The following is a 72,089-nucleotide window of genomic DNA, read 5'->3' as shown; positions in this document are numbered from 1 at the left end:
ACCATGCCAGCTGGCCACAGTAGAATTCAGGGTGGTGGCTGAACAAATCAGCACTAGGGACCTGGTGCAAGAATACCTGGCCAACAGGACATCTCCAACATCAAGTGATTGGGGCATGCCGAAGCTAAAGGGAACAAAGAAGAAACATGAACTTGTTCGATTACCTTATCATTTTAAGTTTGAGAAACAGTTTAAGACGTCTTGCCAAGAATGGCTAGAAATGATTGAAACTATGTGTAATGAAATTTTGAGAAATTATACCAAAAAAGAAGATCAATTGATGACAGCAGCCTTCGGCACCCGGCCAAAACGAAGGTTAAACCAAGTAATAGAAGATCTAAAAATTGAATACCCTGATTATGAGCAGCTCAACAAGGGTGCTGAAGGGGCAAAAAGGAAAAGGATTGTTAGCGTTCAGAGCAGACAAGCTGCCAGAATGGTAAAGGAAGATGAGAAAATTTTAAAGAAGAAAAAATCCAGTCCTAAGCCGAAGGTGGCGGCTTTGAAGAAAAGAAAAGCTGCAACTCCAGAGCCGAAGGTGTCTGAGGTGGAAAAGGAAACTCCTTCGACACCTCCTGCTGCCGAAGTGGCAGAAATTTTAAAGATAATGACTGAATCTCTACCTATCCAGCTGCTAAGTCCTCTAGGACCAGAACTGACGAAGCTTTTATAGAAGAAGGACGAGCCTTCAACTACAAAAAGGGTGGATGGGCAGAAAAGGCGAAGGATCGGCACCGTAATGGAAGCCATTGAACAGACACCGCCATCAGCCCCAGCCACTACCGAAGCAAACATTTCTGCCGAAGCTGCAGCTGCCACCGAAGCTACCAACTTGGAGGTCACCCTATCTGGAATTGATAAATTGATATTGGGTATGCCTATAGAAGAAACAGCTGCGGCTGCAGAACAGGTCATGGCCCCAGTGCCTGACAAAGGAAAGAAAATTGCTGAAGCTGCTTCGGAAGAAAAAAATTTCGACCTTCGGATCTTGGTCGGGCAAGAACTAACTGAGGCCGAAAAGAAGGAGCTAAAGGAATATGGCATTTCCTGTGGTTACCAGCCAGGAGCCATGCTCTTTGGTGGGATCGATGAAGAGGCCTTAGGATACATTCGCGACCGTACCGGGGCAAAGGTAATCGGCACTCTATCGAAGAGTGTCGGTTTTCCGAAGATCGAAGCTGATATTAGCAGCTACCGATGACAACATATCGTTGGTAGTTTGTTTTATTCCAACTTCAAGGTAAAATTCTTGTGATAAATCAAAATTTTACTTTTTATTTTTGCGATGGAGCAAGTTTGCTGATGAAGGTTTATTTGTACAGAGTATGCTGCTAAGCAAAGCACTGCAAATGCAGCAAGACCTCAAGGATAAAAAGAACGAAATCATAATCGAGGGTTTAGAAAACAAAACTAAATAGTACGAAGCTTCTCTTGAGAAGAAAGATTTCCTACTTCAGGCAATGGAGGGTTCCCTTGCAGAAGCGCAAGCCGAAAATACTAGATTAAACAGGGAACTTCTCCAAAAATCAGAGAGCTTCGAACAAGAGAGAAAAGACTTGCAGACAAAAATACGAAGGCGAAGCTGTCGAAAATACGAAACTGCAGCAATACGAAGCCGAAGCCGAAGCTTCAGAACATGTGTCTGGGTTTTGGCAGCCGCTGCGTTCAGCGATTGAAAAAGGTTTTTAACTCAGTTGGAGCCAGCGCTGAAAAGTTTACCCCTTTGGCCGAAAACATATCAAGCACCTTTGAAAACAGTGAAGGCGAAGTCGAGGCGCTTGACGAAGTAATAGCGGGGCACAGTGACTTCTGTGCCCTGCTAGCTTCTCGCGGCACAGCTGCAGCATTTCTGAAAGCTGGCTGTACGCACGCAAAAATTGTAAATAGGCCAACCTTAAGCCTATCTTCAACACATTTGGTTGATAATCCCAGCGAGGCCCGAAGCATAGGGAGCAGATTTATAACACAAATTTGGGCGAAGGGTGGTCGGGATTTGGCTGGTGACGAGGCCCGAAGCTTGCTTAAGCCGGTATGAAACTTATACCTATTGCTTATATTTTCTTGTGATTACTTTTTTACCTTATACGACTTTGTTATGTGTAGGATGATGATGCCGAAGATTAATAATCCAAAGCAGATTCCGAAGGCCGCTGAAGCTGTTTTTTAGGCCTGCCTGCATAGATCTTAGAAGCATTTGTATTATCTCTGTAAAAGACATTGTAATCGAGAATTTGAACATTACTCTGTATATTTGTCCATACCTTGTAATATATTTTTACCTTTTCATTCATGTATAAATTGCTTTGCTGTGGACGAAACATGTGTATTTTGAGCCGAAGGCAAAAAACACCTTCCCTTCTTTTCGTACACAACGAAGCATAAACTTGCTTCGTGCTTTTCAAAGCATTGTTATCAAAGCTGAAGTATCTGTTTGTGCTTCATGTTATGACGATGATGATCCTATGAATGATTACATGAATTTATATGAATGCAATGAATGATGTAATGTAATGTGCAAATGAATGTCCTGGACACACACACGAAACCACACCCAGACTCTGCATCCCCTTAGGAACGACTTTTGAGTCTTTTAAGCTCGGCATCCCCTTAGGAACAACTTTTGAGCTTCTTCACCTTCTATTTCGATGGCATTTAAGTTCTGCATCCCCTTAGGAACAACTTTTGAACTTCTTCACCTTATATTTTGGTGGCATTTGGCTCTATATTCCATTTGGAACGACTTTTGAGCAGAAAACATACTCTGCGCTCCCTTAGGAACGACTTTTGGATCTTCGTCAAACTTTTGGCTCTGGATTCTCTTAGGAACAACTTTTGAGCAAAAAACTTAAGCTGCACTCCCTTAGGAACGAATTTTTTGTAGCTTCGTCATGCTCTGCATCCCCTTGGGGACGTCTTTTGAGCTTCTCCCTGTTTTTCTTTTTTGCACACGATGGTGCAAGCTCAGATTTTACATATTACATTTTTGGGGGATTTGGCCCTTGTAGGGCTAAATAAGAATGAAAAATTAAATACTATGGCCCCATCAAAAACATTTTTCCCCTCTTGAAAGGAAAAGGGTGCCATAGAAAAAATGAAAAAAGATTACATTAGATTATACATAGTATCGCCGAAGCTCATCCGCATTCCAAGATCTGGGTATGTCGTTGCCATCCATATCCTTCAATCTATAAGAACCGGGTCTTGACGAAAATACTACCAGAAAAGGACCTTCCCACTTCAATTGCAACTTGCGCACTGTGTCTGGGTTGGCCACTCTCTGAAGCACCAGATGCCCTGGCTTGATGTTTTTCAATCGAACTTTTCTGTCACACCACTTTATTGTTTCGGCCTGATATTTATTGATGTTCTCTATAGCCTGAAGTCTGGTACCTTCTATAGTATCTTTTGTTACTTGATAATCAGTTTCGTCTTCTTCCGAAGCTATTGTTCTTATTGACCCTGTCTTTGCTTCCTCTGGAGTTATTGCTTCGTCACCAAATAAGAGCTTGAAGGGTGTAAATCCTGTTGACCTTGACGCAGTTGTGTTGTGGCTCCACACCTCTTTAATCAGCTTGTTTGGCCACTTTCCTCTAGGCTGGTTGAAGATTAGCTTCATTATTCCTGTCATTATAATACCATTTGCTCTCTCTACCAGCCCATTTGATTCTGGATGCCTAACTGATGCGAAATGAATCTTCGTACCAATTCGGTCACAAAAATCTTTGAATGCTTCGGCATCAAATTGTGTACCATTGTCCACAGTTATTGCCTTCGGCACACCAAAGCGACAAACAATATTTTGCCAAAAGAATTTTTGGACCGTAGCCGAAGTTATTGTAGCTAAGGGCTTCGCCTCAATCCACTTGGAAAAATATTCTACTGCCACTACAACAAACTTCAAGTTGCCTTGTGCTGGTGGGAGTGAACCTAACAAATCCAAGCCCCATCTTTGCAATGGCCAGGTTGGCTGTATTAATTGGGTTAGTGACGAAGGATGTTTCTAGTCTCTTGCACATTTTTGACAATTTTCACACTTTTGAACCAGATCTGCTGCATCTGAAGCTGCCTTCGGCCAATAAAATCCTAGCCTAAAAACCTTTCTCAGCAAAGGCCTGGACCCAATGTGAGATCCACACAAACCTGCATGTATTTCCTTCATTAGTTCTATACCTTCTGATGAGGACATCACTATGAGTACGACTACACCAGCAGCACCTCCACATCAAGCGCCACTTCCTTCATTAGCTGGGCCAATCACTTGGGCCCGTGCCAGAGATCTTAACTTCGTCATGCTACTAAAAAATGAGGGCCCAGAAGAATAGACGACCAGCCCAACTGCGGCCCATAGTGGACGACCTAGGGTTGGCCGCCCCTAGGGGCTGCGCCCCCTCTCTATTTATCCAAGAGACGCGCCTCCTTTGTTTTTTGAGTTTTGTTTTACGTTAGCTTTAGCTACTCTCGAACACACGCAAATCAGCGCTGTCTTCGTGTATTTAGAACTCCACCCTCGAGTAATAGATTAGATTGCTCGCATCTTTTTCTTGTTCGTTCTTCGACTGCGCACAGGAAACGATCTTCATGATCAGGCTGATCTCGCATCAACAAGGTTGGTAACCATAGGGAGTTGGTTCAGCGATTGCATTGGCGCCTCGGGCTTGCTCGTCGTAGTCGGATCGCAAGGGTCATCTTCCGCCAAATCGAAATTATCTCTACTCGCCGAAAGATCGGGCACCTCAGCTATATCAAGTGGTCGCATTGTGTTTTCCACCATTCAAACCCTAGCGCGCCGCCACCATCTCCCGTTTGTTCACGACACAAACCGAGTCAACGTCGTTTCCTTGTTTTTCTCCTTCGATTACGTAAAAAAACAGAAACAAAAAAAAGGAAAGAAAAAAAGAAAACGAAAGAGAAAGGATAGAACCAGAGAACAAACAAAAAAATAGGGAAAGGAAACAAAGCAGATGTCTCATCTCGGTCGTTTTTAACCATAACTTGAGGTACCTTCCTTAAACCAGGCATAACTTTTCGCTCGGTTGTTCAAAAAATCTGAAATTTTTACAGGAGCTTGTTGACACCATTCTAAAATTTTTAAGCCAGTTTGGTTTCGATAAAAAAAATTCAGGAAAATAAAGAAAAAAATTCGTCAAAGTTCTTGCACGCTTTTCAGAGAACTTGCTCTTTTTCTGTAGACCACATCTGATCTCTGTTTTAGGTGAAACTTGGTTTAGCTCCTATTTTGTTGCTTCTTGTGCTGAGAAAAATATTAAAAAAATCATACAAAAAAGAAAAACAAAATCACCTGTGATTCCTACTAGTGCCTTTTCGGCCTCGCTAGTACAATATTTACGGTACTGCCATTCTGCTAGTTCCATCCGTCCTTTGCACTTGTGGCCAGCAATATAGTTTCGTGTTTTGCACTATAATTCAACTTTGCATTATTGTTTGATCGTGCTAATCCTTGACTTGAGTGCAGCCTACCTAGAACTCCACATATTTCTACGACGAGCAGGTTTCTGTTTCTCCATGCAATCGCACATCCAATCTTTCACCGGTTCCACCTATTAGTTGCAGTTCACCACTGTGGCTTGGTAAGAACGGATAAGAACTTGATAACAACATTCCATTGAGCGAGTTGTCCCCACCATTCCCTTTTGTCGTCGGTTTTTCTCCTTTTGGTGTTTTGGTGTTTGCGCTAACTATGGCAGGAGCACACGACACGGTGGATGCCCAGTTGCAGGAAGTAAGGGGACAAGTTGATGGACTTGCTGCTGACATTAGGACGATGCATGAACGGCTTGATTCAACGGTCACTTCGACGACCGCACGTTTCAACCAACTTGACCTTGCTCAAACGGCGACTCGCACCACACTTGACACCATCCTGGCACGCCTTGATGCGTTGACCACAAGGATGGAGCAGGACTACGGCGGTGACACTGAGCAGAAAGATGGAGATCGGCGTGGTCGTGCACGCCGTGTGGTTCGTCATCCCCCATGACTTATTTGCTAAGATTAAATTTAAAATTCCATCTTTTAATGGTAAATATGATCTTGCTGCATATCTTGATTGGGAATTTGAGGTACAACAGAAATTTTCATGCCATGATATTCCTGCTAATAGCCAATTGAAGGCTGCCATTAGTGAATTTACTGATTTTGCTTTAATTTGGTGGCGTGAGTATAAATAAAAACTTCCCATTAACAGTGTCACTACTTGGACCCAATTAAAAACTGCCATGCGCCACAGATTTGTTCCTTCCTATTATGCCCGTGATTTGCTTAATAAAATGCAGAGTTTTCAACAAGGTTCACAATATGTTGAGGATTATTACCAGGAGTTACAAAAGGGTATGCTTCGTTGTGGTTTGGTTGAGTCGGATGACGCTGCTATGGCGCATTTTCGTGGTGGTTTGAACAGTGAAATTCAGGATATACTTGATTATAAGGATTATTTTTGTAACACCCCTGGTGTTACTATAACTAAAACATGAGCATGGCATCATAAGCATTGGCATTGCATATGTTTGACACACCTAGAGTGCATTCACTAGGCAAAAATTTCAAACAAGTTGTATTGTTTTAATGTTTTGCAAATAGAACCCTGGTTAAAGGACTTAACCCTAAATAGTGGTTAAAGGGGTAAAACATAACCCAAGTTGAGAAAACCTAAAAGCTTTAGGGTAAAAGTCATAAAATGACCCCAAGAATAAACTTGAATCACTTTTATACCCCTGGAATACCAGAAACCCTAATTGGAACCCTGGAAAACCCTAAAACCAAACCCTGGGGGCTTATGTGCAAAATTAGCCCACTTTTGGGTTAAAGTGCAAAAACCAAGCCAAATAAGTATTTTAAGTCAATTGGTTCACAAATATGTGGACTTGAAAGCCAAACCCTAAGTTTTGGACTTAAATGCAAAATGGACCTCATTTGAGTTCTACACTAAGTCTGAAATTCAGTGTTGAAGGCTCAACTTTGGAGCATTGTATCTTTCAAATTATAGGGTTTTTGCCCTAGGTCACCACATCAAAATTGTAGCCCAATTATAGGAGCATAACTTTGCTTAAGAGTGTCAGCAGAGTTGTTAAGAAAATATTGGAGATAATTAAGCCTAAAGATTGGCTGTCAGGCTGATTCAGTCTGAAATTCAGATATTCAGTGTAGCAGAGCCAACTTTGAGTATGAATTCCACCTTGATTTAGTGCTCAAATGTGTTCAAGTCCTATAGTCGAGTTGTAGCTGGTATGTAGCACTACAACTTTTATGCAGGGCCTTGGATGAGTTGCTAAGGAAAATTTAGAGAAAATGTGACCTGAACATGCTTTGTCAGTCAAGCTCTTTATTGAATTCAGAGCACTGTTCATCGTCATCAGAAATATCGCGCTGTGGATCAGGATCACCCCCGCCGGCGATAAGAACGCCACCGCGGCGTGACCGGTCGTCGGTGGTCGCGGTAAAGTTCCTTGGCACCGTGGCAAAGAGTTACCGAGGTGGCGACCTCTGGTTAAGCGGCAACCCCGTGCCCTCACCGGAAACCGCCGCGCGGAAAGCTTGCCAGCGCCTTCTTCTCCCTTTCCGGCCGCCGCGCGTCCTCAAAATTCACCGGCCACCGCCCTTGAAGCCTATAAATTGAGGGCGGGGGTAGTTGCGCCATATAATCGCCAAGCTATAGCACCCACTCTCATCTCCTCTCGCTCACCGTAGCTCCGCAATTCGGGTTTGCCCCCAAATTGGTTTCCGCCACCGTAAAACACCACTTCCCCGTGGACTGTCCGTTCTGGTAAGGCACCATCCAAATTGCGCGTTGTTCTTATGTCCCTATATGCTAGTGATGCTCTCCAAACCCTCTAATTAAACTAGAAGTCCACCAATCATTGGGAACACGAATGAACTTCCATAGCCTTCGCTGTCCTCGTGGACAGAGGGTTGTAGAGCTCCAATTCCGAAATTAAGTTGGGGGAAATGGTCGGGGTGGTGCTAATTTCGTGTCTGCTGCTCGGAGAACCCTGCTGTTGCCCTAATCGGCCGGCGTAGATGCTCGCCGGAGCACGACCGCGCTTGAACGGCGTCGTGGACTTCCAATCGTGAATTAGTAGAAGTGCAGGGGCCTTTTTGTGATCGGTCAGCGACACACAGGAACAGTGAAGAAACACGTTTTCATTTAGTCAAAAACTCGGGGTCTCTTCTGTAAAGCCGCCAGGGCACGGGTGCGCGCGGGCGCCTTTCCTCTCTGGACTGGGCCGCTGGGCTGAAACCGCCCCATCACTTTCTCAACCTTTTCCTTTTCTTTTTCCAGCAGAGCTTTAGAAATATGTAGAAAAATGTAGAAAAATGCTAAAATTGTGAAACTAATTTTCCTAGGCTTGTTATTTTCCCTAGAATTTAGTAAAAATAAGTTTGTGATTTTTAGTGGAAGTAAGAAATTTTAGGGTATTTAAAGTGGTTAAAAGTATTGGTTATAGATTTTTAGAAAATAATTGGTAAATCCAAAAATGCCCAAAATTTTTATATGAGTGTTAAACACTATTTGGAAGCCTTGGGTAGAGTTTGAATTGATTTGGACCTTGTTTGATCACCAAACCCAAAACCACCCCCCCCCCCTGCCCTATGAACTCCTTTACCGACTCCGGAAACCCTAAGTTCCCGAAACTCCGTGAAGGAAAGTTGTATTCAAGACATAAATAATTAGTTTATGCTATCTTTGCATCCTCATGAGCATCCCATGGCATCCATTCTTATACTTATGTATGGTTATGATTAGAACGTGAAGAAGAGATAGAAGTCACCGAAGACAGGACACCACCACCTTCGGAATCCCAGGCCGGGAATAGTTTCTACTTCGATATCTGTGGATCCGAACCCGAATCACCTATAAACGAAGGCAAGCCCCGGTGCATTTGCCACCTCCCTTGATACTTTTAAAATCTTTCTCACTTGCTTGATGCATTAGGTGATAGGAGTTGATTGCTAAAACAATTCCTGCATTACCTTCCTTGAATCTGATTACCTTCCTTGATCACCTGTTTTACAAAAGCTTTTTGATGCTTAGCTTTGCTTTAGAAAAACAAAAGGTTTTGTTTTTACAAAAGATGTTGTGGCAAAAGTGGGTGGGATGTTTTCAAAAATAAAACTTGATGGTGGATCCATCATGGCCGTGATGGATTCAACATCGGAAAAGATGTACCTCTGCCAGGTACCAAGTTTTGGGTTAAATGATTAAGCTGAGACCGGGCGGGTGACTTGCACGAGAAGAGAGTCTCGGTGTAGTGTCTCCGTCTGAGTCGATTAAGGACCTTGTCGATGTAGGCCTGCTGACCGAGGACCCTTTAACTGGTCACATGCCTCGTCATGGGTAAGCCTTGCCTCGGGTAGACTAAGGCCGGAATAAGATAACAGGAAATGGGCGTGGAGCTGTGGCGAGAGTAGCGTGTACCCTCCGTGGCAAGAGGCTGGACGGTGGTGTAGCTGTGCTCTCGGTTTGCGTGAACCTGATCCGGTCTTAAGAACCCTGGTGGCGGGTTGACATATGCAAGGGTTAAGTGCTACATATGTCGTGTGATTGGAGATCCTCAGCTGAGTATAATCGATTCGGATCGCCGTACCTCCGCGGTTATGGAGACTTGGCCACTGACTTACACGTAGCATTCCACTAAAGATAAAGGGTTTTTGTTGAGAAATTGGCTAGTACAGGACCAGTGATTGAACTAGGGTAGAAAGAACTCTAGTGCAGGTAATTTTACCTAACTTGACAAATAAAATTGGATTTTTAAGGATCCACTTTAGTAAGCATTTCTGCAAAACAGAGTCTTTGAATATTGAAAAGCCTTACCTTGACTCCCATATAACCAGCATACCCTTGAGAGTCTTTTCCTTAGTCGGGTAAGACTTGCTGAGTAATTCCATACTCAGGGTTTATCCCTTCGTAGTTTTTAGGTGAGGAAGTAGCAGACTTTTGCTGCTTCTGTGCCAAGGTGGTTCCAAAAGAAGAAAAACAAGACTGAAGTGCGGGAGGACTCGGTCCTCCACTTAGAATCTTTTGCTTATAGCTTATCGGGAGGAGTTTGTGCCTCCCTTGGTTTGTATTATATTACTACTCTGTACTCACTTTTAGTCTGGTCTGTAATAAAATAACTCAAGCTTGCTTTTGAAATAAATGTAAGTTTATGTAACTCGCTTCCGCATTTCTTTATCTCCGATGTTCTGTAATGTCTGCAAGACGGGTGAGACGTTCCTGGTAAGGTAAGGAAAGATACCGAGCTTGTCAAGTAGTTCAGGGGCACCTACAGGGTTGTCTGAGGTCCGTTGGACAAGGACAACTGTAGGTGGGCCTAATTACTTGGGAGGTTCCGTCACAGCTGGTATCGGAGCGTAGCCCTTCTTTGCTGATATTATGAGGCATCTTCAAAAGGATTTTCAAAAGTCTTACCTAAAAATTCTTTTCTCTTCTTACCTAAGTATTCTGAAGAGTCTATCTTAAAGACCAGATAGGAAGAGTGCAACGTATAGAAGGTTGAATCGACTAAGGTTGATTCTGTAATTATACATGCATCATGCTAAGAATCATACTAATAACATTTTCCCCCTTAGAAAAGATGCCGCCACGCACCAGGCTAACGGCACGCAAGTCTACGGGACCAATTGGGGTGCCTCGGCATCAATTGGCTCCCCGACATGAAAGCAGCAGCAGTGGAAGTAATGACCCCATCGGAGACCTTGAAGCCCGTGTGAGTCGACTTCAAACAGCCCTGCAACATAGGACCGATGCTTGGGTCGCCGACGGAGATAGAATCAATGAACTGAGAAGGGACATCCGACATCTGCAGGATCAGCTCGCTGATCGAGACTTAGCACTTGACTGGGCCGTACAGTCTCGTTTGCTAATGTGTGCTAAGGAAGCAAGGGCTCAGGCCCGAATTAAAGAACTTAGCTCAACGGTTGATAACCTGCAGGTTTACTGCAATACGTTGCACGAGGAAGTCCATATACTATACTCACAATTACACCCAAGTGAGCCTGCACAACCTGCTGAGGCGGAAGCCGGACCATCTCACGTTGCGGGACGTGCGCTGGGTGGGGAGTTAGACCTTTTTGAGCCCCCTCCTTCTTTGAGGTTGGTTGATGTCTGGACTCCCACACCTGACGATGAGGCCGCCAAGAGTAATGGCAAGCAGGAATAATGGTGTAATAAAAGTAGAGTAGTGTATTGTAGGGTATTGTAGGGTGTACTGTTGTATAATAGGTTGAACTTTTGTATAATGGGTATTGTATCCTGTTATGTAATATCGAGTCTGTATCATTACTTTTTATAGTAATGTAAAATGGAAGGTTTTCTTTGGCACATTATGTTTACTTCAAATATTCTTTGCCACAGATGCCGACCAGGACTCGAGGACAGGATGCAGCAGGAACTTCTGGGGGCAGGGATGTTACCCCAAACCCACCTCCGGTTCCTCCCACGTAGGGATGGCAACAGGTACAAAACCCGCGGGCATTGGTTTTATAAACCCATACCCGCCAGCAAATAGCAAACCCGTACCCGTGCCCGCAACCCGCGTCGGGTACCGTATAACATCCGTACCCGTCACCCGCGGGTTTTATAAACCCGCGGGTGCGCCCGCGGGCGCAATAGACCCACGTCACACCCCGCGGGTGCACCAGACCCGCGAACAAACCCGCGTGGCCATACAACAAATGTCAAACAAATTATAGGATAATAAAGCTTTGATGTACAGCAAGTAATAATTTCAAACACAAACAATTCATAGCAATAATATAGTTTACAACTTCAGTTCCAGTTCCAGCTCCATACAACAAACATACAACTTCCAAGACATATATAGTTCCATACAAATATAGTTTACAACTTCCAAGACATCAGTTCATAGCAATAATAAATGTCAAACAAGTTATAGGATAACAACCACAAATTTAAGTTTAAACTAATCATCCGAGGCGATACAAGGATCCTCCTTCATTTCCTCTTCAATGTCTTCAAGACATGACCAAAAGCTATTAACATCCACATTATCTTCACCTATATTGTAAAACAAAATACATATTAGTATATAGAAAATTGATTCACTTAGAATATTAACAAGGCACATTTGTTTACCTTTAAGAGCATGACGAAACCAACTTTGAGTGCACATCAAAGCTTCTAACATTTGTGGTGTGAGACGGCTCCGATGCTCACTTAGAACCCTACCACTAGTGCTAAAAGCTGATTCAGAAGCTACTGTGGTTATTGGAATAGCCAAAACATCACGAGCAATTAACCTCAATGTAGGATAACGAGTACCAGCAACCTTCCACCAACCAAGGATATCAAAGTACTCATTCTCATCATGAGGAAGAGTTTCTTCTTCCAAATAGCGATCTAGCTCATTCTTGCTTTTCACAATGGTTGTTGTCTTTTTACTTGCAGCAAGTGATTTGAATATTGACAAAACAGCAGTTGCATTAATTGTAGTTGTAAAAGAAGCGCCACTAGATGATGTACCCACACACTCTTGATCAGATTGCAATAGGTACTGATTTATCAAATTAGTTAGCACTTCATAACTCTTTGAAACATATATCTCAGCTTCTTCCTCTCCCAACAAAGCAATATAACAAGCATGCAACATTGTCATCTTAAGGCGTGGATCAAGGATGACAGCAATAGCCATAAGTCCTTGAACATCAGTCCAATACTTATCATATTTGGCTATCATGGCCTTAGACATTTCTCTAATTGTCACATTTTCATCTTCCCTCCATTCTTTCATTTTTAGTTTGATCTCACATACTTTTGGAAAGAAAATATTTGCTGAGACATACTTTGTTCCAGAAAAAAGTTCAGTGAGTTCATAAAATAATTTCAGTTTCTCACAAACAACAGAAGCAAATTTCCAGTCATCTTCTGGTGGAACTTGATAGTTGGGTTCAAGATTATGCAATCGTTCAAAAACCTTCTTATAAGGTATAGCAATACTAAGCATAGTATAAGTGGAGTTCCATCTTGTTTTGCAATCTAAGCACAACTTCCTGTTCAACTGAACTTTTTGTAGTTGGGCTGTTTTCATAAATTTTTCATACCTTTTAGGTGTAGCAATCCAATAAGCAACACTGTCCCTGATTTTCACAACAGAAGGACCAATTATTTCCAATCCATCTTTGACAATAAGATTCAGGATATGTGCACAACATCGCATATGCAACACGTCGCCATCTAATAACAAATTGCCTGGCCCAATCTTGCTTTCCATAAGACCAATCATGGTGTCATTACTGCTGCAATTATCAAGGGTCACGGTTGATACCCTGCAATCAATATTCCAACTTTGGAGACACTTGTAGAGAGCATCACAAATAGCCTCACCAGTATGGGGACATGGCACATACACAAACCTACAAAAAATGCACCATTTTAGTTCATATAGAATACAATATTGTAGCAAGCAGATTTAGTTATTCACCTCAAAATGCAGCTTCTAAGTGTCCACGTGTCATCAATAAAATGTCCAGTGACTGCCATATATCCTCTCTTTTGGTTATCGGCTGTCCACAGATCAGTTGTAATAGCAACACGACATCTAATCTTTTGCAAGAAATTCCTAGCTTTTCTTCTCTCCAACCAGTAAAAGCTCATTATATCTTTCCTAATAGTGTTCCTAGTTCCCAATTTGAACAAAGGTTGCAACGAACTAACAAATTTACGGAAGCCATGATGATCCACAATGGATAGAGGGTATTCATGCAAAACAATCATAGAATATAATGCCTTTCTAGCCACTTCTTGATCAAAAACATAGTTCTCTACAGCTACTTTTCCCTTGTCAACAGCTCCAAATCTCAAATTAGTTTGCAGTTTATCACCTGGTTTCTTTCGATAAATGCAAATTTTCAAATGAGTACGAAGGTGATTTGTACCATTTCTTGTATTAGCTGAAAGAAGCTTCTTGCAAAAGTTACACCTAGCCTTCCAAACTCCATCATCATCACATACTCTTGTGAAGTCTTCCCAAACAGTCGAAGTGAGCTTCCTTTGTGATCCATGAGATCGAGTAGCAGCAACACCTAATCCATCTTCACCTTGACCATCTGGCACATCAACAACCTCAATGGAGACAGCTGCTGCAATCGGGGGAACAGACGTTTGCGACACTTGTTCATGTTGGCTGCTATTGGCAGGGGTTGCCATCACAACTGGTCAGCTGATATTGGGCTGCAGAAATGAGGAATACATGAATCATGACTGGAATGGCTAAATAACTTCAGAGCTAGTAGTACAGATTATAGAACAATACAGAAAACAATGATGGCAGAATGTTGTGTTCTCTGTAACAGATAAATAATACAGAAAACTGACTCTAGTTGCTGAGCACAAACAGATAAATAATACCTTGGTCCTTAGAGCTTGGACGGCGCTGTGCCGCTGGACGGCTGGACGGACCGGCAGAGTGGACGCTGGAGTCTGGATTGGCTGGCCGCAGTCACTGCCGCAGCCCGCAGGCGCGCTGGGTCCTGGCGAGTGGCGACCTGGCCTCCTGGGTGTGGTCGCGTGGGACAGGGCAGCACTGTGCTGTCGTGCTGACTGCTGGAGCGGCCGAGCGCCAGAGCTGGAGTGCTGGACCGCCTGGCCTGGGGCCTGGTCCGCTGGTCGCCTGGAGCTGGACGCCTGGACCGCCTGGGGCTTGGAGCGGCCGAGCGCCCGAGCGGTGGCCGGTCCGCCGGTGGAGCAGCTGGAGCAATGGAGTGCTGGAGCGGTGGGTGGTGGAGCAGCTGGACGCCTGGACCGAATGGGGAATTGGGGATAGGGATAGGGGCGGCCGCCACGACGAGGAACGGGTGTAGGGTTTGCTGAGACAAGTTAGGGTTTCCAGCACATATATATATATCGGGTTCGCGGGTATACGGGCACGGGTTCAAATATTTTATACCCGCGAAGATAAACCCATTGGGTACAAATTTAAACCCATACCCTTACCCGCGGGTATAAACCCAAACCCAAACCCGCACCCTATAGGGTTTGTGCCCGCGGGCACGCGGGTAATCTGTGCCCATTGCCATCCCTACTCCCACGTTAGCCGAGGCGATTGCCGCCTTGGTGAATGCCACCGCAGACAATACCCGCTTCCTTAGGGAAATGGCGGGTCAGCAGCAATTCCAGCAGCAGGCGGGAAGAGGTTACCCGCAAGGCCCCCGTGAGACTACCTATCTGGATTTCTCGGAAACCCGTCCACCCCTATTCGTCAAAGCTGAAGATCCCTTAGAAGCTAATGAGTGGATTCGGGTTATTGAACAAAAGTTTGGTCTTCTCCGTTGCTCAGAGACGCAGAAGCCGTTGTTCGCAGCACAACAACTCCGTGGTCCTGCCAGTACCTGGTGGGGAAATTTTGTGGCTATTCAACCTGTCAACCATCAAGTCACCTGGGAAGAGTTTAAAGCAGCCTTCCGTGAACACTACATACCCGAAGGAGTGCTGCATATGAAACAAGAGGAATTTATGAAGTTGCAACAAGGTGGAGATACCGTCACTCAATATCTCAACAAGTTCAATCACCTGTCGCAGTATGCCATCGATCAGGTGAATACTGATTTAAAGAAGAAGAACTGTTTTATGCGGGGACTGAATGATCGGCTACAAAGGAAAATGGCCACATGCATAGATCTCACGTATGGAAAGGCTGTCAGCACAGCCTTATCTGTGGAAGCCAAATACACAAATTCTGGGAAGAATAAGGGATTTGGTGGTGAGAGGCCTAATCAGGGCCAGGCGAAGAAGCAACGGTTTGTGATCCGACCTTCAAGCCAAAATCGCATTTTTTCTCGTCCACCCTCATTTCCCTTCAAACAGCCAATCATTATCCGCCCCAACAATACCCCCACTACCCCAAATCAGTCGGGTGCCCCAGGCACTCGATTTCCTGCCTTGCCTAGTTCTTCAACTGGGTGCTTTAATTGCGGCAAGTCGGGACATTTTATCAAAGACTGCCCATATCCTAGGCAAAATCAATCAAATACTTCGCAAGGATCTGGGAAATCAACTCAGCCCAAAGGAAATGCTATGGGGAAAAATACGAAGAAGACGGGGCGTGTGTATTACACTCAAGTGGCTACTACACCGGAAGGAGAGCCGGTGATGATGGGTACGTTTCCCGTGGCCATTCACCCAGCAATTATTCTTTTTGATTCTGGTGCTTCACATACATTCATTAGCAAGAAATTTGTGGAGAAACATCATATTGCATACCATGAATCAAAGGAGAGATTTAAAATTCATTCACCTGGGGGACACATTTATACTAGAGAAGTGGCCTATGGAGTGCCAGTAACAATGGCCGGACGGAACTTTCCTGCTAACATGATTGTTCTGAAAGGCCAGGATATAGATGTAATCTTGGGTATGAATTGGTTAACCCAACACAAGGCAATTCTCAACACTGAACTCAGAACCGTCCGGTTGAGCTATAACCAAGAAGAGATTCTTTTGACTCTCCCCGTAACCAATCCAGCCAAAGCTTCTGGTAGAGTATATGAAGCCATGGTACCGGAGATCAAGAACATTCCGGTAGTATGTGAGTTTCCAGATGTATTTCTGGAAGATTTGCCTGGACTGCCCCATGAAAGAGATGTAGAATTCGTAATTGAGCTAAAGCCCGGTACGGCTCCCATCTCCCGAAGATCGTACCGTATGCCCCCTAATGAGTTGGCGGAACTGAAGATTCAATTACAAGATCTACTGAATAAGGGATTCATCCGGCCAAGCTCGTCCCCATGGGGTTGTCCCGCCATTTTTGTTAAGAAGAAGGATCAAACCCTGCGAATGTGCGTGGATTATCGACCCCTAAATGAGGTCACTATCAAGAATAAGTACCCTCTTCCAAGGATCGACATCTTATTTGATCAACTGACTGGGGCGAGGGTATTTTCCAAAATTGATCTCAGGTCGGGCTATCATCAAATCCGTATTCGGCCCGAGGATATACCGAAGACCGCGTTTACTACGCGGTATGGATTGTTTGAATACCTGGTAATGTCTTTCGGGCTCACAAATGCTCCTGCCCATTTCACCTATTTGATGAACTCGGTGTTCATGCCCGAGTTGGACAAGTTCGTGGATGATGCGGACATCAACACCAACACGAGCACATCTACACCAGCAGCACCTTCTCCAGCCCAGGCGCCACCCCTTCCACCTGGGCCAGTGACTCGGGCCCGTGCAAGAGACTTGAACTACATCACGTTGTTAAAGAACGAAGGCCCGGAAGAATAGACGACCAGCCCAATTGCGGCCCATAATGGACGACCTAGGGTTGGCCGCCCCTAGGGGCTGCGCCCCCTCTCTATTTATTCAGGAGCTGCGCCTCCTTTATTTTCCGAGTTTTGTTTTACGTTAGCCTTAGCTACTCTCGAACACGCGCAAATCTGCGCTGTCTTCGTGTATTCAGAACTCCACCCTCGAGTAATAGATTAGATTACTCGCCTCTTTTTCTTGTTCGTTCTTCGATTGCGCACAGGAAACGATCTTCGTGATCAGGCCGATCTCGCATCAGCAAGGTCGGTAACCACAGGGAGTTGGTTCAGCGATTGCATTGGCGCCTCGGGCTTGCTCGTCGTAGTCGGATCGCAAGGGTCATCTTCCGCCAAATCGGAATTATCTCTACTCGCCGAAAGATCGGGCACCTCAGCTTCATCAATTGGTATCAGATTTCCAGGTTGATCGGTGAGTTTATCGAGCGTTTTTTTTCCTACAGTCCACAAAACCACATAAAAATTCAGGTTAGATCTTATCCCAGCACCCTTTTGAGCCTCGCACTTTCTTTCAATAATCTGCATTGTTGAATTTGTGTGCTTTCGCGCATTTGTTGCTGGTTGCATTGTGTTCTTCCACCATTCAAACCCTAGCGCCGCCACCATCTCCCGTTTGATCACGCCACAAACCGAGTCAACATCGTTTCCTTATTTTTCTCCTTCGGTTACGTCAAAAAAAAACAGAAAAAACAAACCGAGTCAACGGCCGTTTCCTTGATTTTCTCCTTCGGTTACGAAAAAAACAGAAAAAAAAACAAACCGAGTCAACGGCCGCTTCCTTGTTTTTCTCCTTCGGTTACGTCAAAAAAAACAGAAAAAAAGATAACGAAGGAGAAAGGATACAGTTGTTTCATCCCGGTCGTTTTTAGAACATAACTTGAGGTACCTTCCGTAAAACGGGCATAACTTTTCGCTCGGGTGTCCAAAAAATCTGAAATTTTTACAGGAGCTTGTTGACACCATTCTGAGCCCGGCCAAACTCACCTTCGGTCTGTTTGGGTTCGACAAAATTGTCAAAAAAATTCAGGAAAATAAAGAAAAAAATCCGTCAAAGTTCTCGCACGCTTTTCAGAGAACTTCCTGATTTTCTATAGACCATATCTGATTTCTGTTTTAGGTGAAACTTCGTGTAGCTCCTATCTTGTTGCTTCTTGTGCTGAGAAAAATATCAAAAAAATCATACAAAAAAGAAAAACAAAATCACCTGTGATTTCTACTAGTGCTTTTTTGGCATCACTAGTACAATATTTACGGTACTGCCATTCTGCTAGTTCCATCCATCCTTTGCACCTGTGGCCAGCAATATAGTTTCGTGTTTTGCACTATAATTCAACTTTGCATTATTGTTTGATCGTGCTAATCCTTGTCTTGAGTGTAGCCTGCCCACAACTCCACATATTTCTACGACGAGCAGGTTTCTGTTTCTCCTCGCAATCGCTCATCCAATCTTTCACCGGTTCCACCTGTTGATTGCAGTTCACCACTGTGGCTTGGTAAGAACGGATAAGAACTTGATAACAGCACTAGTGTGAGCGCCTTGTGAGCAGTACACCCCTGTTTTTGTCGTTGGTTTTTCTCCTTTTGGTGTTTTGGTGTTTGCGCTAACTATGGCAGGAACACACGACATGGTGGATGCCCAGTTGCAGGAAGTAAGGGGACAAGTTGATGGACTCGCTGCTGACATTAGGACGATGCATGAACGGCTTGATTCAACGATCACTTCGACGACCGAGCGTTTCAACCAACTTGACCTTGCTCAAACGGCGACTCGCACCACACTCGACACCATCCTGGCACGCCTTGATGCATTGACCACAAAGATGGAGCAGGAATACGGCGGTGACACTGAGCAGGACGATGGAGATCGACGTGGTCGTGCACGTCGTGTGGTTCGTCATCCCCCTAATGACTTATTTTCTAAGATTAAATTTAAAATTCCATCTTTTAATGGTAAATATGATCCTGCTGCATATCTTGATTGGGAATTAGAGGTAGAACAGAAATTTTCATGCCATGATATTCCTGCTAATAGCCAAGTGAAGGCTGCCATTAGTGAATTTACTGATTTTGCTTTAATTTGGTGGCGTGAGTATAAACAAAAACTTCCCATTAACAGTGTCATTACTTGGACCCAATTAAAAACTGCCATGCGCCACAGATTTGTTCCTTCCTATTATGCTCGTGATTTGCTTAACAAAATGCAGCGTTTTCAACAAGGTTCACAATCTGTTGAGGAATATTACCAGGAGTTGCAAAAGGGTATGCTTCGTTGTGGTTTGGTTGAGTCAGATGACGCTGCTATGGCGCGTTTTCGTGGTGGTTTGAACAGGGAAATTCAGGATATACTTGATTATAAGGATTATTTTGATATAACCACATTGTTTGAATATGCTTGCAAAGCTGAACGTGAAGTGCAGGGACGACGATCAAAGACATATACTAACTCTTTTGCAGGCCGGGGTCCAATACACAGCTCAACTCCTTCCAGCCCTGCACCTCCTACGCCTAGCACTACATCGCGCACAGGGCCGGCCAAGCCAGTGGCACCCCCTGCCAAAGGCGCCGCTTCTTCCACAGGACGTACACGGGATATTCAGTGCCATCGTTGCAGAGGGTTTGGGCACATGATTCGGGACTGCCCAAACAAGCGTACCTTGCTTATACGTGACAATGGTGAGTACTCTTCAGCCAGTGATTCTGAGGAAACTAGTCATGCTATGATTGCCACTAACCATGCAGAAAATGAGGAAGTCCACGTTGATCCCATCGACGCCGATAGGTATGAGAGTCTTGTTGTGCAGCGTGTTCTCAGCACACAGGTTGCCCAGGCCGAAAAAAATCAGCGACACACTCTATTCCATACCAAGGGCGTCGTGCACGAACGGTCGATTCGCATCATCATCGATAGTGGCAGCTGCAACAATTTGGCAAGTACAGCGTTGGTAGAGAAATTATCCTTGCCCACTCGCACACATCCACATCCGTATCACATTCAATGGCTTAATGATGGTGGTAAAATAAAGGTAACACGTTCGGTACGTGTCCCCTTCTCGCTGGGTTCTTATTCTGATTATGCTGATTGCGATGTTATTCCTATGGAAGCATGCTCTTTGTTATTAGGTCGACCTTGGCAATATGATACTGATAGTTTACATCATGGTCGTTCAAATCATTATTCTTTCATGTTTAAAGGCCAGAAAATAATTATACATCCAATGACCCCTGACCAAATTTTGAAAGATGATCTTACTAGGGCTGCTAAAACTGCACAACAAGTCAAATCGACATCAGCCGCACCTATTAAATCTGAAATCAAGTTGCACTCTCCTGTTTTACTTGCTACACGTGCTGATTTTGATGATCTCCATGAAGCTCATATGCCCTGTTATGCACTTGTATGCTCGCGAATGCTTGTTCCGCTTGATGATGCACCGTCTTTGGATATACCCCCTGCTGTTGTTAACCTTTTACAGGAGTATGCTGATGTTTATCCTACGGACTTACCACCGGGTCTTCCTCCCCTCCGTGGCATTGAGCATCAGAGCGATCTCATCCCCGGCGCTTCTCTTCCGAACCGCGCCCCGTACCGTACAAATCCAGATGAGACGAAGGAGATCCAGCGCCAGGTGCAGACGCTGCTTGATAAGGGTTACATTCGTGAGTCTCTTAGCCCTTGCTCGGTTCCTGTTTTACTCGTTCCAAAGAAAGATGGGTCATGGCGTATGTGCGTAGATTGTCGTGCTATTAATAACATCACAGTTCGTTATCGATATCCTATTCCACGCCTTGATGATATGCTAGATGAGCTTAGTGGTGCCGTTATTTTCTCTAAGGTTGATTTGCGTAGCGGTTACCATCAGATTAGAATGAAACTCGGTGATGAATGGAAAACGGCTTTTAAAACGAAATTTGGTTTATATGAATGGTTGGTTATGCCATTTGGATTGACTAATGCTCCCAGCACCTTTATGCGTTTAATGAACGAAGTTCTACGGGCCTTCATAGGTTTGTTTGTTGTTGTTTATTTCGATGATATCCTTATTTACAGCAAGTCTATAGAGGAGCATTTAGAACATTTGCGTGCTGTTTTTGACGCTTTGCGTGCTGCTCGCTTGTTTGGTAACATGGAAAAGTGCACATTTTGCACGCAACGTGTCTCGTTTCTTGGTTATGTGGTTACTCCGCAGGGCATTGAGGTGGATAGCAGCAAGATTGCTGCCATTCGGGAGTGGCCTACACCGACAACGGTCACACAAATTCGGAGCTTTCTTGGACTTGCCGGTTTCTACCGCAGATTTGTTCGTGATTTTAGCTCCATTGCAGCGCCTCTACATGAGCTTACAAAGAAAGATGTGCCGTTTGCTTGGAGTGATTCGCAGGAGGTAGCGTTCAGCACTTTGAAAGATAAGTTAACCCAAGCTCCCCTCTTGCAATTGCCTGATTTTAATAAAGTTTTTGAGCTTGAATGCGATGCTAGCGGTATTGGGCTAGGTGCTGTTTTGTTACAAGAAGGAAAACCAGTTGCTTATTTTAGTGAAAAATTAAGCGGTGCTAGTCTGAAATATTCTACTTATGATAAGGAGCTTTACGCTTTAGTGCGCACTTTGCATACTTGGCAGCACTATCTTTGGCATCGTGAGTTCATAATTCATTCTGATCATGAGGCTTTAAAACATATTCGTACCCAAACAAATCTGAACCGTCGTCATGCTAAATGGGTCGAATTCATTGAGTCCTTTCCTTACATTATTAAACACAAGAACGGGAAGGACAATGTTATTGCTGATGCTTTATCTCGTCGCTATACCATGCTGTCACAGTTAGATTTTAAAATCTTTGGTTTGGACACTCTGAAGGATCAATATGTTGACGATGCTGATTTTAAAGATGCTTTCGGCCATTGTATTAATGGGATACCATGGGGCAAATTTCACATACAGGATGGGTTCCTGTTTCGCGCTAACAAGCTGTGTGTTCCAGCTAGTTCGGTTCGTCTTTTGTTGTTACAGGAGGCACATGGAGGCGGTCTCATGGGGCATTTTGGCGTCTACAAAACACATGAGGTGTTGGCTGCCCACTTCTTTTGGCCTCGGATGCGCGCTGATGTTGAGCGCCTTGTTGCACGCTGCACTACTTGTCAGAAAGCTAAGTCACGGTTGAACAACCATGGTTTGTATATGCCTTTGCCTGTCCCTTCTTCTCCTTGGCTTGATATCTCTATGGACTTTGTTTTGGGCTTGCCTAGAACTAAGAAGGGGAGGGATAGTATTTTTGTGGTTGTTGACAGATTCTCTAAAATGGCTCACTTTATACCTTGTCATAAAACTGATGATGCTAGCATTGTTGCTGAATTGTTCTTTAGAGAAATTATTCGTTTACATGGTATTCCAAAAACAATAGTCTCTGATCGCGATGCTATGTTTCTAAGCCATTTTTGGAGATCTCTTTGGAATAAATTGGGAACTAAATTGTTGTTTAGCACTACTTGTCACCCTCAGACTGATGGACAAACTGAGGTAGTAAATAGAACTTTATCTACCATGCTTAGGGCTGTTTTAGACAAGAATTTGAGACGTTGGGAGGATTGCTTGCCTCATGTTGAATTTGCTTACAATCATGCCACGCATTCTTCTACAAAGATGTGCCCTTTCCAGATTGTTTATGGTTACATTCCTAGGGCACCTATTGATTTGATTTCACTTAATGCTGCGAACGCCCCACATGTAGATGCTTCTGCACATGTTGAACAAATGATTACCATACATGAACAAACGAAACAGAACATTGCTGCTACTAATGCAAAAAATCAGGTTGCTGGTAGTAAAGGAAGAAAACATGTTACTTTTGAACCTGGTGATATGGTTTGGTTGCATTTGAGAAAGGATCGTTTTCCTACTTTGCGCCGTTCTAAATTGATGCCTCGTGCTGCTGGTCCTTTTAAGGTACTAACCAAGATTAATGATAATGCTTATATCCTTGACCTGCCTGCGGAGTTTGGTGTTTCCACTAGTTTTAATGTTGCAGATTTGAAACCGTATGCGGGAGAAGATGAGGAGTTGCCGTCGAGGACGACTTCAGTTCAAGAAGGGGAGGATGATGCGGACATCAACACCAACACGAGCACATCTACACCAGCAGCACCTTCTCCAGCCCAGGCGCCACCCCTTCCACCTGGGCCAGTGACTCGGGCCCGTGCAAGAGACTTGAACTACATCACGTTGTTAAAGAACGAAGGCCCGGAAGAATAGACGACCAGCCCAATTGCGGCCCATAATGGACGACCTAGGGTTGGCCGCCCCTAGGGGCTGCGCCCCCTCTCTATTTATTCAGGAGCTGCGCCTCCTTTATTTTCCGAGTTTTGTTTTACGTTAGCCTTAGCTACTCTCGAACACGCGCAAATCTGCGCTGTCTTCGTGTATTCAGAACTCCACCCTCGAGTAATAGATTAGATTGCTCGCCTCTTTTTCTTGTTCGTTCTTCGATTGCGCACAGGAAACGATCTTCGTGATCAGGCCGATCTCGCATCAGCAAGGTCGGTAACCACAGGGAGTTGGTTCAGCGATTGCATTGGCGCCTCGGGCTTGCTCGTCGTAGTCGGATCGCAAGGGTCATCTTCCGCCAAATCGGAATTATCTCTACTCGCCGAAAGATCGGGCACCTCAGCTTCATCAGTGGTAGTCTTCATCGACGATATCTTGATATATTCCAAGAATGAAGAAGACCATGCTCAGCATTTACGGATTGTATTGACGCGCCTAAGGGAACACCAACTATATGCCAAGTTCAGCAAGTGCGCGTTCTGGCTGGAAGAAATTCAATTTTTGGGGCACGTGTTATCAGCTAAAGGAATTGCGGTAGATCCTAGCAAGGTCAAAGATATTCTGGAGTGGAAACCCCCAACAACTGTTCACCAAGTCCGGAGTTTTCTTGGACTAGCTGGGTATTATCGCAGATTCATACCAGATTTTTCTAAGCTTGTGAAGCCAATCACGAGTTTATTGAAGAACGACATTAAGTTCAATTGGTCTTCTAAGTGTAATGAAGCCTTTGAGCAACTGAAGACACTATTGACCACTGCTCCGGTATTGGCTCAACCGGACATCACTAAACCTTTTGACGTGTATTGTGATGCATCTGGCAGTGGGCTCGGCTGTGTACTGATGCAAGAGGGCCGAGTGATTGCGTATGCTTCAAGGCAGTTGCGCCGACATGAGGAGCACTATCCAACTCATGATCTGGAGCTAGCTGCTGTGGTTCATGCCCTAAAGATTTAGCGTCACTATCTGCTGGGAAATATCTGTCACATATATACAGATCATAAAAGTTTGAAGTACGTCTTCACCCAGTCAGAGTTAAATATGAGGCAAAGACGATGGCTTGAGCTCATTAAAGACTATGAACTGGAGATCCATTATCACCCAAGCAAAGCCAATGTGGTGGCAGATGCATTGAGTCGTAAGACTTCCTGCCACTGTCTTATGGCGAAGACCTCCGAGAACACTTTGTGTCAGGAAATGGAAAAGCTAAACCTGGGAATAATCCAACAAGGGACTCTAAATCAGCTAAAGCTTGAGTCAATCATTTTGCAAAGAATAATTGATGCTCAAAAGGATAATCTGGGTATGAAGCACATACAAGAGAAGATAAGGGCTAGAGTAGCCCAATGTTTCAAGGAAGACGATCAAGGTGTGATATGGTTTAAAAACCGCATAGTAGTGCCAAAGAACGAAGAGCTCCGCCAGCAAATTCTTGATGAAGCACATCTTAGTCGTTATTCTATTCATCCCGGAAGCACTAAGATGTATCAAGACTTAAAGCAACATTATTGGTGGACAAAGATGAAAATCAAAATTGCACGCTATGTGGCTAAGTGTGACACTTGCAGACGTGTCAAGGCCATACACATGAAGACTGCTGGTCCATTACAATCTTTGCCAATCCCAACATGGAAATGGGAAGACATCAGTATGGACTTTATTGTGGGACTGCCCAGGACGATAAAAGGGTATGACTCTATTTGGGTTATAATTGATCGGCTTACAAAGATTGCTCACTTTCTGCCAGTCAAGACAAATTCCCCGGTTACTGTCTACGCCCAATTGTACATTGCTCGTATTCTTAGTCTGCATGGTGTTCCAAAGACCATAGTGTCGGATCGTGGACCTCAATTTGTAGCCAAGTTTTGGGAAGCACTTCACAAATCCTTGGGTACTAAGTTACTCCACAGTTCGGCCTATCATCCTCAAACCATTAGACAGACTGAGAGAGTGAACCAAATACTTGAAGATATGCTGCGGGCATGTGTCCTGGACTTCTCACTAAAATGGGATGAATGTTTGCCTTTGGCGGAGTTTTCATACAATAACAGTTATCAAGAAAGTATCAAGATGGCACCCTTTGAAGCTTTATATGGACGTCGGTGTCGAACTCCGCTAAATTGGTCTGAACCTGGTGAAAGGTGCTTCTTTAGGCCTGATATGGTGAAAGAGGCCGAAGAAAAGGTTCAGAAAATTATTTATAATATGAAGAAGGCACAAGCTCGTCAGAAGAGTTATGCAGACAAACGGCGAAGGCCCTTATATTTCCTGGAAGGAGACTATGTTTACCTAAAGGTCTCACCAATGAAAGGTGTATCGCGTTTTGGGGTTAAAGGGAAACTTGCACCCAGGTACATTGGTCCATTCCGGGTGATTGAGCAATGTGGACCAGTGGCATACCGACTTCAGCTCCCCGAAACATTGTCTGCTGTGCATAATGTGTTCCACGTGTCACAATTAAAGAAGTGTCTTCGGGTTCCTGATCGAACCGTTGAAATAACTGATGTTGTCCTGGAACCAGATTTAACATACTTGGAACATCCTATTCGAGTTCTGGATCAAAAGGATAGGATCACCCGAAGAAAGACTCTCAAATTCTACAAGATACAGTGGAACCAGCATTCTGAAGATGAGGCTACATGGGAAACCCAAGACTTCTTAGATAAGAATTTCCCAGGCTTTTTAGCCTCATGTAAATTGTAAAGTCTGTATAGCTGTGTAATAAAGAAGTGACCCCCACATCACCCCTGCCTTGTACCAAAATTAAGGAAATAAAAATGTGATGTGTTTCCTTTACTATTACCTACCCTAGGATTTTTAATCTCGGGACGAGATTCTTTTATGGGGGGAAGGATGTAACACCCCTGGTGTTACTATAACTAAAACATGAGCATGGCATCATAAGCATTGGCATTGCATATGTTTGACACACCTAGAGTGCATTCACTAGGCAAAAATTTCAAACAAGTTGTATTGTTTTAATGTTTTGCAAATAGAACCCTAGTTAAAGGACTTAACCCTAAATAGTGGTTAAAGGGGTAAAACTTAACCCAAGTTGAGAAAACCTAAAAGCTTTAGGGTAAAAGTCATAAAATGACCCCAAGAATAAACTTGAATCACTTTTATACCCCTGGAATACCAGAAACCCTAATTGGAACCCTGGAAAACCCTAAAACCAAACCCTGGGGGCTTATGTGCAAAATTAGCCCACTTTTGGGTTAAAGTGCAAAAACCAAGCCAAATAAGTATTTTAAGTCAATTGGTTCACAAATATGTGGACTTGAAAGCCAAACCCTAAGTTTTGGACTTAAATGCAAAATGGACCTCATCTGAGTTCTACACTAAGTCTGAAATTCAGTGTTGAAGGCTCAACTTTGGAGCATTGTATCTTTCAAATTATAGGGTTTTTGCCCTAGGTCACCACATCAAAATTGTAGCCCAATTATAGGAGCATAACTTTTCTTAAGAGTGTCAGCAGAGTTGTTAAGAAAATATTGGAGATAATTAAGCCTAAAGATTGGCTGTCAGGCTGATTCAGTCTGAAATTCAGATATTCAGTGTAGCAGAGCCAACTTTGAGTATGAATTCCACCTTGATTTAGTGCTCAAATGTGTTCAAGTCCTATAGTCGAGTTGTAGCTGGTATGTAGCACTACAACTTTTATGCAGGGCCTTGGATGAGTTGCTAAGGAAAATTTAGAGAAAATGTGACCTGAACTTGCTCTGTTAGTCAAGCTCTTTATTGAATTCAGAGCACTGTTCATCGTCATCAGAAATATCGCGCTGTGGATCAGGATCACCCCCGCCGGCGATAAGAACGCCACCGCGGCGTGACCGGTCATCGGTGGTCGTGGTAAAGTTCCTTGGCACCGTGGCAAAGAGTTACCGAGGTGGCGACCTCTGGTTAAGCGGCGACCCCGTGCCCTCACCGGAAACCGCCGCGCGGAAAGCTTGCCAGCGCCTTCTTCTCCCTTTCTGGCCGCCGCGCATCCTCAAAATTCACCGGCCACCGCCCTTGAAGCCTATAAATTGAGGGCGGGGGTAGTTGCGCCATATAATCGCCAAGCTATAGCACCCACTCTCATCTCCTCTCGCTCACCGTAGCTCCGCAATTCGGGTTTGCCCCCAAATTGGTTTCCGCCACCGTAAAACACCACTTCCCCGTGGACTGTCCGTTCTGGTAAGGCACCATCCAAATTGCGCGTTGTTCTTATGTCCCTATATGCTAGTGATGCTCTCCAAACCCTCTAATTAAACTAGAAGTCCACCAATCATTGGGAACACGAATGAACTTCCATAGCCTTCGCTGTCCTCGTGGACAGAGGGTTGTAGAGCTCCAATTCCGAAATTAAGTTGGGGGAAATGGTCGGGGTGGTGCTAATTTCGTGTCCGCTGCTCGGAGAACCCTGCCGTTGCCCTAACCGGCCGGCGTAGATGCTCGCCGGAGCACGGCCGCGCTTGAACGGCGTCGTGGACTTCCAATCGTGAATTAGTAGAAGTGCAGGGGCCTTTTTGTGATCGGTCAGCGACACACAGGAACAGTGAAGAAACTCGTTTTCATTTAGTCAAAAACTCGGGGTCTCTTCTGCAAAGCCGCCAGGGCGCGGGTGCGCGCGGGCGCCTTTCCTCTCTGGACTGGGCCGCTGGGCTGAAACCGGCCCATCACTGTTTCAACCTTTTCCTTTTCTTTTTCCAGCAGAGCTTTAGAAATATGTAGAAAAATGTAGAAAAATGCTAAAATTGTGAAACTAATTTTCCTAGGCTTGTTATTTTCCCTAGAATTTAGTAAAAATAAGTTTGTGATTTTTAGTGGAAGTAAGAAATTTTAGGGTATTTAAAGTGGTTAAAAGTATTGGTTATAGATTTTTAGAAAATAATTGGTAAATCCAAAAATGCCCAAAATTTTTATATGAGTGTTAAACACTATTTAAAAGCCTTGGGTAGAGTTTGAATTGATTTGGACCTTGTTTGATCACCAAACCCAAAACCACCCCCCCTGCCCTATGAACTCCTTTACCGACTCCGGAAACCCTAAGTTCCCGGAACTCCGTGAAGGAAAGTTGTATTCAAGACATAAATAATAAGTTTATGCTATCTTTGCATCCTCATGAGCATCCCATGGCATCCATTCTTATACTTATGTATGGTTATGATTAGAACGTGAAGAAGAGATAGAAGTCACCGAAGATAGGACACCACCACCTTCGGAATCCCAGGCCGGGAATAGTTTCTACTTCGATATCTGTGGATCCGAACCCGAATCACCTATAAACGAAGGCAAGCCCCGGTGCATTTGCCACCTCCCTTGATACTTTTAAAATCTTTCTCACTTGCTTGATGCATTAGGTGATAGGAGTTGATTGCTAAAACAATTCCTGCATTACCTTCCTTGAATCTGATTACCTTCCTTGATCACCTGTTTTACAAAAGCTTTTTTATGCTTAGCTTTGCTTTAGAAAAACAAAAGGTTTTGTTTTTACAAAAGATGTTGTGGCAAAAGTGGGTGGGATGTTTTCAAAAATAAAACTTGATGGTGGATCCATCATGGCCGTGATGGATTCAACATCGGAAAAGATGTACCTCTGCCAGGTACCAAGTTTTGGGTTAAATGATTAAGCTGAGACCGGGCGGGTGACTTGCACGAGAAGAGAGTCTCGGTGTAGTGTCTCCGTCTGAGTCGATTAAGGACCTTGTCGATGTAGGCCTGCTGACCGAGGACCCTTTAACTGGTCACATGCCTCGTCATGAGTAAGCCTTGCCTCGGGTAGACTAAGGCCGGAATAAGATAACACGAAATGGGCGTGGAGCGGTGGCGAGAGTAGCGTGTACCCTCCGTGGCAAGAGGCTGGACGGTGGTGTAGCTGTGCTCTCGGTTTGCGTGAACCTGATCCGGTCTTAAGAACCCCAGTGGCGGGTTGACATATGCAAGGGTTAAGTGCTACATATGTCGTGTGATTGGAGATCCTCAGCTGAGTATAATCGATTCGGATCGCCGTACCTCCGCGGTTATGGAGACTTGGCCACTGACTTACACGTAGCATTCCACTAAAGATAAAGGGTTTTTGTTGAGAAATTGGCTAGTACAGGACCAGTGATTGAACTAGGGTAGAAAGAACTCTAGTGCAGGTAATTTTACCTAACTTGACAAATAAAATTGGATTTTTAAGGATCCACTTTAGTAAGCATTTCTGCAAAACAGAGTCTTTGAATATTGAAAAGCCTTACCTTGACTCCCATATAACCAGCATACCCTTGAGAGTCTTTTCCTTAGTCGGGTAAGACTTGCTGAGTAATTCCATACTCAGGGTTTATCCCTTCGTTGTTTTTAGGTGAGGAAGTAGCAGACTTTTGCTGCTTCTGTGCCAAGGTGGTTCCAAAAGAAGAAAAACAAGACTGAAGTGCGGGAGGACTCGGTCCTCCACTTAGAATCTTTTGCTTATAGCTTATCGGGAGGAGTTTGTGCCTCCCTTGGTTTGTATTATATTACTACTCTGCACTCACTTTTAGTCTGGTCTGTAATAAAATAACTCAAGCTTGCTTTTGAAATAAATGTAAGTTTATGTAACTCGCTTCCGCATTTCTTTATCTCCGATGTTCTGTAATGTCTGCAAGACGGGTGAGACGTTCCTGGTAAGGTAAGGAAAGATACCGAGCTTGTCAAGTAGTTCAGGGGCACCTACAGGGTTGTCTGAGGTCCGTTGGACAAGGACAACTGTAGGTGGGCCTAATTACTTGGGAGGTTCCGTCACAATTTTGATATAACCACATTGTTTGAATATCCTTGCAAAGCTGAATGTGAAGTGCAGGGACGACGATCAAAGACATATACTAACTCTTTTGCAGGCTGGGGTTTGACACACAGCTCAACTCCTTCCAACCCTGCACCTTCTACGCCTAGCACTACACCACGCACAGGGACGGCCAAGCCAGCGGCGCCCCCTGCCAAAGGCACCGTTTCTTCTACATGACGTACATGGGATATTCAGTGCCATCGTTGCAGAGGGTTTGGGCACATGATTCGGGACTGCCCAAACAAGCGTACCTTGCTTATACGTGACAATGGTGAGTATTCTTCAGCCAGTGATTCCAAGGAAACTAGTCATGCTATGATTGCCACTAACCATACAGAAAATGAGGAAGTCCACGTTGATCCCATCGACGCCGATAGGTATGAGAGTCTTGTTGTGCAGCGTATTCTCAGCACACAGGTTGCCCAGGCCGAAAAAAATCAGCGACACACTCTATTCCATACCAAGGGCATTGTGCACGAATGGTCGATTCGCATCATCATCGACAGTGGCAGCTGCAACAACTTGGCAAGTACAGCTTTGGTAGAGAAATTATCCTTGCCCACTCGCGCACACCCACATCCGTATCACATTCAATGGCTTAATGATGGTGGTAAAATAAAGGTAACACGTTCGGTATGTGTCCCCTTTTCGCTGGGTTCTTATTCTGATTATGCTGATTGTGATGTTATTCCTATGGAAGCATGCTCTTTGTTATTGGGTCGACCTTGGCAATATGATACTGATAGTTTACATCATGGTCGTTCAAATCATTATTCTTTCATGTTTAAAGGCCAGAAAATAATTATACATCCAATGACCCCTGACCAAATTTTGAAAGATGATCTTATTAGGGCTGCTAAAACTGCACAACAAGTCAAATTGATATCAGCCGCACCTATTAAATCTGAAATCAAGTTGCACTCTCCTATTTTACTTGCTACACGTGCTGAATTTGATGATCTCCATGAAGCTCATATGCCCTGTTATGCACTTGTATGCTCGCGCATGCTTGTTCCGCTTGATGATGCACCGTCTTTGGATATACCCCCTGCTGTTGTTAACCTTCTGCAGGAGTATGCTGATGTTTTTCCTACGGACTTACCACCAGGTCTTCCTCCGCTCGCGGCATTGAGCATCAGATCGATCTCATCCCCGGCGCTTCTCTTCCGAACCGCGCCCCGTACCATACAAATCCAGATGAGACGAAGGAGATTCAGCGCCAGGTGCAGACGCTGCTTGATAAAGGTTACATTCGTGAGTCTCTTAGCCCTTGCTCGGTTCCTGTTTTACTCGTTCCAAAGAAAGATGGGTCATGGCGTATGTGCGTAGATTGTCGTGCTATTAATAACATCACAATTCGTTATCGATATCCTATTCCACGCCTTGATGATATGTTAGATGAGCTTAGTGGTCCTGTTATTTTATCTGAGGTTGATTTGCGTAGCGGTTACCATCAGATTAGAATGAAACTCGGTGATGAATGGAAAACGGCTTTTAAAACGAAATTTGGTTTATATGAATGGTTGGTTATGCCATTTGGATTGACTAATGCTCCCGGCACCTTTATGCGTTTAATGAACGAAGTTCTATGGGCCTTCATAGGTTTGTTTGTTGTTGTTTATTTCGATGATATCCTTATTTACAACAAGTCTATAGAGGAGCATTTAGAACATTTGCATGCTGTTTTTGGTGCTTTGTGTGCTGCTCGCTTGTTTGGTAACATGGAAAAGTGCACATTTTGCACGCAACGTGTCTCGTTTCTTGGTTATGTGGTTACTCCGCAGGGCATTGAGGTGGATAGCAGCAAGGTTGAAGCCATTCAGGACTGGCCTACACCAACGACGATCAACCAAATTCGGAGTTTTCTTGGACTTGCAGGATTTTACCACCGTTTTGTGCGTGATTTTAGCTCCATCACTGCCCCTTTGCACGAACTCACAAAGAAATGTGTGTCTTTTGCTTGGGACCCCCCACAAGAAGAGGCGTTCAACACTTTGAAAGATAAGTTAACCCATGCTCCACTCTTACAATTGCCCGCCTTTAAGAAAGTGTTTGAACTTGAATGTGATGCTAGTGGTATTGGGTTAGGTGCTGTTTTGTTACAAGAAGGAAAACCGGTTGCTTATTTCATTGAAAAATTAAGTGGTGCTAGCTTGAGATACTCTACTTATGATAAGGAACTTTATGCTTTAGTTCGCACTTTACAAACATGGCAGCACTACTTTTGGCCTCGTGAGTTTATAATTCATTCTGATCATGAGGCTTTAAAACATATTCGTACCCAAACAAATCTGAACCGTCGTCATGCTAGTTGGGTAGAATTCATCGAGTCATTTCCTTACATCATTAAACACAAGAACGGGAAGGAAAACATCATTGCTGATGCGTTGTCCCGTAGATATACCATGCTTTCACAGTTAGAACTTAGAATCTTTGGCCGCAAACTGTGAAAGATCAATATGTGGATGATGCTGATTTTAAAGATTTCTATGTACATTGTAAGGATGGCAAACCTTGGGGAAAATTTCACATACAGGATGGATTTTTGTTCCGCACTAACAAGCTGTGTATTTCAGCAAGCTCGGTTCGTCTTTTGTTGGTGCAGGAAGCTCATGGAGGCGGTCTCATGGGGCACTTTAGCGTTTACAAGACACATGAGGTGCTGGCCGCACACTTCTTTTGGCCTCAGATGCACCCTGATGTTGAGCGTCTTGTTGCACGTTGCACTACTTGCCAGAAAGCTAAGTCACGTCTGGGCAACCATGGTTTGTATATGCCTTTGCCTGTCCCTTCTTCTCCTTGGCTTGATATTTCTATGGACTTTATTTTGGGTTTGCCTAGAACTAAGAAGGGGAGGTATAGTATTTTTGTGGTTGTTGATAGATTCTCTAAAATGGCTCACTTTATACCTTGTCATAAAACTGATGATGCTAGCATTGTTGCTGAATTGTTCTTTAGAGAAATTATTCGTTTACATGGTATTCCAAATACAATAGTCTTTGATCGTGATGCTAAGTATCTAAGCCATTTTGGAGATCTCTTTGGAATAAATTAGGAACTAAATTGCTGTTTAGCACTACTTGTCACCCTCAGACTGATGGACAAACTGAGGTAGTAAATAGAACTTTATCTACCATGCTTAGGGCTGTTTTAGATAAGAATTTGAGACGTTGGGAGGATTTCTTGCGTCATGTTGAATTTGCTTACAATCATGCCACGCATTCTTCTACAAAGATGTGCCCTTTACAGATTGTTTATGGTTACATCCCTAGGGCACCTATTGATTTGATTTCAATTAATGCTGCGAACGCCCCACATGTAGATGCTGCTGCACATGTTGAACAAATGATTACCATACATGAACAAACGAAATAGAACATTGCTGCTACTAATGCAAAAAATCAGGTTGCTGGTAGTAAAGGAAGAAAACTTGTTACTTTTGAGCCAGGTGATATGGTTTGGTTGCACTTGAGAAAGGATCGGTTTCCTACTTTGTGCCGTTCTAAATTAATGCCTCGTGTTGCTGGTCCTTTTAAGGTGCTAACAAAGATTAATGATAATATTTATATCCTTGACCTGCCTGCGGAATTTGGTGTTTCCACTAGTTTTAATGTTGCAAATTTGAAACCATATATGGCCGAGGATGAGGAGTCCGTCGAGGATGACTTCACTTCAAGAAGGGGAGGATGATGAGGACATCACTATGAGTACGACTACACTAGCAGCACCACCACATCAAGCGCCACTTCCTTCATTAGATGGGCCAATCACTCGGGCCCGTGCCAGAGATCTTAACTTCGTCATGCTACTGAAGACTGAGGGCCCAGAAGAATAGACGACCAACCCAACTGCAGCCCATAGTGGACGACCTAGGGTTGGCCGCCCCTAGGGGCTGCCCCCCTCTCTATTTATCCAGGAGCTGCGCCTCCTTTGTTTTTTTAGTTTTGTTTTACGTTAGCTTTAGCTACTCTCGAACACGCGCAAATCAGCGCTGTCTTCGTGTATTCAGAACTCCACCCTCGAGTAATAGATTAGATTACTCGCATCTTTTTCTTGTTCGTTCTTCGATTGCGCACAGGAAACGATCTTCGTGATCAGGCCGATCTCGCATCAGCAAGGTCGGTAACCACAGGGAGTTGGTTCAGCGATTGCATTGGCGCCTTGGGCTTGCTCGTCCTAGTCGGATCGCAAGGGTCATCTTCCGCCAAATCGGAATTATCTCTACTCACCGAAAGATCGGGCACCTCAGCTATATCACCTTCAGTTCTGGATAAACACTTGAGAAGTGGAGAGCAAACTCCATGTTTGTATAGCTCCTCTTCTATCATGATATATGGTCTTGTCCTTGCTTCCATTCTTTTATTATAAACTTTGTCATCCGAAAGACAGTTACCTTGGAGGAAAGATATGATTTCAGTCCTCCAATCTTCACTATGTACATGTGATATTGTGAGCACTGCTCTCTCCATAATTTCAACCGAATGTGCTTTTATTGTCTCAAAGAATACTTCTGAAGGTAGAGGGAGCCCCTGTGCTGCTGACTTAGCTAGTAGACCTGTATGCTCATTTTCCCTCTTGGAATATTTTTTTACAGAAAAACCATCGAAAGAGGCCTCCAACCTTCGGAGTGTGTCCAAATATTTTTCAAGCTTCGGATCCCTTGCCTTGCTACTTTTGTCTACATGGCCAGAGATGACTTGGGAGTCAGTTTTAAGGATCGCCCTTCTTATTCCCATTGCCTTTAGTTTCCGAAGCCCTAACAGAAGGGCTTCGTATTCAGCAATGTTATTTGTATAACTAAAATCCAATCTCGCTGCATAGCATGTTCTGACTTTAGAGGGCACTACTAGGACAGCAGCGGCTCCTGCGCCGAAGGTTCCCCAAGAACCATCACAGAAGACTATCCAGGCTTCGGCATCTTTTGTTACTTCTTCCTGAGCCCCTGGCGTCCAATCAGCGATGAAATCTGCTAACGCCTGGGACTGAATTGAGGACATGTGTACATAGTCAATAGAAAATTCATTGAGCTCGGCAGCCCTTTTTCTGATCCTACCAGTAGCTTCTCTATTCCTCTTTATGTCTTTCAAAGTTTACGATGAAGGAACAATTATATGATATGCTTGAAAATAATGTCGAAGCTTCTTAGAGGCCATCAACACAGCATATAACACCTTCTCCAATTCTGTATAATTTTTCTTTGATAAGCTTAGAACTTCGGAGACGAAATCTACTGGTGCTTCTTTTTTGACCTGGCCATCTTACTTCTCCTGTACAAGCGCTACACTGACTGCAGAGTGAGAGGCTGCTACATATAAGAGTAATGGAGCCCCTGGTGAAGGTGGAGTTAGAGTTGTCAAGTCTATCAAGTATTGCTTTAACTCTTCAAAAGCCCTTTGCTGAGCCGGACCCCATTGGAAAACTTCGACTGACTTCAGTATTTCAAAGAATGGTAGATTCCTTTCTGCTGATCTGGATATAAATCTGTTTAATGATGCCAGCCTTCCTGCCAACCGTTGGGCCCCCTTCTTTGTATTTGGCGGCTCCATCCGAAGGATAGCTTTGATCTTATTTGGGTTAGCTTCGATTCCCTTCGTTGATACCAGACAGCCAAAGAACTTGCCCTTCTTTACTCTAAAAACACACTTTTCTGGATTTAATTTCAGACCAGCTTGCCTAAAATTGGCAAATGTATCATGCAAGTCAGCAATATGATTCTATTGATTCGTGCTTTTTACTTTGATGTCATCAACATAAGTCAGCACATTCCTGCCTACTTGGGAGTGAAGGACCTTGGCTGTCATTCTACTGAAGCTTCTTCCAGCATTCTTGAGCCCCTCAGGCATCCGAAGGTAGAAATAAGTGCCACTTGGAGTTATGAAGCTAGTTTTTGGCTTATCTTCCTTCTTCATTCAAATTTGATGATAGCCTAAGTAGCAGTCCAGTAAACTCATGAGCTCCGAAGAAGCTGCTGCATCTACAAGGGAGTCTATTCTTGGTAATGGGAACTCGTCCTTTGGACATGCTTTGTTGAGATCTGTGAAGTCAATACACATTCTCCATTTGCAATTAGCTTTTTTCACCATAATAGTGTTGGCTAGTTATTCTGGATATGTTACTTCTCTGATAACACCAGCACTGAGAAGTCTCTTTACTTCGTTGTGAGCACCTCCAGCTTTATCATCAGACATCTTCTGAAGTCTTTGCTTCCTTGGCCTGAAAGATGGATCCACATTAAGTGAATGTTCAATGACATCTCTGTTGACACCACAAAGATCATTGGATGTCCAAGCAAAGACATCTTTGTTGTTGAACAAAAACCTTATCAAAGTCTTTTCTTGCTCATCAGATAATTGAGACCCCAGCAGTACCCTTTGATCTGCTATATCTTCGCACAGGAGCATAGACTTCGGCTGATCTGCCGAAGCAGCCTTCTCTCTTTTGTGTTTATATTGTTGACAAGCTTCGACTCCATCTATGTTGTGGATTGCCTTTGAATCTGTCCAACTCCCTTCAGCCCTTCTAGCAGCCTCTTGACTGCCATGGACAACAATGGGCCCTTAATCTGAAGGTATCTTCATGCATGAGTATGCTGGATGAAGTATTGCTTCGAAGGCATTAAGTGTTCCTCGACCAATGATTGCATTATACGGGTACTCCATGTCGACAATGTCAAAAACAACTTGCTCAGTTCTTGTGTTGTGGACATAACCGAAGGTAACTGACATTGTGATTTTGCCGAGTGCCACAATCTACCGACCGCCGAAGCCACATAGAGGGTGTGTAGCATCATGAATCTTGTCCTCTGGTTCTTGCATCTGCCTAAAAGCCTTTGCAAATATAATGTCCGCTGCACTGCCTATGTCAACCAGAATATTATGGACCAGAAATCCCTTGATGACACAAGATATAACCATAGCATCATTGTGAGGACAGTCTTTTAGCTGAAGATCCTCCTGGGAGAAGGTGATTGGGATGTGGGGCCACTTGGACCTAACGAAGGGTCCTTGTACCCCAACATGCTGCACTCTTCTCTATGCTTCCTTCTTTTGCTTCTTATTGGCTGGCTCTAAACTTGACCCACCCGTGATTGGGAGCACCAGCTTCGTGACCGAAGGTGCTACAGCTTGGTTGTTGAACGAAGCCATCGTCTCAGCAGTGGAAGTGAGTTCACTGGAGGTGGGCGCCAATGTTGGGGACTTGTTCTCAAATACTATGAATTAGGAACAACAACACAAAATGTTAATGGTTAAAGACCTTCGTCCTTCGAAGCATTATTTCCTTTAGGATATAATGATCTTCAGACGAAGGTTATGAAGGACATGTCTTCATCATCTCAGTATATAACAGAAATTAAGATCATATGGTACATATAACAAACATGAATAATCATATGATATCATTAGGATATTTTTATTATACCATCACGAATAAATATGAACAATATCGAATTATATTTATACCTTCAGCTTGACAGAAGGTGAGAATCTATTGTGACGTGCGATGAATACAGATCAGCGTGAACAGTACAGGGGTACTGTTCACCTATTTATAGGCACGGGATGCAACTCGGTTAAACTTACATTCATGTCCTTAATAGCTAATTACAAACATGACACAAGCCATCATGGACTAAACGGTCTTTTTCTTTTTAAGTCGGTGCTGCCCTTCGTCTTAAAGCGCGTCATCATGTCGAAGCTCCCTGGATTATAGCTTCAACATATACCTTCGTGTTGTGTCTCACATGCATATCACCCTGCCGAAGGTGTTTTTGCTTGGAGGACCTTCGGTGAAGAAGAAGGCCCCCAACAATGGCTTTGCAAGGTGATCAAGCTGCGCCACATTCAGCCACGAAGCTAGTGTTCCCAATCACAGGCGGTTCAAGATTCGAACCAGCCAATAAGAAGCAAAAGAAGGAAGCATAGAGAATGGTGCAACATGTCGGAGTACAAGGACCCTTCATCAAGTCCAAATCGTCTCATGTACCAATCACATTTTCTCAAGAAGACCTTCAGCTTAAGGATTACCACCACAATGATGTCATGGTCATATCATGTGTTATCCAAGGGTTCTTGGTTCATAATGTCCTCGTAGACATGGGTAGTGTAGTAGAGATTATCTTCGCAAAATCCTTTAGACAAATGCAAGAACAGGATGACAAAAATAAATGATGCAACACACCCCTGTGTGGCTTCGGAGGAAAACAGATAATGGCACTTGGAAAAATAACAATGCCAATCACCTTCGGCTATGTCCATAACACCAGAACAGAGCAAGATGTATTTGACATTGTAGACATAGGTTATCCTTACAATGCAATCATTGGACGAGGGACATTGAATGCTTTCGCAACAATACTTCATCCAGCATATCTTTTTATGAAGATACCATCTGATCAGGGTCCTATTGCTATGCACGGAAGCCAAGAGGCTACTAGAAGGGTCAAAGGGAATTGGACAGATTCTAGGGCCATCCACAATATAGATGAAGCCAAAGCTCACCAGCAACATAAGTGCATGAGATAAAGTTGTCTTGGCGGATCAACCAAAGTCTATGCTTTTGTGCGAAGACATAGCTGAACAGAAGGTATTATTTGGATCCCAGTTATATGAGGAACAAGAAAAAGATCTGTTAAAATTCTTGTTTGATAACAAGGATATTTTTGCTTGGTCAGCTAATGATCTTTGTGGTTTCAACAGAGATTTTATCGAGCACTGTGACACCCCAGGTGTCTATTTCATGTTATTTCAGGAGATTTATCCTAATCTCGGATGCTCAGTGAAAATTTCTATTTCTCGATCACATCTATCTCCATTCATCAAGTTACTCATGAATGTTTCACTACGTTTGGAATTATTCAATCTCAAGAACAGCCAAATTTGGAGCCTGATAAAACTTTTGTTTCTTGAAGCAAATGCAAATTCGAAAGTCAATCTCGTCTCGCAACTTCCGTCCAGACTCATTTATTCGGACTCTCGACAATTGTGATGTTATCTAATCTATATCTGAATCCGCTTTCTCGATATTCGGTCTATGTCCAAATACGTAGTCCGAATCCGCATTCTCTTGCAGGATCTCTTTGTGCGAACCTCTAATTAATTCTTAGGAAACTCGACTTGTTTTCTATATATCATCATTCATCTCTATCCATCAAGTGTATTCTAAAGATTTCTCAAAGTTTGAACCAAATATTCGTATGAAATTATAAATTATACGCTTGCCTGAGACTGCTCGATTAAGTAAAAGAAAATTTATAAATTCAACCAAGTCATGCAAACTTTTCCAAAACACTCTATATAAACTCTACAACAAAAGTTATTAAGGTTTCATGCAGAGAAAATGCCAAGAAAAGGTCGAGAAAATACTTCGATTGCTTTAAAAATATAAATTGAAGCTTTATAACTATACTACTTTGACCAAAGTGAAACTTTAATTTATATTCGAGATATGAGGTTTGACCTTTAATAAAAGTTGCAGAACATGTGTTATACAACAAATATTTTGTTTAAACTAAGCCTATGTATCTCAAACAGTGTCCTCAAGACAGAATAAAAATCTGATTTCAGGATTCGAATTTTTCTAAGTCTGAGATCAGCGTCGTTCGGGTCGACGTCCCACGTTCCCAAGTTTTTGTTGAACAACTCAAGTTTTCCCAAATATAAAAGTTGTAAATAACTAATAGGGGCACAACATATTAAAAGATGGCATTCATCCGATTCCGTTTGACATGATTTAACATTCAGTTTTCACGAGTTTCCACAGTTTTCTAACCCACTGACAAACCAATTTTCATGGGTCTTTATCTCTCTGACCAGTGCTCGAATCACCTCAAGTGTTGTACAAGATTTGTAGAGTGTACATCAAGGAAGATATTTCCTACAGTAACCTTTATCCGATTCCAAGGGGAAAACGACGAAAAGGGGCGCCCAAAGTCGCTCTACCATCACCTGCCACCTGCTGGTGCAGTCTGACATATCCAGAGCTGGGCTCTATAAATGGTAGCCCCTGCCCTCTTCTTCTCCCCCACGCCATCCTCCCTCTCCCTCACTGCAACAGCAAGCCGAGCACCTCTCTAGCTCCCTCCCATGGGCGTGCGTCCCTCTCCCTGCAGCCATGGCCGAGCGCCATACAGCAGCGGCAACCTGCTGTGCGTGCACATTCCAGAGGAAGAAGACTCCCCCTGTCCATGACGTGTGGGCACAAGGCCAAGGGTAATGGTGCTTCAAATTCCAGATTTTGTAATATCTTCTAAAATCCATATCTTGAGTTTCGGAGCTCCAAAAATCACGAAATTTATTTTGTTGGCTTCCTTATGAAATGCTCTAACTATTGGATCTATATGTTGGTATGTTTTAGTAGAAAAGTTTTTCTGTAGAAATTCGTATTTAAAAACAGGTTTAGAGAATAAACGAACTTGCTTCTCTCCATAATTTTAATTATAAAAAACTAAAAATGATGAAACTTGTTTTGTTAGTTAGATGTTGTCATACTCTAGCTAATACAAATATAAAACACATATGTTGTTCACTGTTTTATTGGTGTGTTAATTAAAACATGTTAAATATAGAAAGGAAGATTGATTTGCTTGTTATTTTGTGATCTGTAGTTCTAGTACTCCAAATGGATTCAAATTTTTACAGTAGACTCTTTGTGTGATGTTTGGTGACTGGTAAAAAGTTCATGAATTGTTGTGCATGTATGATTAAGTTAGTGATTTAACTTGTTTAATGCACCTTAAGTAGTTTTAAATGATTTAAAAATAATGTATAGATGCAAAAAAGTAAAATGGTGTTCCACTGTCCTTTCATGATATTATAGTAGCCTAATAAAACTTAATATGGTCATGAATCCACAGAAAATAATTAGTTTTAGATTTAACTTGCTCTCACATGCTTTATTGCATTAACAATTTGTTATTTTTGTGTTAAATAAAATATAAAACCTGGGCATGTGAAGTTTATACATTAGTCATAATTTGTTATTACCTATGACTCATAAAAAATTGCAGCCCCAGATTAGATAGTTTTATATGGTGCTAAAATGATACATATTTTATAATTATAACAAGAATTAGTGACAAATTAGAAGTAAACAAAAGCGTGCATGTTTATTGAAATGTTTAAGTGTCTTCATATAAATTGAAACTTGATAACTAAATCACAATGGTTTAAACTTGAGAATTTGGCACTATCCCTTCATGATTTTGTTTGGTGCTTGAGTTAAGTGCTATTTTGACCCCAAGCTGAATTTATTGCGTGTACAGTTTTAGTTGTGCGATTAATCTAGTTAAGTAAAGTATATTTTCTGTAGATATATGCTATATAAAAGTTATAGTTCACTTATGTATCTAGCTCGTCCTAAAAATGCATGAGCTGAGAATTGATGGTTTAGAAGCTATACTTTTCACAAGTCCAGCACCTGAATCTGTCGAAATTCTGAACAGATTTCAGAGATAGCAATGGTTGCCTAAGTTAATGTTGAAATCAGTTATTGATGGTCACAAGAAAGTTGTAGATAACATTATTATCTTACTTGTGTTAAAATTTTACAGTCATAAGTCTGATCATTTAGAAGTCATGCTTTTCGCAAGTTTAGTAACTGAATCTGTCCAATTCCTGTACAGATTTCAGAGGTCGCATTGTTTGCTTAAGTTCAGTTTAGAATCAGTCCTTGTCAATTATAAGAAAGTTGTAGATAATGTTCTTATCTTACTTGTGTTAAATTTTCATGACAATAAACCTGATAGTTTGAGAGTTATGAATTTTATAAGAGGATTGCTATATTCTGTCCACTGTCAGAACAGATTTAGAAAACTGTATTGTTTGATTTAGTTAAATATAGAATCACTTTTTGGTGATTATAAAAGTTATGTAGTAAGTTTTCTAAGCTTTTCAAAAAGTCTTGGATCACCCTTTTTAGTGGTCTAAAGATTAAGTTATAGGCGTTTGAAGTGTGAAGTCTGAATCTGTCCAAATCTGGACAGCAAAGCCTTCCTAGTGTCTTTTAACCATGATACACTTTAAATCAACCTGAGTTGTTTATAATTGATTTGTAGACAATTTAATTATCTTTCCAGAAAGTTTAAGATCAAATGATTTGGATGTCTGAGTCTCTAGTTACGAATTATTGAAGGCATAAGTCTGAATCTGCCCAAATTTGAATAAAGGTGTCGTTTATCACTATTTAACCTTATTAAGTGTCTAATCACCTTGAGATGATAATATCAAAGTTGTAGAACACTTTTTAAACTTTCCAGAAAATCCTAGTTTGATAATTTTGAACTAATATTTGAAGAGTTATGATTAAAACAAAAACTACTGTGCTGCTGTCCTAAATGTGTTAGAAGTGATTGATTGCTCTACTCTATTGTGTTTGACTTGAGTGATTGCTTGCTTGTTTTGGTTTTAAGTGAACATGAGTAATAATAATAAGTGACTAGTATAATTGGGGTTATATATAAGTAAGTAGTACACATCTCACTAAGTTAGTGAACTAAATTGGTTAAGGTCTAATATGTAGCTTAGCTTAATCAACAGTTAACAAGTACAGTTATATATTAGGGAAACAAAATGAATAATGTCCTGTCCTTGGCTTTCTGCTAATACTACTAAGTAACCAACGCCATTAAAGTAGTATAGCATGTAATGACGATTAAACTATCTCCTCATGTGTGTTCTCTTTGGTGTGTGCTTGCATGAGAATATTGTGAATGATTGTAAAACCTCGATTAAATGAATATCCCTTTCTATCTAAGTCTGTCTAAATATATGAGTCATATAAAACTTATGTGTACTTAACTAGTTTAATAATAAGTTGCCAATGAACGATTAAAGCGAACATGTTAAATTCTTGTACTCGTGATGTCATGTTTGTGTTGGCTAAATATAGGAAATGTTCATCGTCTTTCCAGTAATGTTGACTTGATGCGCCCAATGACGTATAGATAGCTAGCGTTAACATATGGATGTTTATGTGTCTTACTAATTAATGTTAGTTCATTGTCATGTACTTGGAGTACCTTGTGCTATTTCATCATGTTCATACATATGCATCCCGCATCTCATTTAGGACCGAGAGATGACGATCATGCAAGTGATGTGGTGCAAACAACAAGATGCAGTTGGTGGACGACCCAAGGAAGGATGGACTTAACCAGTGGATGCTCGCCAAGCGAGTACTTCCCCCAGCAAACACTACTTAAGTGTTAAATTAAAGGCAAGCCCCGGTTTTATGCATAACCCATTATATATATGCTATTTTACCGCACTTAATGTTTGTAGGCTTGTACCGTGCACTTAAGTGTAGGAGTTGCCTGAAACCCTAGTTGCATGAACTCAGGATTCCTTTTGAGATGGATACTAGTATGCTAGGTCGAGTAGCTGCTTTACTAATTAGGGATCTCGGTAGAAGTCGAGTGATTTTTCTAGCACTCGCGTGAGGTCAGGACTTGGTTGTATCCAGTTTTATATCGTAATGATGATGGTCTGTGGACAACGGTCCATGGGGATGCGTTGTCTACGAGACAGAAATTGGAATAAGGATTAAGGTGTGGTACCGTGTGTCAAGCGTTTGAACGTACTAAACATATGCCGAGAAATATGGTAAATCGGTAAGACTAGTACCTGAGTGAACCTGGCAGCAGATTGCCCTCTTCACGCGACCTGAGACGTGGTCTCCCATTCCGGTTATGGTGGGTACAAGTGCGGTCACTGCACGACGGCAGTCGGGGTCAGTGAGGCATTGTACGCCAAGGCGGTGAGCCCCTCTCTGCTGACGGGGAATCGATGGGGACGGTTGATGTGTGTGGGGATGGAGTGCCTCGCCACGTCGTGTGTTTAGGTTTACCTTGCAAGGTTTAAAAACTCGATTCGAATCGTCTGCTTCTCGCAGCTAATGAGACTGCTTGATCCATGCTGCTACATTGAGTAATAAGTGGAAATGAGGTGACTGGCAAAAGATGTTGATTTATAAAATGTTTGATACCATGTATGACTAGCTAGGTACACATCTAGTAAAGAGGATCATACTAAAACTTGAAAAGCTAAAACTTGATTTTAGACTCAGCTAGTGCTTTTGGCAAACCAAACCCCTCAGCCAAACAGCTGCATGTCTAGAGGTAGAGGAGTAGACTCCTCACACCGGGTAAGTCTAGCGGAGTATTAGTATACTCAGCCTTGCTTGTGGCTATAATTTTTGCAGGTACTCCTTAGGATGATTGGTTGATGGTGTGACTTGGCCTTCATCCCTGCCACTGAGACAGATGGTCGAGTGGGTTACTACTTCCGCAGGAGAGGACCAGGAGGAGTAGCGTGGCCAGGCTTCGCCATGTTACTCGGTTTTCTCCGTTAGTTATTTCCGCTACATTAAAAATATAGTTATTATTTCTGAAATTCCGATAATGTAATCACTAATGATACTTTCTTAATTTATGGTATTATGCTTCATTGTATTTCTCTGTGCCTCACCTTCGAGTGAGCTAGTGGTATTCGATCCTGGTAAGTGGCTTTATCAGACTAGATCCGAGGGACTGACGGGTTATTCCTGTTTAAGTGTGTTGCTGCCCTTAAGGGTGCGACTTGGGCACTTAAGCTGGAATAATTCGGGCGGTTCCGCCACAAGCACTCCCTCAATAGAGACCCAAATGTCAGACTAAGGAAGTAGAAGCTTCAAAAGATATCAGATGATAAATCTGAAGTTGTAAGAAATGAAGTTAAAAGACTCCTCAGTGCCGGAGTGATCAGAGAGGTGACATATCCAGAATGGCTAGCCAACACTATGATGGTGAAGAAGGCCAATGGAAAGTGGAGAATGTGTATCGATTTCATAGATCTCAACAAGGCGTGCCCGAAGGACAAATTTCCAATGTCAAGAATAGACTCTCTCATAGATGCAGCAACCACTTCGAAGCTCATGAGCCTACTGGACTATTACTCAGGCTATCATCAAATTTGGATGAAGAAAGAAGATGAGCCTAAAACAAACTTCAAAACACCTAGTGGAACTTATTGCTATCTTCGGATGCCTGAGGGGCTCAAGAATGCTAGAGGAAGCTTCAACAGAATGACTTCTAAAGTTCTCTACACTCAAATTGGTAGAAATGTTTTGACATATGTTGATGATATCATTATCATCAAATTTGGATGAAGAAAGAAGATGAGCCTAAAACAAACTTCAAAACACCTAGTGGAACTTATTGCTCTCTTCGGATGCTTGAGGGGCTCAAGAATGCTAGAGGAAGCATCAACAGAATGACTTCTAAAGTTCTCTACACTCAAATTGGTAGAAATGTTTTGACATATGTTGATGATATCATAGTCAAAAGTACAAAGCAATAAAACCGCATTGATGACCTACAGAAACATTTGCCAATTTCAGAAAGGCTGGCCTCAAGTTAAACCTAGAAAAATGTGTCTTCGGGGTAAAGAAAGGAAATTCCTTAGATGTCTAGTATCAATAAAAGGGATTGAAGCTAACCTAAACAAAATAGAAGTTATTATTCGGATGGAACCAACAAAGTCATGAAAAGATGCTCAAAGATTGAGAGGCAGGCTGGCATCATTGAATAGGTTTATTTCAAGATCAGCAGAAAGGAATCTACTATTCTTCGAAGTACCGAAGTCTTTCAATGCGGGCCAGTTCAACAAAAGGCCTTTGAAGATTTAAAACCATATCTTGTACAATTGACAACTTTAACTCCACCTTGGTCAGGGGTCCCATTGCTATTTTATGTAGCAGCTTCCCACGCGGCAATTAGTGCAGCGCTGGTGCAAGAAAGGTAAGATGAACAAACAAAGAAACAAGTCCTAATATACTTCGTCTCCAAAGTATTAAGTCCATCGAAAAGAAACTACACAGAGTTGGAGAAGGTACTGTATGCTGTACTGATGGCTTCTAGGAAGCTTCGGCTCTATTTCCAGTCTTACCACATCATAGTACCTTCGTATCAACCTCTAAAGGACATCATAAGAAATAGAGGAGCAACCGAAAGGGTTGGCAAATGGGCTATAGAGTTGAACGAGTTTACCATTGCCTTTGTTCGTAGGTTTTTCGATTCAATCTCAAGCGTTAGCATACTTCATTGTCAATTGGATGCCTGGGGCTCATGAAGAAGTGCACCCAACATATACTCTGCATAGTATTCTGTGTTGGATCATGGGGAACCTTCGGCATAGGCGCAACTACCATTCTAATTTCACCATCAAAAATCAAAACTTGCTATGCAGCCAGATTGGAGTTCCATTGTACAAACAACATTGCAGAATACGAGCTTTCCTCTTGGGGCTTCGAAAGCTTAGGGCCATGGGGATAATAAGGGTAGTCCTAAAATCTGATTCACATGTAATCATAGGCTAGCTTGACAAAAGCAGCAAGGCAAGAGACCCAAAGCTCGAAAAAATATCATGACACAATCCGAAGGATGGAGGCCTCATTTGAAGGATTTTCAGTGAAAAACATCCCAAGAGGAGCCATTGAACACGCAGATTTACTAGCTAAGTCAGCAGCAAAGAGGCTCCCGCTCCCCCTCAGAAGTATTCTTTGAAACTCTCAACGCACCTTCGGTCGAGCTCATGGAAAGAGCGGTGCTTACAATTTCACTTGTGCATAGCGAAGATTGGAGAACATAAATTGTATCTTTCCTCCAAGGCAATTATCCTTCAGATGATGAAGTTTACATAAAAAGGATGCATGCCAGGACAAGGCCATACGTGGTTATAGAAGGGGAATTGTTCAAACTAGGAGTTTGCTCCCCAATACTAAAATGCCTATCTAGAGCCGAAGGTCAAGAGCTGATGAAGGAAATACATTTAGGAATATCTAGAGCCCACATCGGATTGAGGCCACTCCTTGGAAAACTTTTTAGACAAGGATTCTATTGGCTTAAGGCTACTTCGAACGCAGTGGATTTGGTACAAAAATGTGAAAACTATCAGAAGTGTGCAAGGGATCAGAATCAACCTTGATCTTTAACACAACTGATTCAAACCACTTGGCCACTACAGTGGTGGGGCCTAGACTTATTGGGTCCACTTCTGTCACACCCGGATTTTAGGGGTCCAAAATTAGGCGCAAAATAATCACTAAGTGTGCTGGGTTTAAGTCTCACAGTTATGATGACTCATGGTATAGAAACGAATGTCACATCATTACTATATAATGGAGTTCTATACAAAATAGATAAATAATTACATCATACGAAGACAACGATACAACAACTTAAGTTGACTGGGAGACGACGGCCTAGACCACTCACGAACGCATCACGACATCCTTCATGCGCCTCATCCTGTGGTACCTATTCTTGACCTGGGGGATGTGAGTACAGCAAGGGTGAGATCACATACGCTCATCACTGAACAAGTTGTGGGGAATAATGTGCATGAACTCACCAAATATTGGAGCTCATGTGAAGTGTAAGGCTTACCAAAGGAGATGGTTAAAGCTGAGCATTGCTTTTAAAGTTGGTCAAAATTTTATTAGCGGTTACTAAGTAGAAGTAGATACCAACCCAATTGAGTAAGAGATCAAAATTGATAATAACACCCGCGATGCAATGCATATGACAGTTTAAGTTTAGTTCCATAGATTAATCATGCGAGAGTCCTGAGCTGGTCATGACCGCGAGCACGACTAATATATCGGTTTTACACTCTGCAGAGGTCCGCACTTTACACACAAGTCTTGTATCCCGTCTAGCTAGGGTTAGCTTGATGCTTAGACACTTCCGAGGTGAATGGCTAGGGATCTACTAGAAGGCCTTTACAAAATTCCACTAGCTTGAGAAAACCCGCTACAGTTTCTCGGGAGCGTAGTATAGGAATCCCCCGTCTAAAAAGCCATCGCAGCAAAATCAACACGAGAACCTCCCTATACCGACCACTCCTCTACTGCCCTTGCCGCTTTCGGGTAAGGTAGTCCTCCACTAGCTTTCCTAATTAGTAAGCCAACGGCGTCCCATTCCACCCTTGTGGTAGCACGAATATCTCAAGTTAAGCTCCATGTTCCAATTAAGACAATGATCTTGTCATGAATAATAATAAAATAACAGTATAACTGGAACATGATCCTAATGTAATGTTATTCCTAAAACCAGGTAGAGCAATAGCAAAACTACCAAAAAGTTCAGTGGCAAACTAGGTGTGGGATAAACAAGTCTAGGGAAACCTATTAGATCCCATCATATTAACTTGAGCATGTGATAGTGATTAACAGGAACATTATTGGGTAAAGGAAAGTGATCAAGGGCACAACTTGCCTGAGACTCCAGGTGCCAGGATGATCTTCAGATTCTCCTGACATGTAACACCATAAAATTCTAATTTTGAGGATTAGGAAGAATACTCCCAAGTTTTAAATAAGCATGGTTTCTCATAATAAATCGAAAACAAGATGCTCCTATAAAAATATCCTTTGTTAAATTTTATATGTAGAAATATGCTTTAAAGGATTAAACTAAAACGAAAGATTATATAGTTATGTGGATGTTTACATAAATAAATAATAAAGATTAAAATTTAAATACGGTTAAAGTCTATTTTCTTAAACTAAATAGTATGAAAGGATATTTAATTATTTAAATGGTGTGAATTATTTTCTTATTCTACATAATCATGAACATTTATTTCATTAAGGGAGGTAATAAAAAATCAAATAAGTGAATAAAAGGATACTAAATAAAATAAAATCCTTGCATTCATGCTGGAATTTTTGCTTCTAATTTTAAAGTTTGAACTTGGACTTGAATTTGAGTGTGAAAATGCAAAAGAAAATAGAAAAAAAGAAAACAAAATGGGGCAAAAATCTCCTGATTGGGTTGCTTCTCACCTCCTTGGCCCAGCAATCCCCTGCCCGCACACGTCCACGCGACAACTTGCGCCGATAGGTGGGTCCCAGTGCCCAGCGACTGCCCTCCTCCACGCATGGCTTCATGTGTCGCTTGCATGCGGGCCCATGTTGTAGGATTCGTTTTCATAACAAACCAGGCTGCATAATCCTTGTCCCCAATGGACCTGCGCGATACCGGGGCGGGGCTTGATCCCGCCGTCCTCTCATCCAGTCTCCCTCATGTCCATATAAGTGGGCGACGCCGGACTCCTTGTGTCACCGCCAGTAATGCTCCTGCTGTCGGAGATCCAAAAGCCACCCTTGTCAGAGAGAGAGAATCGAGAGAGAGAGAATCCATGCGCCGCTGCCTGCTTGTGAGGCCACAAGGCCTCGGCTGGTCGCTCGGGAGGGATCTCACCGGAGGGCGATGGAGGTGTGGATGAAAGGGAAATAGGGTCAAACCTTTTCCTAATTGATTTTGGTGGTTGAATTGTCCAACACAATTAATTGGACAAACTAGTTTGCTCTAGATTATAAGTTCTACAGGTGCAAAAGGTTCAATACAAACCAATAAAAAGTCCAAGATAAGGTTCAAAAAGAAAGGAGCAAAACCAACAGAAGGCTGCCATGGTCTGGCGCACCGGACTGTCTGGTGTGCCACCGGACAGTGTCCGATGCACCAGGGAGATCAACTCTGAACTGCTTAGCTTCGGGTTTCTGGAAATGCCACTCCGCTATAATTCACCGGACTGTCCGGTGTAGCACCGGACTGTCCGGTGTGCCATGCGGAGCAACGGCTACCGCGCCAACGGTCGTCTGCAAAAGTGAACAGTGAACGCTATAGTGCGCGGACAGTTCGCGTAGAGTCAGAGCAGGCGCCAGAAGGCGTACCAGACAGTGAACAGTGACTGTCCGGTGCACCACCGGACTGTCCGGTGGTCCTAGCTGTCAGAGCTCCAACGGTCGAACCATAACGGTTGGGTGACGTGGCTGGCGCACCGGACAGTGTCTGGTGGCGCACCGGACTGTCTGGTGCGCCCATCGACAGACAGCCTCCCTAATGGCCATTTTGGTGGTTGGCGCTATAAATACCCCCCAACCACCACACTTCAAGGCATCCAAGTTTTCAACCATTACATTCAATACAAGAGCTCTAGACTTCACTCCAAGACACAAACAAGAGATCAAATCCTCTCCCAAGTCCGGAATCACTGCAAACATTTAGTGACTAGTGAGAGAGATATTTGTGTTCATTTGAGTTCTTGTTGCTTGGATCGCTTTTCTTCTTCCCCATTCTTGTTCTCAACACCTTTGCAATCAAAGCAAGAGACACCAAGTTGTGGTGGTCCTTGTAAGGGGTCTAAGCGACCCGTTGATTAAGGAGAAAAGCTCACTCGGTCTACGTGACCGTTTGAGAGAGGGAAAGGGTTGAAAGAGACCCGGTCTTTGTGACCACCTCAATGGGGAGTAGGTTTGCAAGAACCGAACCTCGGTAAAACAAATCAACGTGTCATCCGCTTTCATTTGCTTGTGATTTGTTTTCGCCCTCTCTTTCGGACTTAGTTTTATTTCTAACGTTAACCCAACTTGTAGTTGTGATTAAAGTTTATAAAATTCAGATTTGCCTATTCAGCCCCCTCTAGGCGACTTTCAGTGGACATCAGTGTCGGTGGCCAGGGACGACCGGTGTCGTGGGCTGTGGATCTTGCTGGACTTGGGTCGCTGGGCGTTGCCGCCATGGGGCATTGCTGCATGGATGAACGTAAGGAATGGTACTATTGCATTCTATTGAGAATACTCTACATGTAGCTCGTTTGGATCCGAGTAATGAGGCAGGGGTTTGAATTTTCGGGTGTCTAGCAATGGCTCCACCGCTGGGGGGCCTATTCATCGCTGCGTCCGGCTGTTTGAGTGGAGAAGATGAGTGGTAGCCACTGATCCATAAACCAACAGTCACGATTAGACAGTAGGTGTACCGCTTCGGGCAAGCGATCTAGGCCATCGGTTCATGCTCGGGCGGATTGGATGAAATTATTGTGTTAACCGGGTTTGGGTCATTGGATTCATATCAGACAATCTGGATTTGAAACAACGTCTATCGCTTCGGCCAGGGGAACCGTGGTCGTTGATCTCTGCAACAATGGATTAGATCAGATCATCAAATAACCCTTCGTCCTTTTAAATCCGCACCGTGGGATCCAGATCTGACGATCGGCCCACATATGACTTCTTCTACCTCTGCCAATGGAGGAGACACTCATTTTAGTTCTGATGGTTTTCCATCCATCTTGTGGGAAGTGCTCAACTCCGCCGGTTACCCTACGCCCCCTTTGTACATGGTGCAGCTGTACGAGGAGCATCGGGTACCACGTTGCCGAGTCTAGCTGACTTTAGAGGCACATCCCCTTCAGCCGGGTTGGCGTTCTCTTGATTCCGAGACTGTTGGATTCAGGACGGACGACACCACCAAAGCGGTAGCTATGAAGACCTTGACGACTTTCTGTGGCTACCATCCCCTAGAGATGGTGATGCACCCCTTGGGACTCTTCTTCGCTGAGAAGAGGGATGACCCCATGTGGTGCAACCGTGTGAGCCATGTGAAGGACGTATGGGCCATGTATCCTGACTTGGTTGGGAGGATCACTGTTCAGTGCATGAGCGCACTGTACTGCCTTCAGGCCCTCTAGAGCGACGCTATGGCTCATCTTGCTAACCTCGCTCAAATCACCAAGCTCACCCTCGACAGCCGAGAGGACTTCGTGGTCGACTTGTCCTCAGAGTTGGTGGAGAAGGACCTACAGGTGGAACGGTTAGCCATCGCATCACCACCCTGGAGCAGCAAGTGGAGATCCAGGACAACACCATTGATGTCCTGGAAAACCAGCTCCATGATGTGCAGCAGGAGCTTGAGGAAGCTAATGACCACCTGGACATGCACCACCTAGAGATGGAGGCCAATGAGGCCAGAAGTAAGGGAGAAGAGGCTCCCGAGGATTTAGGACCAGCCCCTGGTACCAATGCGACTGCCTCCAAGATGCCCCCTTCACCCGTATCTAGTGTCGCTTCCACTACTCAGGGTTAACGATAGATTTTGATGCTTTAGGAGGACAGAAACCCACGTGAACTTAGTTAACGACAAATTTTGGACTAGGCTTACGAGTACTTTCCCCTAATTGATGTAACCCATGAGAACTTTTTGGGATCAGTGCAATGTTTGTAACCATGTTATCCTCGTTCGAAATTAATGTTATGATTATGACAATTTCTTTCCGTGTGAGATAAAAGCATGTTGTTCGAAATTGTGAATTGGGATAACAATGGCGATGATCTCTATTTTCAGATGGCAGCTAGGCAGCGTCACGGGCAGAACGAGCAAGTTCCCCCACCACCTCCTCCAGCTCCCACGGTGCAGGAGCTGATGGCTCAGCAGAACGAAATTCTGTGACAGCTCTTGCAGCGCCAGCCCCACCCTTAGCAGCACGGTGGAGGCCAGCCATAGTGACCTCCAGCCGCGGCAACCTACCAGGAGTTCCTGATTACGCAATCGCCCTTGTTCACCAAGGCAGAGGATCCGTTGGACGCTAACGTATGGTTACGCGTCGTGGAGTCCAAGTTTCCCCTCCTTACGGGAGACTGCCCTGATGACGCCAAGGCTCGCTTCGCTGCGCAGCAGCTTCGTGGACCTGCTCGGACATGGTGGGACCATTTCCGCGCCATGCTACCTGCTGGTCATGAAGTTTCTTAGAAGGAATTCAAGACTGCCTTCAGAGGACACCACATCCCAGCTAGAATTCTTGACCACAAGCTGAATGAATTCCTGGCACTCAATCAAGGAACCCGCACGGTATTGCAGTATGCTCAGGCCTTCAACGACGTGTGCTAGTACGCAGGGTATCATGCTGATTTTGATGAGAAGAAGAGAGACCATTTCCACAGGGGTCTCAACACCAAGTTGCGTGAGCTTCTAAATACTATTCGGGCTGATAGCTTCAATGAATTGGTTAACCTGGCCATCTCACAGGAAGACTGTATTATAGCTCACCGGGTAGAGAAGAAGAGAAAGGCACCAATGTCAGCACCCTCCGCTCAACCCTAGAGGTTCAGGATTGTTTCCCACAAACAGAGCAGAGGATTTCAGCAGCAGGCAGGTAGATGGGTGATCAGGCCATTTAAGTAGCAGCAGCCAGCACCCAATCGTTTTCTAGCACCCGCTCCAAGGAACAATCAACCTCCACAGCAGCAACAGTTCCGCCAAGGAAATGGGAACAAGTGCTTCACTTGTGGCAATGTGGGCCATTATGCCAAGAATTGCCCAAGAAATCAGCAGAGGCAGATGCCGGCACCGAATCAAGATAGGGAAAGAAAGCAGAAGGTGCAAGTCAGGCAAGGGAAGCTCAACTTCACTACTCTGGAGGAGTTACCTGAGGGAGCCCCCATCACGACTGGTATCTTTTCGGTTTTTAATCAACCTGCATTAATTCTGTTTTATTCTAGTGCATCTCATAGCTTCATTAGCTAGAAGTTCAGTGCTAAGTGTCAATTGCCTTTCTGTCATACTCGAGGGTCTTTTATGATCGCAACGCCAGGAGGCAAGGTTGCGACAAACCAATTAAATCAAAGCGTGCCTATTCGGCTGGGAAGCCACATTATCAAAACCACCCTCCTTATTCTAGGATTGGAAAATGTGGACATTAATTTGGGAGCTAATTGGATGACCCGGCACCAAGTGGTGCTAGATATAGCCAACCGCATCATTGAAATTAAATCCCCAATCTGTGGGAGTTTCACCTTATTTCTGCCCAACCAAGATTCTACTCGATCATGCGCTTTTGCTATGATAGAGTTACCCTTGAAAAATATTCCAGTGGTCTATGAGTATGCAGATGTTTTTCCTGATTAATTGCCAGGAATGCCACTAGACCGGGATATTGAATTCGCCATCGAGTTGCAACCGGGAACGACACCTATTTCCAAGAGGCCTTACCGGATGCCACCCGCGGAATTGGCAGAATTGAAGAAGCAACTGCAAGAATTGTTAGACAAGGGTTTCATCCGCCCAAGCACTTTGCCTTGGGGATGTCCAGCCTTGTTTGTGAAGAAGAAAGATGAAAGCTTGAGGTTGTGCATAGATTACCGCCCACTTAATGCGGTGACTATCAAGAACAAGTATCCTTTGCCTTGTATTGATGTTCTTTTCGATCAATTGGTCAGGGCCAAAGTGTTTTCCAAGATAGACCTTCACTCCGGCTATCATCAGATCAAGATACGAGCAAGTGATATTCCAAAGAGTGCCTTCTCAACCAGATATGGGTTGTATGAATATTTGGTAATGTCATTTGGGCTGACTAATGCGCCAGCATACTTCATGTATCTGATGAACTCTGTCTTCATGCCTGAATTGGACAAGTTCGTGGTGGTTTTCATTGATGATATCTTGGTGTACTCAAAGAACGAAGAAGAGCATGTCGTTCATTTGCATGTAGTGCTTCAACGTCTGCGAGAGCACTGTCTTTATGCCAAATTGTCAAAATGTGATTTTTGGCTAAAGGAAATCTAATTCTTAGGTCACACTATCTCTCAAGCAGGCATAGTTGTTGATCCTGATAAGGTGCAAGAGGTGATGAACTGGAAGCCGTCGATAACTGTCCGTCAGATTCGAAGTTTTCTGGGATTGGTTGGTTATTATCGAAGATTCATTCCGGATTTCTCTCAAATTGCGAAGCCCATGACTAAATTGTAGAAGAAAGGAGCTAAATTTGTTTGGGTCAGAAGTGGAAAGATGCCTTCCACACGTTGAGGCAACATCTGACCACAGCACCGGTGTTAGCGCAACCCAGCAGCGGCAAGCCATTTGATGTGTACTGTGATGCCTCTAGCACTGGACTGGGTTGTGTTTTGATGCAAGACCACCAAGTCATTGCTTACGCATCAAGACCACTCATGCCTCATGAGCAAAATTATCCCACCCATGACATGGAGTTAGCAGTCGTGGTTCATGCATTGAAGATGTGGAGACACTATTTGATGGGAACCCACTGCAACATCTTCACCGATCATAAGAGCCTCAAGTATATTTTTACTCAGGCTGATCCCAACATGAGGTAGAGAAGATGGCTAGAGCTGATCAAGGACTATGACCTGGACGTACATTATCACCCAGGGAAAGCCAATGTGGTAGCTGATGCCTTGAGTCAGAAATCGCAATGCAACTGTGTTATGATGGATTCTCGCATCATCACCTTGTGTGATGAGTTGAACAAAATGAAGATTGAAGTGATTCCTTCTAGTGCTTTGTCTCACATTTTCGTTGAGCCAACTTTGCGAGACCAGATAATCATGGCCCAACTCAGTGATAAGGGAGTGCAAATCATTAAAGAGAACCTCCATCAGAGGACAGAGAAGTATAAGTGTTCCGCCAAGATGGGAAAGGTATATTGTGGTTTGAAAGCAGATTGGTGGTTCTTAAAAATAAGGATATTCTCCATGCATCCAGGAAGCACCAAAATGTACCATGATCTGAAGCCCTTGTATTGGTGGACCAGAATGAAGAGGGAGATAGCCCAATATGTATCAGAATGCGACACATGTCAGAGGATAAAGGCAAGCCACTTGAAATCAGCTGGTGCCTTGCAACCCCTATCAATACCTTCATGGAAATAGGATGACATCATCATGGATTTTATTGTGGGTCTGCCCAACACCTCTCGACATCATGATTCGATTTCGGTCATTATGGACCGATTGACAAAAGTGGCACATCTCAGGTGCATAAGTCCATCTATATCAATTCTAAGTCGACTGTCTTAAATACCGTAAACTATTATGGACAAAAGAAGTTTTTTTGGAAAATTCACCTGTGTGCAGACCGTACGAGCCCTTCCAGCGGACCATCCGCGACACCACGGTGTGCCTCGGACAAAAACTATGCAAAACTCACAATCACACTATGGACTGTCCGAAGGAGAAGAGAGCACCTGTAATATCCAAAAATGTATACAATGAGAATATAGTTGATCTCCTTATTTTGTGTGCCATATTTTCATCATAAAAAGAGCATACCTATAATTAAGAGTGATGAATTAAACCAAATGATACTAAAATGGAATATGCATCATGCTGAGGTTTTATTTTGTGTGCATTTTATGATAATATAAAAATAATGTAAAAAGAAATATGTTAATATCCAAATGGGATTTAAATCCTAAAGGAAATTCTAGAATTGAGGAAAAGGAAAGAAAAAATTATACAAATAGGATAAAATAAAAATACAAATGAACTAAAATTCAGTTCATATTATTATGTAAATATAGACATTTAACCTAGGTTTGAACTTCACACATATAGATTCAAATTTGAAATTTAAATTTGAAAGAGAAGAGAGGAGAGAAGAAAAGAAAAGATAAAAGAAAAGGGGGGAACCTAATTGGGCCTCGGTCCACACATTTGGCCCAACAGAACTCCACTCCTACAGCCCAGCCTGGATACCGACACTGACACCCGGGCCTCGCCCGTCAGTCTCTCGTTCGTGCGCCTCAGCTTAGTCACGCGCCGACGTTCGGGACTCGCTCTGTCAGCCTCACACCGCCCTCGCTCGCTCGGCCCGTTCCACAGTCTGACGCCAACCTTACGGACCCACCAGGTAGTCACACATTGGTGTCCACTTCGCTGCTCTGCGGGACCGCGCGCCGGCTCCACCGGTTGACTGCACTTGTTTCTCCGCGTCACTGACCGTAGCCCCCACCTGCCAGGTCCATCCCCAACGACGTCACCGAGCATGGCGGGCACGTCGTTGGCAGGAATTCCGGGCCACGCGCTCCAATCTGCCACGCAGAGAGATAAAGCCCGCAGCCGCCATCACATTTCTGCCTTTCCTTGTCCATTACGCCCGCGCCGACCTAGCAACATAGAGCCACCATCGCCAACAGAGGGGAGAGAGAGACCAGCCGCAGGGGATCCTAGCTTGCCAACGACCATGCTCGGGTTGTGGAACCCAAGGGCCCCTCTCGGCCGTGAGGAAGGCGACCGCGACCGTATTGCAGAGGATTAGCCACCGACGTCGCCTGAATTTGTCGTTGTCGATTCAGCGCCGCCGCGGATCGCCTTCTGCCATGGCCGGACACCACCACCAGACAATAGCCGGTAACCTACCCCCCATCTAGTTCGCGAGGCTATTCTCTTCATTTAGCACTAGAAAAATTAGGGTTTAGTGTTCAGAATGACCGGGCAGGGGGTGCTCACCAGCGTGATTTCGCCTGCTAGGGCAGAGCCGTCGTCAGACACTATTGTTTAAGGGAGATAGCTCTAGAGCCATCCAATTCATTTCGGATGACTCCAATTAGATACTGTGTACCGGTTGGGATTAGGGCATTCTGGAGCATAGACTTCCGATCGGATGGCCCTGGATGGATACGAGGTTATTTAAATCTTCGCCGTAGATCTAAGAACCAATGGCGTTTGTCGCGTACCCATTCAGTCATGGCCTTAGTCTAATCGGGGCCCTCGATTCTAGATCGAGTGGCTGAAATAAGTCGATACCTCTTCACTGTGTCACTTTTGCTAAATAGCCCCTGCGATAGTGTTGGGGACCTTCGTCTTCCGAAGGTCCTCAAAAACATGATTTAACAACGTTTCTGGAGTATAATACATGAATAGGTACCTTCAGACTCGGATCAGAACCACAATATGAAGAAGTACAAAGAATGCGAAGGTTGGCGCAGAGCCGAAGCTATGCGCAAGGGACCTTCGGCGTGATAGCAGAAAGGGGAACCGACTTAAAAGGGAAAAGGCTATTCAGACCTCGATAGATTACTATAGAGTCATTAGCAAATGTAAAGGGCATGAGTGTAATTTTACATGGGCTGCGTCCCGTGCCTATAAATAGATGAACAGTGCCCCGTACTGTTCACGCTGACTTGACATTTGCTTTTGCGTCACGCTTGTACCCTTACCTTCTTTCGAGCCGATGGTACATTTGTAACTTAATGTCATTTCTATTTTCTCATAGTAAGGAAATAGAAATGAGCTGATAATAATATATATAATTGTTCATGTTATCTTTTATACTTCATATGATTCTTTCTTCATTATTATATGTTACATCGATGAAGGTATGTCCTTCATAACCTTCGTCTGAAGATCATTATATCCTAAGGGAAATAATGCCTCGAAGGACGAAGGGCTTTAACGTTTAACGTTTTTGTGTTGCCTTGTTCTTAACTCATAGCATTTGAGAACAAGTACCCAACATTGGCGCCCACCTCCGGTGAACTCTTTTCGACCACCATCGGCAAGCACTGACCTTCGTCATGCCACTGAAGAAAGCTTCAGCGATAGGGACTGTCGCTCTGTAGCCGCTGGACCCGAACTAGGAGACCCTTTCTCTTCGAGAGGCCCGAAGCCAGAAGAAGAAGGCCACTAGTCCAACACCCCAGGAGGACGAGTTGGACCAAGAAATCAGAAACATGGAGATGCTTCATCAACAAGTACAAAGGAAGAAGGAGAAGATGGCCCGACTAGCCGACCTTCAGAGGCAGATTGACGAAGCCACTGAAGAAGTACGCCATCTTGCTCAAGATGAGCAAGAACGAAGGCCCCAACACAGGGAGCTTCATCAAGAAGGCTTGTTCAATGATGATGGATGGTATGATGATTCTAATCATGGTACCTTTACTTTTGATGATGCTTCTCCCTTGGCAGCAGAACTGCAGGCTATCCCATGGCCCCCATCGTATAAGCCACCTCAGCTTCCGATGTATGATGGGCATTCAGACCCAAAGCAATTTTTGATGAGCTATGAAGCAACCATATCTTCATATGGAGGCAATGCAGCTGTCATGGCCAAATCCTTCGTCATGGCAGTTAAGAATGTGGCCCAGACATGGTATTCTTCCCATCGGCCAGGAACTATCACTTCATGGCAGAAGCTCAAAGACATGCTGGTGACAAGCTTCCAGGGCTTCTAGACGAAGCCAGTCACAGCTCAGGCTCTGTTTCAATGCACGCAAGATCACGAGGAGTATCTCTAGGCATACGTCCGAAGGTTCTTGCGTCTGAGAGCACAAGCGCCTACAGTGCCCAATGAAATTGTCATTGAGGCCATGATCAAGGGGCTTCGTCCAGGACCTACTGCCCAGTATTTTGCTAGAAAGCCTCCACAGACTTTAGAGAAGCTGCTGCAAAAGATGGATGAATACATCCGCGCTGACAATGACTTTCGTCAAAGAAGGGAGGAAGCCTACAGGTTCTCTGAGATGACCAGGGGCTTCGGAGGGAGAATACACCCAAGGCATGTCAGATCAATCCACTCCACCCAGAATGACGACAGAGGAAGTCAGCAACAGAGGCCACAATATTCCTCGCAAGCTTCGGGGCAGCAACAAAGCTTTCTTCGGCCGCCAGCTCCAAGAGGCAGAAGCGCCAGGGGCTTCGGAGGAAGGTTTGGGGATCAGCCTAGAAAAATTTAATGCCTATTCTGTGGTGAGAACAAGGGCCATACTACAAGGATGTGCCATGTCACCATTCAGAAGCAGAAGGAAATAGCAGAAGCTGCAGCCCAACAGAACCAGCCGAAGCAGGTCATGCACACTGTTTCGTATCACTCACCCTACATACCAGAGTATGTGGGTAACCGTCCTGCAGCTTCTATTGCTTCGGCTAGCCAGCCACAGGCATCATGGCAATAGCCTCCACCTCCGCCACCATTACAACCTGCATATCCACGGGGCCAGTAGCCAGAAGGGAGCCAACAGACCCACCAACAGCGAGATTTCAGGGAGGAGTCCGAAGCTCGCACAGTCAACAGTACCGTGCCAGAATCGAAGCATATCTATTAAGAGATATCCTACCCCTAAACAGTTTTTACATTCATTGTCATTTTCTTTCTTACTAAGGAACAATTATTGAAAACCTAGTTTTCTTGTCGTTTTCAATTCCTTGTAATAGCTTCGTTTTTGCCATAATGAAAATATATCTTCTCCATAGACTTATGGAGTCTAAAAAAGTCATCGAAGCACAAAAAGTCGTTCCTAAGAGAACGCGCGGCTAAAAAGTACATCACAAATATCTCCGAAGCTACAACAAGTCGTTCTACGGAACGCAGCGTAAGTCTGCCGATGCTACAAAAAGTCGTTCCTAAGGGAACGCAGTGTAAGTTTTCTGCTCAAAAGTCGTTCCAAAGGGAATGCAGAGCCAAATACCACCGAAATATAAGGCGAAGTGCGAAAAGTCAACGTGAATACCGCCGAAATAGAAGGCGAAGAAGTTCAAAAGACGTTCCTAAGGGAATGCAGAACTTACAGCGAAAAGTCAGCGCTGATACACCGAAAAATAAGCGGTGAAGCCAAAAAATAAACAGCAAAGAGATTGTGTATTCCACTATGGGGATGTGAGTGTGTCTCTTTGGCACAAAGTATCATTTTGCATAGCATAACATCATCACATCATTTCGCATAACATAACATCATACATCATACTGCATCAATGGCACAAGAAGGGGATACAATGTTGAGATACAATGTTGACCTTCGGAGAATGCTTCGAAAAAGTGAAATTGTGCTAAGGCACAAAATATGTTTTGAAGAAATACAGTTTTATCAGCTCTGATGTGGAGGAAGAAGGTCTATTGTTGACGAAGCATTAATGTTTTTGCGACGATTGGAGGATTTTTCATGAAGCATAAAAGCTCTTCTTTATGAAGCATGAAAAGAAGGGAAGGTGTTTTTTCGCCGAAGGCTCAAAAACGGTATGTACATAAAAGTTTCATGCATCGCAAAGAAATGAATTACAAAGCCACTTATACATTATATTAAGAACCCATGAGCACCAAATATTACAAGCATAGTCTAGCAAATGTTACATTAATATTCTAGCAATATTTTTACAATATCTATTCTTCTTCCTTGAAAACTTTGTCTGCAACTTCGGTCAGCAGTTGAGTAACGACTTCGTCCATAATGCTCTCGGCCATGTTAATAATTTCTACTGATTCTTTTGCCTCTGGATCGACCAATGACTCGAAGGGCTCTGGGGGAGGAGATAGTTCGGCTGCGATAGAAAATGTAAATAAGTTCGAAGTCACAAAGATAAACAATAAAGTTAAAAGCTATTAAGCAATACCTATCCGCCTTTCGAGGTCCGCAGTTTTTTCAGCTGCCTTCGTTGCTTCCCTAGCATCATGAGTATCCTTTTCGCTCTTCTTTATTATTTCGTGGGCCATCCCTCGGCCACCATTTTCCCAGAGTTCAGTGAAGAATTTTCCACCAGCTAAGCTTGCTTCGGCCGAGGGGTCCTTCGTATCATCAATAGATAAAGCAGCTTCGGTTTGCGCCAATGTTTTCACATGTTCGCAACCTGCCTTCTCCGAAATAGCTGCAATTCCCCTCGCGCCAGAGAAGGCACAGACGTCCCCACGGTCATTTAAAATCTCCTCAAAGGCTTCGGCCTCGCCGCTGATCCAATCAATTGGTCCTTCGGGATCGCCCCGTACAAAGTTGTCTTCACTTGAATATGCGCCAACATTGGCGAAGCTAGTTTTTATCTTTTTCACACATTCTACAGATTTTTCATAACATCTTTCTTTTGAGGAGCGAAGTTCTACAACTGTTTTTCCCAATAATTTTTCCAGTAATCACTGGCGTCTCGGTCAGCTTCGGCAATAGCACATTTCAATTTTGCTTCAGCCAGCTATTTCCGAAGGTCTTCAATTTCGCATTTCTGGGCTTCAGCTTGGGCTTTGGAAGTAGCTTCGTCTTCTTTTATTTTGTTCACCAATGATTTTAATATTTTATCTTTTTCAAGACCTTCGTTCCTTAATTCAATTACTTCGGAACGAAGGTTGTTCACAGCTATAGTGCATCCTTCGTCCTCGGCATTTTTCTGCGCCCTGAGGGCATTGCTAAGAATCAGGCCCTGCAAAAGAAGTGTGGTATTAAGTATAAGCAAATAGAACAAATTCTAGTTTTTAAGTACAAAAAATTCATTCCCACACCTTTAAACTATTATATGCTAAACTGTCGGCCAATTCATCTTTCGATAGCACCGAAAGCCCGTCTTCTAGTGTCGAGAATCCGAAGCTTCTGCTCATCTCCCGACAGAAAGAAATCTCCTGGTTGTATGGGAGACAATATAAGAAATCTTCTTCTCCGCTGCCGTTGAATACCAATGCCCCCTTTGGATATTTTAGTTTCTGGGCATAGCATTGAGCTTTTCGTTTTTCTTCTTTAGAGAGATTTTTCCCGAAGCATGACAGATAATATACTCAGTATTCTCTTTCAAAGCTTCGGGAGTAGGAGTGGCAGATTTTTTAGGCAAAATTTGTTTTATAGCTTCTTCCTCTGCTGCCTTTTCTCCAATTTCTGAGGATTTCTCTTTGATGGGCTCTGAAGGCCCAGTTTCACCATCGGCCCGGTTCATTGTAGCTTCGGCTTCGGTCAGTTTTGTTTCGGTTTCAATCTGTGCCTTCGAAGTCTTGGCAATTTTTCCTGGAGTAGAACTTGAAGTTTTTATCGTCTCCAGCACATCTAACACACTAGCCATCCTTTTTCTCTTTGGGGTTGCTGCTAGATCTTTTTGTATCTTCGGCGCCTCCACTCCTACCGAAGGGCTTAGAATTTCTGATGCTTTTGTTTCTTCGGGTCTTGGTTCTTCAATTTTGTCAGCCTTCGGCATTGTAGCCGGCTCTTCAATCCTCTGCGTAATGGCAGGTCCTTCGGCTTCAGTAGCCGAAGAGGTCTCACCGCCAAAGTTAGGCACTGTGACCGGTTCAATGTAGCCGGTCAGTGAGTAAGAACCTTCACCTTTTTCTTCTTTGGCGCGGGCTCCCTTGAGGCGGCTGAAGCAACATCCTTCCTAGAAGTTCCACTCTTTCTCTTCTGCCCCCGTGGCGGGTAGCGGTAGTCAGGATACATAAATCCAATAGCATCAAAAACTCTATTTAGCCTCTTCTTTTTTCGGCTCCTGAAGGCCGCAGATAGTGCGTTATCTTCAGTCTTGGAGTAGGCCCCAAGTAGTTCATCACTGGTATTTTCAACACATTTCAACCAGTCATCGTCTGGTTCGATAAATTGGTCTCTAAACCTGAAGGTATATTTCAAACGAATCAAACCAACTTCGTTAGGGTTGCTGATGGTCTCTTTTGGCATCTCCTAGTTGTCTACCAATGGCCATATCCTGTAGGCCACATGTTCTTGGACTATGTCCCTTGTCCTGATGAAAGAGCAAACTATGCCGAAGGCCCTTCGGCATCCTTCGGCTGCTTCATCAATTTCTACCTTCGATTTCCGAAGGCCGAAGCGTGACCAAATGGGGCGCATGATGATCTCTGTAATGTCTTCCCTCGCTTTTAAATCATTTTTCACATAGAACCATTCTTTCATCCAATCTCCAGGCCATCTCTTCCGAAAGGTTGGCACTGGGCAGCTTGAGCCTGAACGAGCAACGAAGCTATAGCAACCAAAATTGTTATGATACTGTTCCTTACCCCAGGGCTTCGTCTCATTAAAAAGTTCGTGCATGCTGCAAAAACATTTTGCACTTGGCTCCAAACCTTGACTCCTCAGGCCCAGACGAAGATCCCCATTCTGATAATTGCTTTAGGGGTAATCTGGTGAAGGAAAATCTCATATATCTTTAGAACTTCGACCACAAATCTGCTTAAGGGGAACCGAAGCCCAGCCTTGAAGAAGCTTCGGTAGATTACGACTTCATTCTCTTCAGGAACGGGAACAGTCTTGTCTCCGTTGTCAGCCCTCACAATAGACATGTCTCGAAAATACCTTCCTCTCATGTTATCAAGATGGCTCTGTCTGATAGTCGATTTCCCAAAGACCGCGTGACTTGGTCGCCAGGGCCGATCTTTGGAGTCTTCGCCCCCGCTTTCTGCATCATAACTATCGCTGTCATCGGTATCTTCAGATAAGCCTTCTATAATTTCTTTCGTAATATTTTCTGTATTTGTCTTTGCAATTGACTCAATGAATCCAGTAGTCTTTTCCTCAAGAAGCTTCTCCTCTTCGGTTAGCTTCGTTTCAACAATTGTCTTCTTGTGTTGAGACATCTTGTCTTTGGAACCGACGAAAATATGTCCTTAATCCGAAGCTCGGAAAACTTAAGAAACAAAGTAACTGTTGGAAAGCAAGAGCTAAGAAATCAAGCAAAGCAAAGTAAGCGTACCAAATATGCTCGGGGTGAGTTCTTATTTATATGCCCAGCGCGGTCCAAATTGGAGGGCCTCGGTTGTCATTAACTGTTGCTATTCTAGCAAAGGGAAGGTGTTTTTTCGGACCTTCGGCTTAGGGCCTTTGTCCATATCGCAATCTGAATTCGTTATTCTAACAAATTAACCTTGCGAGGGGCTACTGTTGGGGACCTTCGTCTTCCGAAGGTCCTCAAAAACATGATTTAACAACGTTTCTGGAGTATAATACATGAACAGGTACCTTCGAACTCGGATTAGAACCACAATATGAAGAAGTACAAAGAATGCGAAGGTTGGCGCAGAGCTGAAGCTATGCGCAGGGGACCTTCGGCGTGATAGCAGAAAGGGGAACCGACTTAAAAGGGAAAAGGCTATTCAGACCTCGATGGATTACTATAAAGTCATTAGCAAATGTAAAGGGCATGAGTGTAATTTTACATGAGCTGCATCTCGTGCCTATAAATAGATGAACAGTGTCCTGTACTGTTCACGCTGACTTGACATTTGCTTTTGCGTCACGCTTGTACCCTTACCTTCTTTCGAGTCGAAGGTACATTTGTAACTTAATGTCATTTCTATTTTCTCATAGTAACGAAATAGAAATGAGCTTATCATAATATATATAATTGTTCATGTTATCTTTTATACTTCATATGATTCTTTCTTCATTATTATATGTTACATCGATGAAGGTATGTCTTTCATAACCTTCGTCCGAAGATCATTATATCGTAAGGGAAATAATGCCTCGAAGGACGAAGGCCCTTAACGTTTAACGTTTTTGTGTTGCCTTGTTTTTAACTCATAGCATTTGAGAACAAGTACCCAACAGATAGTTTAAATAGAACCCACCGACCACAGCGACAGTGACCTGAGTCTAGAAATTTTATAGGATAGCCCCTGGCCTTTCTGGAATTTGATGCGTGTGGCAAAACCTCCCAAGTTATTAGGCCCACATGCACCTGCCCTTGTCTCAAAGACCTGAGACGGCTATGCATGTGCACCAGATAACTTAACAGGATCTGTCCGAGTGTCCCATGGACCCCGGATAAACCACTTACAACCAGGACCGTAGCATTAAGTAAACACAAATCACACACCAACATTTTGCAGCGGAAATCTTATTACCAATTTTTTACAAGTTTACATAGTTTATCGGAGTGATTACAAAAGTGGTTCAAAGAAATAAACTTTGAAATGATATAAATTGTTTATAAGTTTGAAATATATGCTAGCTTAAGTGACCATCCTCAATAAGAAGTATAGAAGAGTTACTTAGACGTATAAGAAGGCCGTGCCCACCAGCGCTTAACACCAATCACAATCAAAGTGACTCATAACCTGCAGCAACAATGGGAATAAAACCCTAAGTACGTAAGTACTCAACATGACTTACCCGACTTAATAAGAAAAGACTCTCAAGAATATGCTGGCTTGTTGGGAATCAAGGTAAGGCTTATCAAATTTAAAAGACTCATTTTGCAGAAGAGCTTACTAGTAGTGAATCCTTATGCCAAAATTTTACTTCACAAGTTAAGTACTTTCCCTGAATCTAGATTTTCCTAATCTAGAGCATTCACTTGTCATGGTCTAGCTTTCTTTTACCCAAATTCTTATTTTACTTATAAACTACGATGAGTGGTCGGAGGGTAGAGTCTCCATGACCGAGGAGCAAGGACGATTTGAACCGAATATACCCAACTGGGATCCCTAACCACACGACATATGTAGCACTTAACCCTTGCATATGTCAATCGTTCCCACAGATCTTCCACAACGTGAACCGGTCCGCGCTACCCCGGAGCACAATACTCCTCCATCCAACCTTTAGCGAGGAGGGTACACGCTACTCCCACCAACTCCCACACCTAGTGCGCGATTGTCTTTTCACGTATGGAATAGCCAGGTTCAGGCTTACCGAAGCATGTGGCTAGTTGCAAGGTCTCCACCACAACAGACCTACATCGAACGTTCCTTAATCGACACAGACGGGCGAACTTTCCTGCTCAACGTCTGGTCTACATTACATATTATTTCCCAAAACTTGATACCTGAGAGAGGTACCCTACTTGAATGATGAAATCATCGCAGCCACAATGGCTTCATCATCACAAGTCATTTTATTTCACAAACTCCCATATCCTGTGTTACTGTCACACCCGGGTTTCGGGGCACCAAGACCCGGGCGCGAACATAATCACCAGGTGTGCTGGGACCAAGTCTCACACATATGATGAATCATGGCACAGAATCGAATGTCACATCTTTACTATATAAAAGGAGTTCTATACAAAATAAATAAATAATTACATTATAAGGAGACAACGGTCCAGCAACCCAAAGTTTACTGGGAGACGACGGCCTAGACCTCTCACGAACACATCGCATCATCCTCCATGCGCCTCATCTTAGGGTACCTGTTCTTGACCTGTGGGGGGGTGTGAGACAGCAAGAGTGAGCTCACATACGTTCATCGCTCAACAAGTTGTGGGGAATAATGTGCATGAACTCGCCAAAGGTGGGAGCTCACGTGAAGTGTAAGGCTTACCAAAGAGGATGTTTAGAGCTGAGCATTGCTTTTAAAGTTGGTCAAAATTTTATTAGTAGTTACTAAGTATAAGTAAATACCAACCCAATTAAGAAAAGTAATAACATCACCTGCGATGCAATGCATATGACAAATTGAATTTAAGTTCCATAAATTAATCATGTGAGTGTCCGAGCTGCTCATGACCGTGAGCACGACTAGTATACCAATTGTACACTCTGCAGAGGTTGCACATCTTTACCCCCAAGTCATGTTACCCATCTGCCAAGAGACGGCCAATCCCATACACCTCTACCGAGGAGGCGAGGCAGGGTAACACTACGAGGCCTTTACAAAGTTCCACTAGCTTCAGAAAACCCGCTACAGTTTATAGGAAGCTCCAATGCAGGAATCCCTGGCATGACCGCCATCTCAGCAAAATCATCCCAAGGGCCTCCCTACACTGACCACTCCCCTACTGCCCTTGCCCCTTTCGGGTAAGGTAGTCATCCACTAGCTTTCCTAATTAATCAGCCAAGGGCGTCCATAAACCCTTGTGGTAGCACTGTTTTCCCGGGTGGTTCTCCATGTTCCAATTAACATAATGATCTTATCATGAATAGTGAATAACAACTGATAATAAAAGTATGATAATAAATAATGTGTATCTTCATACCCAAAACCACATAAAGCAATAGCAGGTACTACCCAAGAATTCAGTGGTAAACAAGGTATAAAGATATTCAAACTAGGGTAACCTATTGGGTCCCATCAAAATTAACCTATGCAGATCATTATGATTAATTAGAACATGAATGGGTAAAAAGAAGTGATCAAGGGCACAACTTGCCTGGGACTTTAGATTCCAGGTACCAGGATGATCTTCGGATGACACGAGACCTCACGCTAGTCGTAGCAATACAGGCAAATATGGTATAGACAAAATTAACATCACACCAAACATAATAATAAACTATGTAATAATAATATACGCGTTGCTACGAGATCGTGGGTACAAGAATCACTAAATTCGGAGCTACGATTATTAAGTTATGAATTTCTGAAGTTACTAAATACCTAGTATAGAATAAATCAAGTGGATAATTTTGATCTAGGTTTCATGACTAAACAGAGTTGCTAGGTGATAAATAATATTAAAACAAAATTATTGCAACTGGAATAACTCAATTTGCAGCTAAAATGAATTAACTATGAATTATACAAGTTTATGGAATTATTTTCATACTAAAAACCTATTTCTTTATTAATTTTTGAATATTCTAAGTGTTCTGGACTGGGCACAATATTTCTTAAAAGATCAGGGGCTAACTTGAAATATTTACGCAGACTCAGAAATCCCCGAGTTGGACGGCGGGTTGATTCACAGAAAGAGAAGGGGCTCTTCTGCAAAAATGCAGAGGTCGAAGGGGTACGGCCAAACGACATCCGCACGATCACGATTCAGTGGCCTAGATTAGATCGGACTCGAGTATATAACCCGAGCCACACAACCAGAGATCGACGGCTGTGATTTAATAACTCGAAAGGGTACCTGTTGCTTCAATCTGGGCCATCCATCCACACATCTACGATCCCAGTGCATCTTCTTCCTTGTGAAGACCGGTGGTACTATTTTGACTCACCCCTAGACGTGATGATCAACGGTGTGGAAGCGATTGTAACACCCCTGGTGTTACTATAACTAAAACTTGAGCATGACATCATAAGCATTAGCATTGCATATGTGTGACACACCTAGAGTGCATTCACTAGGCAAAAATTTCAAACAAGTTGTATTGTTTTACTGTTTTTGCAAATGGAACCCTGGTTAATGGACTTAACCCTAAATAGTGGTTAAAGGGGTAAAACTTAACCCAAGTTAAGAAAACCTAAATACTTTAGGGTAAAAGTCATAAGATGACCCTAAGAATAAACTTGAATCACCTTTATACCCCTGGGATACCAGAAACCCTAATTGGAACCCTGGCAAACCCTGAAACCAAAACCTAGGGGCTTATATGCAAAAATTGGTCCACTTTTGGACTAAAGTGCAAAAATCAAGCCAAATAAGTATTTGAAGTCAATTGGTTCACAAGTATGTGGACTTGAAAGCCAAACCCTAAGTTTTGGACTTAAATGCAAAATGGACCTCAATTGAGTTCTATACCAAGTCTGAGATTCAGTGTATAGGTTTAACTTTGGAGCCCTGTATCTTTTAAAATATAGGGAATTTGCCCAAAGTGACCACAACAAGTTTGAAGACCAATCATAGGGGAACAACTTTGTTTAAGGATTCAAGCCATGGTCTTATGTGAAATTTGGAGAAAAACCCAATCAAAAATGGGCTGTCAGACTGTTTGAGGTTTGAATTTCAGAATAACAGTGTTATGAGATGAACTTTGAGCTCGAATTTGAATGGGATCCAGTGACTTTTTGTGACAACACCATGTAGCAAAGTTGTAGCTGGTATGTAGCACTACAATTTTGATGCAGAGACTTAGACCTGTTGTCACATGAAATTGGGAGAAAATATGACTTGAACTTGCTCTGTCAGTCGAGTTCTTTCTTGCATTCAGAACACTGTTCATCGTCATCAGAAATATCTCGCCGTGGATCAGGATCACCCCGCCGGCGATAAGAACGCCACCGCGGCGTGACCGGTCGTCGGTGGTCGCGGTAAAGTTCCTTGGCACCGTGGCAAAAAGTTACTGAGGTGGCGACCCCTAGTTAGGCGGCGACCCCGTGCCCTCACCGGAAACCGCCGCGCGGAGGCTTGCCAGCACATCCGCAGCTCGCATTTCTTCTCCAACTCCGGTCGATGGTCCTCCGCCGCGTGGCTCAACACTTTTACCGTGTCGCCGTGACCTCCTCTGAACTCTCCGTGGCTCACCGGGGTTACTGCCACACTATAGGACATGTAACCGCGCGCCAGGCTTCTTCCCTATCTCCGGCCGCTGCACAACTTCATCCAAATTGAGCGCCGCCGTCGAAGCCTTCTATAAATTGAGCCCTCCCCTAGCTGCATAACATCATCATCCTCCCAGCCACCGTTAATCGCTGGCAGTCCTTCGCTAGAACTCACGAATTTTGGATTCGCCCCAAATCCGATTTCCGCCACCGTGGAACCGAGCCCACCGTCTCTAGCCCAATTCCGGTCAGCTCCCGTCCCCTGCTTCCTCGTTTAAGCTTTCTCACATGCCTAGGATGCTTGCCGAGCCATTGAATTGAACTACGGGCTCTCTGGTCGCCGGGAACACGACCATATAGCCGCTATGCTTACGGTCACCGTGGCCAGAGCTCCATAGTTGATCAATAGCGCAATTGAGTTAGGGGAAATGGTTAGGCTAGCCCCAATTTCATGTCCGCCGCTTGGAGAACCCAGCCGTAGCTCCAATCGGCCGGTCTAGGACCTCGCCGGAGCGCGGCCGTGCGTGAACGGCGTTGTGGGCGTGTCGGGTAAAGAAATAGAACTTCAGGGGCATTTCTGCAAATCGTCAGTGGCTATGTTAAATAGTGTTTGGGCTCGTTCACAGTTTGTTAAAACCCCAAGGGTCCCTGTGCAAAGCCGCCAGGGCGCGGCCGCGCGCGGGCACCTTTCTGCCTTAACTGGGCCGCCTGGGCTGAATTCGGCCCAGCGCTGTTCAAGTGTTTTTCTTTTTCTTTTATCCCCAGAGCCAAAACAATTATAGAAAAATGTAGAAAAATGCTAAAATTGTGAAACTAATTTTCCTAGGTTTGTTATTTTCCATAGTATTTAATAAAAATAAGTTGGTGGTTTTTAGTGAAAGTAAGAAATTTTAGGGTATTTAAAATGGTTAAAAATGTTGATTATGGATTTTTAGAAAATAATTGATAAGTCCCAAAATTGCCCACACTTTTTATGTGAGCTTTTCACAATATTTAGAAACCTTGGGTAGAGTTTGGCTTGATTTGGACCTTGTTTGATCACCAAACCCCAAAACACCCCCCTGCCCTATGAACTCCTTTACCGACTCCGGAAACCCTAAGTTACCGGAATTCCGTGAAGGAAAGTTATATTCAAGACATAGATAATAAGTTTATATTATCTTTGCATTCTCATGAGCATCCCATGGCATCCATTCTTATACTTGTGAATGGCTATGATTAGAACGTGAAGAAGAGATAGAAGTCACTGAAGAGCAAGTACAACCACCTTTGGACACTCAGGCCGGGAATAGTTTCTACTTCGACATTTGTGGATCCGAGCCTGAATCACCTGTAAACGAAGGCAAGCCCCGGTGCATTTGCCACCTCCCTTGCTATTTCAAAATCTTTCTCACTTGATTGCTGCATTAGGTGATAGGAGTTGCTTGATAAAACCATTCCTGCATTACCTTCCTTGAATTTGATTACCTTCCTTGATCACCTGTTTTACAAAAGCTTTTTGATGCTTAGCTTTGCTTTAGAAAAACAAAAGGTTTTGTTTTTACAAAATATGATGTGGCAAAAGTGGGTGGGATGTTTTTCGAAAATAAAACTTGATGATGGATCTATCAAAGGCCTTGATAGGTTCAACATCGGAAAAGATGTACCTCTGCCAGGTACCAACTTTGGGTTTGAAATGATTAAGCTGAGACCGGGCGGGTGACTTGCACGAGAAGAGAGTCTCGGTGTAGTGTCTCCGTCTGAGTCGATTAAGGACCGTCTCGATGTAGGCTTGTTGATCGAGGACCCTTTAGCTGGTCACATGCCTCGTCATGGGTAAGCCTTGCCTCGGGCAGACTAAGGCCGGAATAAGACAACACGAGATGGGCGTGGAGCGGTGGCGAGAGTAGCGTGTACCCTCCGTGGCAAGAGGCTGGACGGTGGTGTATCTGTGCTCTCGGTCTGCATGAACCTGATCCGGTCTTAAGAACCCCGGTGGCGGGTTGACATATGCAAGGGTTAAGTGCTACATATGTCGTGTGATTGGAGATCCTCAGCTGAGTATAATCGATTCGGATCGCCGTACCTTCGCGGTCATGAAGACTTGGTCACTACCCTACACGTAGCATTCCACTAAAGACGATGGGCTCTTGTTAAGAAATTGGCTAGTGCAGGACCAGTGATTGAACTAGGGTAGAAAGAACTCTAGTGCAGGTAATTTTACCTAACTTGACAAATAAAATTGGATTTTTAAGGATCCAC

Source organism: Zea mays, chromosome 4 (genome assembly GCF_902167145.1).
Source record: "Zea mays cultivar B73 chromosome 4, Zm-B73-REFERENCE-NAM-5.0, whole genome shotgun sequence".
Taxonomy (NCBI): domain Eukaryota; kingdom Viridiplantae; phylum Streptophyta; class Magnoliopsida; order Poales; family Poaceae; genus Zea; species Zea mays.
This window is presented reverse-complemented; position numbering follows the sequence as displayed.